Here is a 72089-nt window from a genome sequence, read left to right on the forward strand (position 1 = left end):
GGTGCACTGCACCGTCTGCTCCGGCGGTAGTTCCGCACCTGAATGGCAGGAACGTGAGAGGGGACCATGCTGCATTCTGCAGTGATATCCGCCATTGTGCTGCATGTATGGGCGACGGAGGAAGGTAATAGCAGAAAGCTGGGAATGCAGATCAGTCCTTTTAGCTTCCAGTCCATGTTTGTGGTTTATACTAATGGTTCCATTCCTAGGCTGGCAATCAGTGCTTCTTTCAGGCCATCTGCAATAGTGGGATTTCATTTTGGGAACAGATAACCTAATAAGCTGGCACCTATATTTCTTTTGCAGGTTAGCAGTTCCACAAGTTATCACATAGAGCAGCGGTTCCCAACCTGTGGTACGCGTACCCCTGGGGGTACGCGTCCACGCGCTTGGGGGTACACCGCGGCCTGGCCTGTAATGGCGGCCACAACAGTCAGACAGGTCGCTGGAGGGGAGGAGAGTGCATTGCGCATCTCTCCTACCCCTCAGTGTGCTTCCCTGTGACTGGCCGCCCCTCCGCCAATCAATCAGAGCTTGCGGGCCGGCAGCCAATCAGGAGCCGGCCCGCGAACTTTGATTGACGGGCAGCCCAGTCACACTGAAGGGAAGGAGAGATACACAGTGTGCAGTGAAGCACTGCAGCGCGGCAGCTACATGGCAGGGGGACACTGGACTGTCCTCTCCCCAGCAGCAGCGTCAATGGTGAGTGTGCTGCTGCTGGGAAATACTATGGGGGCATTGCTGGCACTGTGGGGGCATACTTGTGGCTGGCACTGTGGGGCATTGCTGGCACTGTGGGGCATACTTGTTGCTGGCACTGTGGGGCATTGTTGGCTCTGTGCGGCATACTTGTTACTGGCATTGCTGGCACTGTGGGGCATTGTTGGCACTGTGGGGCATACTTGTTGCTGGCACTGTGGGGCATTGCTGGCACTGTGGGGCATACTTGTTGCTGGCACTGTGGGGCATTGCTGGCACTGTGGGGCATACTTGTTGCTGGCACTGTGGGGCATTGCTGGCACTGTGGGGCATACTTGTTGCTGGCACTGTGGGGCGTTGCTGGCACCGTGGGGCATTGCTGGCACTGTGGGGCATACTTGTTGCTGGCACTGTGAGGCATTGCTGGCACTGTGGGGCGTTGCTGGCACTGTGGGGCGTTGCTGGCACTGTGGGCATTGCTGGCACTGTGGGGCATACTTGTTGCTGGCACTGTGGGGCATTGCTGGCACTGTGGGGCATACTTGTTGCTGGCACTGTGGGGCGTTGCTGGCACTGTGGGGCATACTTGTTGCAGGCACTATGGGGGTATACTTGTTGCTGGCACTGTAGGGGCATTGTTGGCACTGTGGGCACATACCCAGTACCATGGGGTCATACCTGGCACCGTGGTGGCATTCCCGTTTCTGGCAGTCGGATTCCCCACTGGAATTATCTGAGTCCGCAGTCCGACTGTGCCTTCTGCAAATTAATGTCAGGAAGGCCTCCGGTCCAGACGGTATTCCAGGTATTCCTACGTACCTGTGCTGATCAATTAACAGGAATTTTTTCAACAATTTTTAACCTATCATTATTTTATTGTGTTGTTCCACAATGTTTTAAAGTAACTTCAATTGTTCCTATTTCCAAATCCACAGTAGTATCTGGGTTAAATGACTACCGTTCAATCGCCCTTACTTCACTTATTATGAAGTGTTTTGAGAGAGTGGATTTATATCATCTTAAGTTCTTAACTCCTTATGTGGTGGATTTTGCTGGGGCAGGACAAACCTACCAGGGCAGGTTTGTCCTGCCCCAGCAAAACCCACCACAGGAATTTGGAAGCCCCCCCTCCCTCACCTCTGCTCCGGCGTTAGTACGCCAGAGCTTCCCTGCTGCCGCTGCCCCTACCGGCCGCCTGTCACATACAGCAGTGACGTTGGCGGCAGGTGCCTGAGCGCTCCCGAGTCCCACCGAGCCACGCCGACCATACCAGAGCCTGCCGCCGACCTGCCGTACCGATCGCCGGAGAAAAGGTGATGGAGGGGGGGGGGGGGGGGCTCTAGAGGTGCTGCGCCAGTGGTGCATACCTGGACACCACTGGCGCGCACCTATTGTATATTAGTGGTATGCCCGGAAAATTTCAAGGGGTTAAGGGTGTTATCAACCACAGTTTCATGAGTGTTCCCATGGTGAACACTGGCCGATCTCATGCTAATGAGCCGATGAAGCGGGGGGCGAGCAGCTGACATCACCGGATGTCAGCTGCCCGCCCACTTCCAAGCCTCCATGCATATATAAGTGACTTGAAAATCACTTTTATATTTGTCCGCCTCGACCTTCCAATGATGTGGGAGGATCCCCCAAGGCTGCAAATGGATGTTACTGTGTAACATCCATTCCCAGGCCGTGCGAGCAAATCACCCTTGTGAATGGGTGGAAGCCTGCAACACAGGCACAAGTCAATCACGTAAAAGAGATCGCTCAGATGGGCCCGTTGCTTTCCCCAGGTCCCCGCTGCAGCGGATATTGGTGTTGGCGAGGATCGGCTAGTATGAAGGGGCAGCACAGACAGTGTAATGGTTAGCATCCCTATAGATTGTAAACTTGCGAGCAGGGCCCTCCTACCTCTATGTCAGTTTGTTTCTACCCAGTTTGTTTACTCACCGTTGTTTCCAATTGTAAAACAGAATATGCTGCGCTATATAAGAAACTGTAAATAAATAAATTGCTGCCTCACAGCGCTGAGGTCATGGGTTTGACTTCGAGATGTGCAGGTTCGGATTTTCTTATTGGCTGTCACATGTTTTGACTCCAAATCATGTGACAGCTGATAGCCAATAAAATCCCGTTTTGAGTTCTGAGTAAATCCGAACCTGCACATCTCTAGTTTGATTCCCACCATGGCCCTAACTGTGCGGAGTTTGTATATTCTCCCTGTGCTTGTGTGAGTTTACTTCGGTTTCCTCCCACAATTCAAGAATATACTGATAGGGTTAATTTTTTTGTTGGAAGCCAATTAAACTAGAATGAGTGTGTGTGTGTGTGTGTGTGTGTGTACACACACACAAATATGGTAGGGAATATAGACTGTAAGCTCCACTGGGGCAGGGACTGATGTGAATGTTCAAGTATTCTCTATAAAGCGCTGCAGGATATGTGTGCCCTATATAAATAACTGTTAATAAATAAATAAATAAATAAATAATAAAAGTGAATGGAGCATCAGATCACTGGGGGGGGGGGGGGGGGGGGGGGAATGGGAAGCAAAACACGAGTATAATTTGAAAATATGTTTTGTAACAAAATCCACTAAACACAAGCACAACATTGGACAGTTTTATTTTAATAATAAGTTATGTGACTACACATTTCTTCCAATGGTTCCTTCATGGGAATGCAGTGATCCAAGTAAACTTTGGACAAGTCACATGTATGCATAATCTGGTACTGCACTAATATCAGAGAAAGCGGTAATGGTGTGTGTGCAGTATTTGTACAAGAGACAGGAATGTGTTCCAGGAGATGATCACAGTCTGGTCCCCTCTTTAACAGTGATGAGGTGTCACAAAAAGGTCATAACAGTTCCATTCTTCCCAATCTGCCAAGGTTCTACAGGGTGAAAGCGTATCACAATCCTGCAAAACAAAATATCAAGAAACACATGAAAATAAATAAAGGAATTCAGAAATAAATGAAGCCTGCAACTTCTAGTTTTTGTTTTGTTTAAGAATGCTTTCTGCAGTTTTATGAATAAGTTTACATTATTTGAAAGAAAACATCCACTTTTCTGGTTAGAATTTGGAGAAACATACATAAAACAAATTTAATTGCACTTCTATAAGTTCATAGTAAGTTCTGTTACACACTTTACCATTCAGTATACAGCAGGGTTGCCGACCCTCCCGGAATTTGCGGGAGTCTCCCGAAAATCGAGTCCTTCCTCCCGCCCCCGGAAGGGTGGGCAACCCTCCCGGAATCAGGGGGACCCCCAGTGAGCCCCCTGATCGCGGCATTTATATGCCGCAATCCGCGGGTCTCAGGGGAGGGGGCGGAGCTAAAACGGCACAATCGTGTCATTTTAGCCCCGCCCTCTCCATGGATATCACTTCTTTCGGCTATTTGCTGTAATGGGGGTGGGGCTTAATGATGTCACAGTTAAGCCCCGCCCCCAAAACTCGTAATGAAAGATTCCTCTCCGGGCTTCTCCCGGAGAGGATTTTTTGAAAGTCGGCAACCCTGGTATACAGATATATAAAGATTCTAACCAAGTTATTAAATTCGGCAGGGCAGCATTTCAGCACTCCATAAGCAGCGAATTTCACTGCTTACCAAGGCAACCAGAATTAGGCCCATGGTGTATAGTATACAATCCTGCCACCCGAACAGTGTCGGGGAGTTCAAGGGATTTTGTATGAGACTTCAAGGCTCTAAAAAGTTGCACTAGTGTATGGGGCCTTACAATGTATTGCTCATTTAGCTCTTATGCTGCACACAGATCCAGGTATTGACTTTAGACACCCTTCATTAGCTAAACGCACTTCTTTGATATTTTATTCACACCATCCTGGAAGTAGTATGCAGCTTTCAGCAATCTGCAAAGTCCAGACTCATTTTATTTATGCAATCTGCAGATGCCCCGGCTGACCAATATTATATCAACAAGTCTGAACGGTTGGAACTTCCCCCCTGTGAGGTTAAAATTAATACCAGGGGTTTTATTATGCATTCCTTAAATTTTGTGCATGTAGAATTTAACACAATGAATCACTTTAATTATTCATTCCTACTATGTAGCGTGATGCTGGGTACACACTGGTAGATATATCTGCAGATAAATCTAAAGACGGATCAGGCAGTATGTTCTCCATAGACACTGCACGATCCGTCGGAACCGACATCACAAGTGGGCAGGCACATTTGCATGCCCCCACCCACTGAGCTGGCAATCAACGGCGGCTCCCAGGAATGGCTGTAAGGGAGGTCGGTGGATCGCCTGTACACACAGCACAATGCCCCGATATTCATCGGGCATTGGCTGTATAGCAGAGCCAACGTGATATATCTGATCGACCTTGTTCACAGATATATCGTTTGTAGACACTGGTCGATGGTTCGTTGATATATCGGCAGTTTAATTGAATGGACAATATATCGGACAGTGTGTATGCACCTTAAGAAGGCTATTGCATTAGATTGCAAATTAAGACTATGCCTGCTGACAGTCATAAATTGAAGGCTTTGCTTATACCAGTTCATCTCAAGCCAGACTAAAAGGGTGTACACACGCTTTGATTTTGCCAGATTTTCTATTAGATTTTGCTTTATAGAAGCAAAATCGAATTCAAATGGTTTTAAGATGCTTTTGATCTGCATTCAATTCAATGCGCGCTCCTGTTTTTCTCTATATCGAAAAGAAAAATAGCCTGTGCAGGCAAGGAAATATCGAATTCTATATCGAATGCAAAAGTGCAGATTGAATCTGAAAGCAAAGGCCAAATCGAAAGGGGGTGGAATATGGGAAATGGAAAGCAAATTGATACGTGTGTACACACCTTAACAGTCCAGGTTTTAAAGGATATTCTTTCAGGAGGTGCTAAATAAGTCACCTTTGCTCAGGTATGCATTTTCTTAAAACCTTGACTGTCAGGTTGTATTTGAGATAGAGTATAATGGTGTGTACACATGGGCCGATATGGCTTCCAATGTTGACGATATAGTCAACATCGGAAGCCATATCGCATGCAAATCGTGTGAGTGTAAATCGGCAGCCAGATAGAGAGGGCAGCCAAGACTATATAGTGCAGATCTGCACTATATAGTCTAAATTGTGCCCCTTCATGCATGCCGTGCGATGCGAGTCCCGATGCGATCTGATCGCATCGTGACTCGCATAGCACGGCAATTGCCCTGTGTGTATACACCATAATAGGCTGTGCTTTGACATAAACAGCACAATAAGGGGTATATTTAACCCTTTGAGTGTCAACATCTGTGAGATGTGCAAAATATCAACTAAAAATGGCAGCATTGCTCACATTTGTTATATAAATTCAAATAAAAAATGTTGTTTATAAAAAAGGTAAACATTACAGGTCATTATGATGAATAAAAATGTTTACTTGGCAATTTTTACAGCTATATTGACCAAATCTCCTGGAACGCAAAAGGTTAAACCCTGGGGCTAATTACCATACCAAAAAGCAGAGGTGAACAGCGAAAACACTGATTCTATGTAAACTGTGGAATAAATTAGGTTTCCTGGGACGTAAGCCCCCGATGGTGCCTTTTTCAATCGGGGGATGAAATTAAATCTGCATGGCTAGGTAATTAAATGTGGGGTAAACACGCTGCTAGTTTACCCCATTGTCTCTTCACTTCAGGTTAGTCAGCTATACTATACCTGTCCTGTCCAAACTTCAGTTCTTTTGTCAGGAATTCAAAGAATTTTGAACTGTGCTCCTTGTTCTGCTCCGCCGTCCCCACTACCGCAATGGAGGAGATTATCAGCTGGGCACATGGACTTGCGGAGCCACTCACCAGCATTGAGAGCCCACTCCTCACTGTCACATTCACCTTCTATGGAGGGGAAAAAGAAACAACATGGTAGGATATACCTGGAGGACAGAAACTTACAATGACTTCAAACTATAATAATCCTGAAAAAAGTAAATATAACTGTAAACCATGATCAAGATAGATTTATTTTCACTACATTGCTTGCAAATACATTGGAAAGGATTACCATTATATGGAGGTGTATTAGAGCAGCACAATATGTCATTCAGTATTAAATCTGTATTTAGGCTAGACCCAGAGGGAGTACTCTGGTGTGTCTGTACTGCACTGACAAGATCTGACATTTTAAATTGAATACATGGCTGTTCAGGTCCGATTTATATCCCTTTCAGACATGCGACCTGGCATTTGGAGTGCTGGGTGATTTTGCCAGATGCAGTCTGACTCCTTTTCACACATTTTGGTAATTTGCTGACAGTGGTCATTTATGTAGTGTGAAAGGGTCAACAACCCTGGTAAAAAGCAGGTTTGGTGACCCGGGATTTAAGACTCGGGATGACCCTTTCACACTACACAAATTACCAGGTAGAACTATGTTATGTCTGAAAGGGGTATTAGTGAACTAGTTGGCCAAACTAAGAAGCCCGATTACACCCTTTCTGATTCTATAGGGTATTGTGCAAATTAAGATCATTTGAGTTTAATAGATATTTACAAGGATATAATATAAGCCATGAGAGACATAATATTTCACACTACTCAACAACTAAACAGCTGAAGCACCATATAAAATCTAACAATGTCCTCTCAGTGAGTGAGCAGGAATAGGGTTTATTGGTGCCCGCACACGGTGAAATGTGGAGCTTTACAATTTGGACTGTATACTGGGTGCGATTTAAACTACATCTGATATTTGACTAGACTACAATAGTCACAGGGTACAAGCAATCTAGTTATAATTTTTTTTTTTTTTTTTAATTATGCCTGCACATACTGTTTTTCCCTTGCGATATGGACTACGTGGGCACCTGCATCACAAGGCAAAATAAAAACAGTGTGATTTGAACTAGATGCGATTTGAACTAAAAAGTTGAAATCACACGGGATAATCAAACTGTGTGTGGCACCTTTAGATCCTAAACCCCCATACACTGTGGTGACTTTCTCCTCAGAAAAGTCGCCAGCAATCCCCCCTTGATCGGGACCTTCAAGCAATTGCAACTCCATGCTTCTAACATTGACAAAAAAGATTAAAAATGTTTTATAGGGCAGAATACGTGTCAGATGGATATACACAATGCAAACCCTTCCATGTTACTGGGCCACTGCCTATTTGTCTACTCACTTCCTTTGGCTTTCCCAGAATGGATGCAGCAGCACTGCAGAGCTTTTCAGCAAAGTCCTCTGGAATACTTTGTTGGGAAAGACTGGTATCAAAATCCAGGAAAGGCATGATTCAGAGTCTGTGGCTCACAAGAAGATGACTGCAGCTGATTCTTCTTGTAGCAAAGGACAGACTGGAAGTCTCTGATTGGCCGAGTCCTGAAACGCCTCTCAAACTTTGCACATTTCCTTTAAAGGGGCAGACACACTGGAGCAGAACAGTTTTTTTTTTTTTTCTTGCTTTGCAATTGTTTTCCTCTTTCAGCAGAAGTCTACACCTTTATGCATTTGTATGGAAGAAAGAAACGTAACAGTCAGGGGCTGGCTGGCAACTTTTATCCCTGGGGCAAATGCAATCAAATGGCCCAGCTTTTATACCAGCACAAGGGCAACAGCAATGTGGATAGATTAATGCCCACAGTAGTAGCACCTCTTACACATACACATGGGCAGGGTCACATAGGCACATGCATAAATACAGGGACTGTCAGGACCAAGACAGACTGAGTGAGGCACCTGTTATTTCAGTAATGTGCAGCTCCCTCCTATTTCACGGGCAGCTAGGAGTGAGGATGGACAGGCGCCCAAAGCCCCCTCCCTTGGATCAGAGGAACATGTCCTGCCCTGGGTCCACTAGTCCAGGCTAGGAGTGAGGATGGACAGGCGCCCAAAGCCCCCTCCCTTGGATCAGAGGAACATGTCCTGCCCTGGGTGCACTAGTCCTGTAACCCCACTGTCTCGTTATTACCAGAGCAGCAGCAGTTAGGAGGGACTCGGGAGGCTCTGCTGCTGCGTGTAGCACTGTCCGCCTCTGAGTGGAGAGACCTGGCTGGCCTTGCTTACAACAACCTGTCCGTCCTCCTTGCTACCAGCAATCACACCTTTAGGGCCAGATGTATCAAGCTTCAAAAAGTGATTAAGTGGAGAGTGATAAACAGCCAGCCAATCATCTCCTACCTCTAATTTTTCAAACTCAGCCTAACGTGGCAGTCAGGAGCTGATTGGCTGGCTGTTTATCACTCTCCATTTTATCACTTTTTGAAGCTTGATACATCTGGCCCTTACTGCAGATGGCCTCACAGCAACAGCTTTCTCTTCCACAGCGCTGTGGCTACTCAGCCACATGTCCTGCCATTACATACTGTAGATTCATCTGTGTGAGGGAGAAGCTCGTAGAGTCGGAGCAAGAAGCTGCAGACTCCAATTTGATTGAAGCACAGACTGAGCGTCCGGCTCTGTACCTTTCATCACTGTCTGCCACTTATGCTGCTTTCACACCGCAAAACCTGCTCAGACCAGGTATTTAAAACGGTTTTTGAAACGGGTCAGAACAAGTTTAACCCCTTTCACACCGCAATACAGTGAAAATCGGTAAAGCCCCCCCTTCCAATGCTCGGAGAGACAGTCCGACCTTCTCTAATATCAGGAAAAATATTAAGTGAGGTCCCCCTATATGCAAGAAATGAGCACCGGGCTCGAGTCGGCCCTGTTTCCCAAAATACGGGGGACAAAATGAGTGAGGGTTCCACATATTTTGGTGACCAGCACCAGGCTCCACTAGCAGGAGGTGTAATGCCATAGCCAGGGGACACGCCAAAACATTACCCACCCTAACTAGTCTGCCCAGGCCGGGAGTTTTGGGGGAGGTAGGGTCCCCCTCTCCAGGGCACCCCAGACCCACGCTGAAGCCCTGTACTATCCCCCCGCACCCCTGGGTGGTGGGTGCAGGGTTGTTAGCTGGTTTAAACAGTAATATTGTCCCTTAAAGTAGAACTACAGGTCCCAGCAAGCCTGCCCCACATGCTGGTACTTGGGAGAACCACAGGTACCAGCATGTGAGGCATTAAAGACTCACTGGTATCTATCAAGGAAATATTCAAATAAAAACACAAACACAGGCTTTAAAATATATTTTTAAATTAGTTATTTTTTCACCCATTGGGCTTCTGCATCATCTTTTGCATGGACAGCACCTGCCAGGGCTTCATCAGCTTAATCTGTTTTCTTCACCTGGGGCAGCAGCCTTTTGAATGTGCACCACCTTCCAAGACTTTGTATTCATGAGCTCTTCTCTGCTCCTCTACCCTGTCTCGAGGTGGCTAATATAGCCAGCTCTAGGGGGAGGGGTGCTGTCGTGGCAAGCAGTGATTGGCTGGCCATGGCCATTGTGAATTTTGATTTATTTTCCCGCTGCCACCAATTGATGACGAGGGCCCGGGCCGCTGTCCCTGGGGATCAGGACCACTGCAGAGACCTGGGGTGAGTGCAGATTCACATTCTGCAGATGGGGGGAGAGGGTGTTCCAGGAGGCATGGCAGTATTGCATCGTCCGCTACAAGAACATGCATGCAATGTGCAGGGGCTTCTGAGCGAGTACTCTGAATTTAACAACAGGGCCGTTTTTGATCGCTGTCAGATTCAGAGCAGCACTTTTGTATCACACAGTACAGATATCGATTGCTGTGCAATGTACGAGACAGGGGAGACACGGGGTACATATGGCTGAGTGGCACAGTTCCTAGGCAGCCATTTGCAGCACCATCTTGATCATACTGCTCACAGGGCAGCAGTGGAAGGGCTCAACAGATCTTCTCCCCTACAGCACCCACAGGAGTCAGCCAGCACGGATGGACCCTGAGGCTGTCCTGCTGTCCTGGCCATCCCGGGGCAGCATGTCAGGGGCCCTGGTTGGAGGGGTGGAGAGTCAGTGAGGCCTAGGGCCGGAGTTGGGCCTTCTATGGATCGAGGTCCACCTACACTAGGGGAGCAGCATGTAGTGTCCACCTACACAGGGGGAGTGGCATGTTAGTGTCTACCTACACAGGGTGAGCGGCATGTAGTTTCCACCTACACAGGGGGAGCGGCATCTAGTGTCCTACTACAAAGGGGGAGCGGCACGTAGTGTCCTACTACAAAGGGGGAGCGGCAAGTAGTGTCCTACTGCACAGGGGGAGCGGCAAGTAGTGTCCTACTACACAGGGGGAGCGGCATGCAGTGTCCTACTAGACAGATGAGGGGCATGTAGTGTCCTACTACACAGGGGGAGCGGCATGTAGTGTCCTACTACACAGGAGGAGCAACATGTAGTGTCCCACTACACAGAAGGAGCAACATGTAGTGTCCCACTACACAGGAGGAGCAACATGTAGTGTCCCACTACAGGGGGGGGGGGGTTGCAATATATACTGTCCTACTATACAGGGACAGCAACAGTTACTGCCCTACTATACAGAGGGAGCAGAATTTACTGTCATATTATACATGGGGAGCAGCATGTATGGTCCTATTATACAGGGGGAGCAGCATGTACTGTCCTATTATACAGGGGCAGGGGCATGTTGTGCCCTACTACACAGGGAGAGTGGCATGTAATGGCCCATTACATAGGGGGAGCAGCCTGTACCATGTACTATACAGTGGAAGCAGTATAATTATACAGGGGGAGCAGCATGTAGTGTCCTACTACACGGGAGCAGCAAGTAGTGTCCCACTATGCAGGGGTAGCTAGCTGCTGTGTCCTGCTATACAGGAAAAGTGGTATGTGGTGTCCTACTATACACAGGGTGCAGCCTGTGGTGTGTCTTGAGCAGCATGTACTATACAGGGGGAGCAGCATCTAGGGTCCTATACAGGATGAGCAGCATGTAGTGTCATATACAGGGGGAGCAGCCTGTGGTGTGTCCTCCTGTACAGGAGGAGCAGCATGTACTATACAGGGAGAGCAGCACCTAGGGTCCTATACAGGATGAGCACGATGTAGTGTCATATACTGGGGGAACGGCCTGTGTCGTTTCCTACTGTATAAGGGGAGCAGCATGTAGTGTCCTATTATACAGGGTATAGTGTAGTGTCCTATTATACTGTGCCGCCGGGTGTGTGGGGGGAGGGTACACTGCCACCTGGTATGGGTGGAGGGTACACTGCCACCGCCCACCGAGTGTGTAGGGAGGAGGTGGGAGAAGGGTGCCCTGGGGTCGTTTGGTCTACAGCATTATGGTCGACAGTCATTAGGTCGACACCATTATGCCGACATGGGAAAAGTTCGACATATGTATAGGTCAACATAGGAAAAGGTCGACATGGTTCTAGGTCAAAAGGTCATTAGTCCGACAGGTCGTTATTTCGACAGGTCATTAGTTCAACAATGTTTAGGTCGACAGTCAAAAGGTCGACATGGGTTTTTTAACAGTTTTTTGAGCCAACATGTGCCGACAGGTGGTATTTGATGCCCTACCATCCACTAGGGCGTGGTAGGAGAATAAAATAGTGTTGCGAGAGCAGCGAGGCACTGTGCCCGACGCATAGCGAGCGCAGCGAGCGATGCTGTGCACTTGAAACTGTGTCCATGTTGACATTCAGGTAAAAAAAACAGTGAAAAACCCCATGTCGACCTTTTGACTGTCGACAGTCATTATCGAACTAATGACCTTTCGACCTAGAACCATGTCAACCTTTTCTCATGTTGACCTACACCCATGTCGACCTAATGACTGTCAACCATCATGCTGTAGACCAGTGGTTCCCAACTCTGGTTCTCAAGTACCCCCAACAGTGCACGTTTTCCAGGTCACCCGGCAGGTGCACTCATTATTCAGGCACATTTGAAAAGATCCACAGGTGGAGCTAATTATAGTACTTGTGATTCTGTGTGGAGACCTGCGTGCACTGAGGGGGTACTTGGGGACCAGGGTTGGGATGGAACCGTGTAGACCACATGATCCCTTCCCAACCCGGAAGCAGTAGGAAAACTACGGTCCGTGCTGACTCCTCCCCCTGATGAGGACAGCGGGTCACATGGGTGGTGACATCATCAAAGATCCTCCTTTCCATGAAGGGAAACAGCCGCTACCTGTTAATAATACACGCCCGGCTGCCACCTAATAATATAGAAGGGAGGGAGTATTTCTTCAAGTCACTTTGCAAACTCCGTCTCAGCCCGATGTTTGTGCTACCTGCACCGCTGACTATACCTCGGGAGAGCCCGCTGTGGTCTAAGGCCTGAGAGGCTTCCCTCCACCGGAGAGCAGCGATGCTGTGGGCCGGGGGCAGCATGGCTGTCTCCCTCACTTCCATCTTCGTGCTACTGCTGCTGTTCACCCGCAGCCCAAGGCTCTCCTGCCTCCTGATCTGCGGCCTTTACGTCCTGCTCGTCACCTCCAGGTTTCAGCCTCTGCCAGAATTCCGGGTCTTGCAGGTGCTGAGACCCCGGGGTGAGGTCTCCGTCATCGCCCACAGAGGAGGGGCACACGACGCACCCGAGAACACCCTTGCTGCTATTCGCATGGTCCGTCACCTTCCTTTTGCAACTTTATACATACACTGCCTACATTATCACCTCGCTTCCTAATACACACACAAATACTGCCTGCACATATATAATCTCGCCTATACACATTTTATCATATTTCTACTGCACATACCTATATATACAGTGCCTACACACCTATAACCATTTTATCACCTATACACATACTTGCATACATACGTGGCCTGCATCTATGTTATATAATGTTCTCTCTTCCTAATGCATTTACATGCACTGCCTGCACATATGTAGTTGTCTCTCTTCCTAATACACTGCCTACACCCATATAATCATTGCCTGCACATATGTAATAACCTCTCTTCCTAATACGCATATGCTGTGTATATACACACACACACACACACACACACACACTATATACACACCGCCTGCTTACATATAATCACAATCTCAGTTTGAGGTCACTGTGTATGAGAAAGGATTGCATATTGAAATGAGATCTTGGCCGGTAAATCGAGTCAAGATCTCATTGCATGTGTGATCCAGTAGTAAATGGGCCCCCTGTACACATATATTCATGGCCTGCATCTACAGTAGATAATCTCCCTACATACATACATAGCCTGCACTTATACAAACACCCTTCTCTTCTTAATAAGCATGCATGCACTACCTTTTTCTCTATAAAATGACTAACGTCTTGGACAAAATGTAATTTAGGGAGGTGGGCTTTCTTACTGTAGTCACCATGTACTTTTTCAGCATATCCACATTTATGCAAATGTAGCCCCATCTCTCACTAGTTTAGATACTCGAATCATGCTTTCACACAAACAATGATGCCACATTGGGCAGTATCCTACAAGCCGGGGTACATTACACTATGGCTAATACTGTGCACAGGTCTTTCCTAGGTTTATCATGCTATACCTTTTTAACCAGAACACAACTGGATTACACAGGATCTGTGTGTGAGTAAACCGGGTGGAAAGAAAGGCTTCAATTCAGCAAGGCATAAAACCAGTCCAATTTATTTTCAATTTAGGTTGAACAGAATAGTATAGTAAACCTGGTCTAACCAATTAGCACCAATGCAGATCATTCACATCTTGCAGATTTTTTGCCGCTAATCTGTAACTCACACAGTCACTTTCACAATTTTATGCATTGAGCTTCTACCACATGCTTGACTGATTAAATATTTAGCATTATTGAGCAAGTTTACCTAATAAAGTGGTCAATGGGTGTGTGTGCCTTGGAAGCCCATTTGTTTTCTATCTCAGTAACGGGGCATTTCTGTGTGAAGTTTCTTGTCTGTATTTCTATGGATTTCATCTAGGCCAAGTCGTTACCAAATGCAGTTCTCAAGGCACCTCAACAGTCCAGGTTTTAAGGGTTTAGGTGAGTAAGGGTCCAATTCAGCATTATACGCTACAGTTCTTGATGTCACTATACTGCAATTTCTGCGCATTTGTTAGCCCTGAAACTGCAACTGTTGCATTTTGTGGGAGCAGTCCAGACAAAGCAGGCATGTCCGTACCGCTCGTGGGGAGGGCTGCAGTGGCTGTGTGATGTCACACACAGCTGCTGCAACCCTACACATGGCTGGCCTGCATCTGGTTTAGCAGCAAGGCTGGGTAGCTGGTGATGTGCGAGTGTTTCCCTGTATGGCAAATTGCTCGCACTTTAACGATGTGTCAGCAGAATTTTGCAACCACATCACAAAAGTACAACCCAAGCTGAATTAGACCCTTAATTAGTACCTCAGACAGTTATATTATACCATCTGTGCACAAGCAGAGATATCGCTAAAACTTGGACTGTTGATATACTTCGAGAACCACTTTTGGCAAGCACTGCCTTAGGCACTTTGACCTTCTCACATTATCCATAAAAATACTGGTTGGTTAATGGGTTTCTGAAAAATTCTCCCAAATCCTAATTGCCCGAGCATAGCACCCTTTGCATTCACTATAGTAATGTCCCTGGAATTAAAGCTAAACTAAAATGTGATACATGGTCCCTCCTCCAACTTACTTGGAGCCCAGGGACAACTCTGTGCAATTGTTTTTCCATTAACTCTACTGTCCTCCCAACATCCATTGAAATTGGAGATCAGTCTAATTCTACAGCATTTTAAGTTGCCTATCTAAATTGAATTTGCATTTCATTTCTGGATCTTCGGGGTGCCCTGCACTTATCACCTTTTATTAGTTGTAAGTTACTATGGGGCAGATGTACAATGCAATGCATGGTCCCGCGGGTCGTAAAGCCTATCATGTGATCTTATGTGCTGCATGTAAGATCTGTAGATGCTGCTGACGACCAGCATGCTAGGAGTTGCAGATCTTACAATAGATCTTATATAAAATTACACGCACATTGTATGTCTGGGAAGCTGCCGGGAAATTGTGAGATGGATCAGATGCTGGTCGTCCTGCTGTATGGCCAGCTATAGCTTTGGGGAGTGATCAAGTGGAGAGAGATAAAGTACCAGTCAACAAGCTACTGTCATTTTTAAAATAGAGCCTGTAAAATATCAGTTAGGAGCTGTTACTTTGGGCCTGATTTAGGTTTTTGATAGTTGGTTGCTTCACTGACAGAGTGAAATCCCTCCCCTGTGCACTCCTGCGAATGGCATCCCAACCAGGAGGAGGAAATCCATTCAAAATCATTTGACCCCACCCCGTGCACAGCGCCGTGTAAGCCAAGACTTACTCAGTGCTCTGCGTTGGCCGTGGGGAGATTGGGCCTGCTGCTGAAGTCAGCGGCCCTCCCAACAGCCACATCCGCCTGCATTTTTTTTGTCAGCACTCCCAGAAATTGCCTACAAACTCTTGCCGTCTGTCAATCATCTTGTGAACGGCCAGAGAATGCAGGCCATCACTGGCTTCGTTCACAGGGGGACCTCACGCATGTGCACAGCATACCATGCACACGCGTGGTCTCAAGATAATCGGCAGGGCTGCAAATTTGCAGCCCTGCAACAGGGTCTAGCCACTTGATTATTTTCCATGGCTTAGTATATCTCCTTCAATATTGTTTAAAGTAATTTGACAGCCAGAAATTTCAAACTATGATATCTGTTCTGTTATGCCAGGCTGCACAGAACGGGGCAACTGGTGTGGAGCTGGATCTTGAGTTCACTAAAGATGGTGTTCCTATTCTCATGCATGATGACACCGTGGAAAGGACAACGGATGGTTTTGGAAAATTAAGTGACTTTACCTTTGCTGAAATCAGAAAGCTCAATCCTGCAGCTAAACATCGCTTGGGGTGAGTGGGCAGGTGTAAGAGTCTTTGCATCTGGGGTGGTGTGCCTAGGCTGTTATCTGCCCTCACTGATTCACAAAAATACTATTGTACTGCAGGCTGAGTCTCCCTTAAAACTAAAAATTCAGAAAACCGTGTTTTCCCTAATATTTCGGGGGTTTTTGTTTGTCGCCGTCCCCCCCCCTCTTCAGTCATACTTACCTCGTCCCCCGGTGCCCATGGCGGCCATCGGAATCCTCTTCAGCGGCATCCCCGGTCCCAAGGATGCATTTCACGGGTGCATTGGCGATGTCACCAGCGAAGAGGATTCCGAAGGCCACCATGGAACCATCGGGGCACTGCCGGGGGACCAGGTAAGTATAAAAAAAAATATTCCAAAATTCTCAAAAAAAAACCTTATCCATAATGCTTTTGGTCCCGATCATTTTGGATAATGGATACTCAACCTGTACTATAATTATATGGAATCAGACTATTAGAAATGGGTAGACTCTCTTTTCCATACCATCACAGTTCCTAAATTCAGAAGGATTTTACAACATTAAAGAGGTCAGTTACTATAGTCCTCTAAAGTCATTTATTTGTATGCAAATGTTTTTGATACAGGGGTTTTGTACTCCAATTCTCAGGTACCCACAAAAGGTAATGTTTTCAAAAAGAAGCAGAAAAAAACAATTATTCCCCCAGAGAAAAAAACATTGTAATTTCTACATAAAAATATCCAGAAAATATGACCTGTTTCGGGTTACTTGAAAACTTTGTGCTTTGCCAGGTATAAACCTGCTTCCTGATAATAAAATCTTTAATTGTGTTTCTGGCTAGAAATTGTGACAAAGTTGCATCAGTATCCGACCTCTGCCCAATTTTGGTTTATCATCTTTATTACTGGAGATTTTTTCCCTTTTTTTTCTTTTTCCTCATATCCTGCTAGGTTTAGCCCCTTTATATGATGTCTTAAAGTATGGCAATCCTGAAGAGACATGTTGTGGTTTTTATTATTATTGCAGTGTTTGTAGTTTATATAGAAATAAGTTGTTTCTCTAAAATCACAACTCACAGACACACCAACTGATACAATAGAAAGATAGGTTCACATATAACAATAACTCTAGAACTTTATGCACACAGATAAATAGTTGCTGGACCGATCTAGTTATTTTTGTAAAGTTAAATTTAAGTAAAAATTCTAAGTTAAATGAAAAAGTTTTTGCTATTTGTTACAAATTCGGTACTTGTGTATTAGCCGGGCGCCCAATGAGCATACGTGCGCAGGCTGTCTGCATAGTCCAACGGCTGCCTAGCGTAGTGGCTCAACGGCTGCCTAGCGTAGTTAGCGTAGTGACTCCGCGGCAGCCTGGCTCTGTCCCCGGCATCCATGGCTCTGTCCCTGGAGTCCATGCCAAGCCTAGTGAGCGCCTCTCACACAGCGCCGGTAACCTCCAGATCCGCTGCGCTGGTGGAGATGTGCTTCAGCTGTCTGAGACGCAGGTGCATCTCAGACGCTTCTCTTCTGCGTCTCAGTAATTATTAGCATGTGCACCTCATGCATAAAGGGGGTATGCTGGCACAAGTGCGTCCTAAGCACAATAAAGGAGGCATTTTCAAACCCTCACTATCCACGCCAGCCCGAAGCGTGGCGAGCAGATGCGTTATGCGTCCTTCCAACCTGTTCATACCCCCACTATCCACGTCGGCGTGGAGTTGATATTATAAAGTGTGGCGAGCGCAGCGAGGGGACATGGAACACATATGAAGTAATCCGGGTCCGCACGACACGCTTCAGGCTCGGCGGCTTGCTGCGCTCGCCACACTCTTTAAGATCAACTCCATGCTGATGTGGATAGTGGGGGTATGAAAAGGTTGGGAGGACACGTAAGGCGTCCGCTCGCTACGCTTTGGGCTGCCGTGGATAGTGGGGGTGTTTCAGGAACACATTCACACCTGCCATATCATACATCTGAGACAGTAATAACGACATGTGTTAACTTGTAACTGGATTTTAGTTAATAATAAAGGAGAAAAGATCACATTAACAAATAACAATAAAATCTATTAATCATGAGATTATAGTGGGGGTACTGTCTGTCTGACTATGCTGATTCTGACGGGGACGCTCACGGGAACACTACGCTACTTTTGACTGACTACGCAAGAACTACGCTAACTATGTACCGGGGCCCGGCTAATACACAAGTACCACAAATTCTTACTAATACCCCGTTCTCACTGCTAGGCAAATGCATGTCGACCCAGTAATTTGCCTTTAACACATTTTTTTTTTTCCAGTGTGAACGGGTCAACCTGTGTCGAAATTCCCGAGTCTCCAACCCTGCTTTTTACCCGGCTTTGAGACCCGGGTATGCAGACACACAGGTGATATTGCACATTTATAAACGCCATTTACCTGCATAGTGGTTCATCCTACAAATGAACTGCCTGTGTTTAATAAATGGTAATGTGTATTGAAAATTTGAATGAATTGATAGGGTATATTCATTTAGAAGTGATGTGCTGATGTTTGAATGCCAGCACCGATTCCCGTTAGCGTGTAAAGTAGTACAATTCCATGTGATTTTATTTGCAGGCACTTGCATACTGCAGAAAAAGTTCCAACTTTAGTGGAGGCGGTAAAAGAATGTATGCAGCACAATCTGATTATATACTTTGATGTTAAAGGCCATGCTTCCCAGGTAATTCTGCCAGTCCGCGCCAGCAGAGGTCCTGTCTGCAGCACTACCCTGGTCACCATTTATCTCCCACATAGGGGTATTAGCCCCGTGTACATAAATAGGGGACGCAGTGGTGTGTTATCTGCTACTCTGTATGATTATGGAAGTTACTGGGTGCTGCTTGATTTTTCTTTTCACAAATAATTTCAGAGGTATGCACCCTGTGGACTATATGTACTTGCAGTGTAATACATACACAATGCGGTATATTCAGTGCGGGAGGCGAGCCCCTGACCGCTATAGGACGAGCAGTGCCAATAACTCGCTGTCAGAGTACTCAACCGCCTCCCCTTCACTCGCCATTTCCACCTTGCCTGTTTCCTGAGGCGAGGTGGAAACGGCAAGTGTGGCCATCAAAACAGCAGTTAGTACCGTACTAAATCTGTGAGTGTGCAGCAAAGCCCATAAAGGTATATTTAAATTCATAGGTATCTTACTGCAGCTCATGGGAAAATAGATGATAGAATGCACATAAAGGTTTCTTTCAATGGTCACACTCAATGGAGATAAATTGTACCCCAATTCACTGTGAATGCTGTTGATGGACTCTCATAAAGGTCTCTTTCAATCATACTCCAGCAATGGCCAGCCAAACAAAAAAGGTTTATTGGAGAAAACTCCCGACATACAAAGAAAAAAACATGGACCATAAAATACGGGTAAGTCCTTCATTGGTGCTACCTAAAGACAAGGCCAAGATGGATGGGTTCCAGACAGTCCTCCACAAAGGACTCCTCTCTGCTCAATTGTTTATGTGTTTTGATCTTAGGCTCTTTATCAAGGTGTGCAGAGATGAACGCCACATGGCTATTTATACCATGCCATGATTGAAAGAAACCTGTATGTGCATTATATCATCAATTTCCTGTAAGTAGCATTTTAGTAGGCTTTTACTCCCATCCATGCACACAGCCATTTGTATGTGTGTGTAGTTACTACTGCATTATGATTATAGATTATGTAATACAGAAAATCTAAAGTGTTTTTATTTCTTAGGCTGCCGAAGCCCTCAGGAAAATATATGCTGACTTTCCCAGTCTCTATAACAGCAGCATTGTCTGTTCTTTTGAGCCAAGTGTTGTCTACAAAGTAAGTAAAAACGTAACTCATTTTTACTATGTATTCAAATCTTGGCCTACTTTAAGTTACATTTATTATGTTATGCGTCTTATTGTATTTACATGTATAGCTAGTTCAATGCATTATAGTAAAACTCTGATTACAGGTGAGGTGCCAGTAGCAAAGGTTTCAATAATGCCTCCTGCTGTAAGCATACTGTGTGAGGCACATGAGCTACTTTCTACATCCGCCTAAACTGAAGTTCATGTTTGCAGATGAGACAAGCAGATGCGAATGTAGTAACTGCTCTGACACACAGACCTTGGAGCCTCAGCCACCTCGGGGATGGTGAACCTCGTTTTAACTCCATGATGAAACATTATTTCTACATCTCAATGGATGTCTTACTGGACTGGGCATTGCACAACATCCTGTGGAATCTGTGTGGAGTATCGGCCTTTTTGATGCAAAAGAATTATGTCTCAAAGTAAGTTCATGTTGCAGTTGGTAGGGCTGCCTGTGGCAGGAACATGGACTCATGGGGACAGAGGGCCTTATTCTAGTTCACTCTTTCTGACAGAATCCTTCTTAGATGGACAAAACCATGTGCACTGCAGGTGAGGCAGATGTTACTTGTGCAGAGAGAATTAGATTTGGGTGAGGTTTTACTTCAAAGTGAGATCTATATTGCAGTGTAAAAATTAAGCAGTCAGTATTTTCCCTGCACAGAAACAAAATAACTCGCCCAAATCTAATTCTCTCTGCACGTTACATCTGCCCCCGCCCCCCTGCAGTGCACATGGTTTTGTCCACCTAAGAAGGATTTTGTTGGAAAGAGTGAACTAGAATAAGGCCCAGAATGCTTACAAAAGCCCTAGCAGAATTAATTTATACAGTTCAGATGTAAGCAAATATTTTGCATCATTATTTCAGATGCAGAATTAGCTTTAAACCCAATTGTGCATTATACGGTGTTCACTTAACATGTGTTTTATAGAAGAAATAGGATCATGGGACAGTGGGTAAATGATCAAATAAGTAAAAACAGAAATTGTTTGTAAAGACTGCCATTAGAAATAGTCCTCTGGACACCAGTATCATAGTGGAGAGGGATATGTCCATGGCTAGGGGTCAATGAGGATGTTATATTGTAATTTATAAATGGAAATGTGCCCTCACACATACAAGATCTGCATGGAAGACTAGAATGTAATTTGTTTCTCTATTCCACAGACATTATGTGAACATGTGGAAAGAAAGAGGCATTGAAGTTGTGTCCTGGACAGTTAATACCGCCTCTGAGAAGCTTTATAATGAACACATCTTGCACAGTAACTATATCACCGATAGCCTGGTGGAAGACTGCAACCCCCATTACTGACCTGTCCAGGAGGGAGCGGTCTACAGCCATGCTTTCAGATTGCTGGGAATCTAAAACAGGCACGTCCAAACTATGGCCCTCCAGATGTTGTTAAACTACAAGTCCCATCATACCTTGCCACATTTTTCCTATTAGGGAATGCTAAAACGATTGCAAGGCATGCTGGGATGTGTAGTTTCACAATAGCTGGAGGGCCATAGTTTGGACATGCCTAATCTAAAGGGTGCTAGGAAACTTCTTTCGCTTTATTTATTTTGTTGGCCTTCAGATTCTATTTTCCAAGATCTTTTCAGGATCTATATTTGGATAGTTTTTATGTCTTATTTTGCTGGAGAGACCAAATATAGCACAACATCCATTCAGGGCCTGTCTAGAATACCAATAGTATAGAGATAACTTAATTTCCCTTAGGGATTGAAAGATCACTATTTTAAGGCCCCAGATAAATTGTGGCGGACACAGTACTTCTTGTATAGTAACTGGGTGATCACTTTGTGTTTCTAGTGTTAGCAGCTGTTAGATATTGTAGTGGTGACTGAATCTCACTGGCTGGCCATTGGTGTTGGGTCTAATTCTCACTAAGCACAGAACAACTATTAACAACATGGTGTAAGCTACATGCCACAACCTCTGTAGACACCGTGCACAGAATATTTACATATAACATGTGTGTTTGCCATAGCACTGGACATAAATGACTAGTTTTCAGCATGAGTAGCACAAGAAATTTCACATCTCCCCAGGAAATGGATGTCTTATGTACAGGATTAAAGGTTAGCAATTATACATGTACAGTATCTGGGAGATATAGCCTGTTTCCTAGTCATTCTGGGGAATAACTGCCAGAGAGTGTCTATAACGTACATCACACTCTTTTATATGCATTGAGGTTGAACGTATCTGTGCTATTTTTATGTACATCATCTGTGCTATTTTTATGTACATCATCTGTGCTATTTTTATGTACATCATCTGTGCTATTTTTATGTAAAAAAAAAAAGCCCCTATTTATATATTATAAGGAATAAAATCCCAGGTGTGAGATGTTCGTAGTCCCTGCAAGTACAGAACCCTGTGTGTTGAACATGGTGGTGGAACACCTCAGACTTGTAATATTCTGTATTACATGTAAAATATATATTACTTCTATTCATCATCTGGAATAACCAATATGTACTGTACAATTAAAGCTTTCCCAAAAATAACATGGCTGTCAGGTTAAACTGTTACTTATGAGCTGATAATACCACTATTCACATATGTGCACTAACTATGCTGGTAATGCTGTTTGACAGATGATTAATAAAGGAAAAATAAAATCTGTCTATTAATTGTGTTTTAGCAATCTTCTATTTCCCACTATTGCAACATCATTTTCTTCTACATATGACAAACCCACACAAGTTAAATTATATTATTGTACTCACAACGTTGTGGGCCTGATGCTCCATTTGAAGAACATTTCTTGTATGTTCTGACTCTTCATGTGGTACGGAACCAAGTAGATGCAACTACAGGCCATGCTGAGAACGTGTACACCAGGGGTCTGGGAACTTTTTTACCTTTTACCCCAAAATATATTTATATACATCAATATTAGCCCCTTGATTTGAAAGCAAGGAAATCATATAATTGTAATACATACTGGTGGTTATTCTGATTCACTTGGAAAAGCACAATCACTCTCTAAAAGACAAAACCATATGCACTGCAGGTGGGGCTGATGTAACATGTGCAGAGAGTTTGATTTGGGTGGAGGGTGTACTTAAAACCGATATCTATATTGCAGTGTAAAAATAAAGCAGCCAGTATTTACCCTGCACAGAAACAATAAAACACCGAAATCTAAGTCTCTATGCACGTCACATCAGTCCCACATGCAGTGCATATAGATTTGTCCATTTGAAAAGGAATTTGCCTTTGCGAGTGAACCAGAATAAACCCCAGAAACTAATGATATATCCTGCTAGTACGGTACACAGCCTGGCAGCCCTTGATGATGACAACTTTTGTATCACACACAGCCACACATGGTAATCATCATCATCAACGCTACCCCCCTTCCCTTTCATTCTCATTAATGTTCAGGTGATATTTGGCTGGAGTATTATTCCAAATAAATTAGGAAATTAGACTGTTCATTTTACTGAAAAGGGAAATTGGTAAATAAGTTGGTGCCTGTTGTAAGATATATAGGAATTTTGGCAATGCTATAATTTTTAACAAATTGACATGGCCAGTTACTAGAAGTGGCAATTTACCCCACGTTTTAAAATATTTTTTCCCCAAATATCCCATCCATTGCTGCACATTCAGCTGAATAAATTTGAATGGATCACTTGAGATCCAGATCCCCAGATATTTGAATGACTCAGCTCACTTCACTGGAAATGCCATTAAAGAAGAGGTCCCGGATATAGTTTTAAGAGAAAAAATATTTTATTTATTCAAATTCACACTAAACCCCAAAAACCAACCAAATACTTCTATTATATTTAGTACTATTGGAACAGACTTCACATAATTGGAGACAAAAATTAACAGGTCACCTGCATAAAGCGCGACAGTATCATTGACCTGCCCAGTCATTTGTTAATCACTGGATCTGCAAAACCGCACATCAGTGATGAACTCTGAATAAGGCCCTCAAGCCCTAGGACACCTCAAAAAGTTGCGTCCAAGGGAAACCTACTGTCTGACAGTGCTGAGCTCCCTGAGTAATGTGTTTATATGAATGCTAATACTTTATTCATTATACTTTAGTAATGGTTAAAAAGAATACTCAAAATCCAATCAGATGATGTTAAGAGTGTTCCCTCATTTTAAATGGTAGAAAAGTTTGATTGCAGGGCTAGCATATCATTCTCAAACCTTTTAAATGGAGACACCAAAAATATTAGCCCATCAAGTGGTAAAAAAAAAAAAATCACATTTGCAATTTGTTTGCCTTCAAGAAAGTCCAGTAGGAAAAAAATCTTACTTTTAGCTACAACTAGATGTAATTGTATTTGTGCACATGCACAGTATGCATCTCTACATGATGTTAAGTACTGTATATCTATGCTAAGAAACTGCATACAAGAACGCTCAGAAAGGCAATAATTCTGGTTGGCTTGTAAAGCAGCGTTAGTTCGCTGCTTCGTGAGCCTTGTAGCGCCACCTGCTGTGTGGCCGAACGGCCGCCCTTTGCTATTTTCCTGCAGCGCTGAGGATGGATGTTTTGCATAAACATCCATTCGCAGCCTTGCGTGGGTGCCTGAAATCATTTGGTGGTTGCTGACCATCAAATGATTTTTTGAAGTGCTTGCTAATCTAAGTCGCTCTCTGGTGCCATAGATTAATGGTGTCCTGCTCCATGAACGGGGCGGGCAGCTGACATCTGGTGAGGTTAGCCGCCCTTGATTGCACGGGGATGCCCAGCGTTTTCGTGGGTACGCCCAGGAAACGCAGCGCACCCTACCTACTGTGCAAGTCTGAGGGAGCCCACAGTGAAGACCTGCACATGTGCAAAAGTGATTATGCCCAGGCAGTAAAAATTGGTCGCCGTTGTTTATCATTTGCACCAAATCAGAATGGGTTTGCTTATACCAACACAAGGTGTCATTCAGGTTTCAGCACAACAAGATGGCTGCACTGTCAAAGAAATGCAGAGGCTTGCTGATCACACAGTGCAAGTTGGCGGTCTCTCCATAATGTTACACAATAGACTGGCTGGTGGGAATCTACAGCTGTATAAAATTAATAAATAAATAATAAACATCTTCTTTAGCTTAATCTCTCAGTCTACTGCACATATAGGATACTTAAGAAAGCTACACAGGTAGACATTTTGGCCTATTTTCTAACCAATCTGATTAGATTTCACTAGATCACTTAGACAATACATGGCCCTGCGCGTCATTGTCACTGGGAGATGTAGAGACTGCATGCAGTATAAATCTAGTCAGAGACTGCACATAGAGATCGGTATACCTTGACAGGAGCCTAAAACCAGGCAAATAAACTAACACCAGATACTGGTCAATATAGTGGTTACTTGTGACAGTAGGCTTCCACCAAGTGACAGACACTTCCCATATGCTCTGGGAACATCTCTTAGAAAACACTGACAGCGTTTTTATGCTTAATGGAGAAGTGGAAACTGTAGCAGCTGCGCTAGGACTAGTTGCATTCTGCATAATGGATCGCATGGCAGCAGATTGGAGCTTCTGGGGAGAGCTGGCTGTGTCTGTCCTATGCGCAGAGGATGGTTTGGCCACATTAGCCATGGCCATGACAACATCCATCTGGGTGGCCTATGCTGGCTATATTGCATTTAAGATATCCTACATGATCAGCAACACAATAATAATGATGAACATCGCTGTGACGGTCACTAAGAGCAGATTCGCTTTTTTATGATATTTCGTATATAAGTAATTGTATTTTGGGATGTCTGCACAGACCACTATATTTCCTATTTGGTTATTAGTCCTTTCCTATTGTTATACTGTTCTAGTGAATAAAGTTACATTCAACAAAAATCTTGGAGGTGCTGGGGTGTTCAATAAGTGGCCCTCCAGCCATTGAGGAACTACACATACTAGCATGCCTTGCCTTAGATTTACTATATGGCTATGCTGAAACTGATGCAAGGCATGTTGGGATGTTTAGTTCATCAACTACTTGAAGGCCGCTTATTGCCCACCCCTGCCCTAGTGGATGGTAGGGCATGAAATACCGCCTGTTTTGAACCCCACAATACATCTCATTCCTTGCTGGAAACACTCCATTCCCTTATCTGATGACAAGACACAGGGCAGATTTATTGGGGCAGATGTATTAAGCCTGGAGAAGAGATAAAGTGGAGATAACTTGGAAGAGTTAATGCACCAGCCAATCAGCTGTGTTTGAAATATGACAGTTGGGATCTGATTGGCTGGTGCGTTATCTCCTTCCACTTTATCTCCAGTTTATCTCTTCACCAGGCTTAATACATCTGCCCCATTAAACCTGGTGAAATGATAAAGTGGCCGGTGATAATACACCAGCCAGTCAGCTTTTAACTGTTAAGTTGCAGGCTGGGTTTGATAAATGACAGTTAAGTCATTATTGGCCACTTTATCACGTCACAAGGCTTAATACATAAGGTGGTCTGTTTTGTCTATAAGGATGATCAGAGTTCCATGTAGGGCAGAATTACAGCATTCATGGGCTGATGTACTAAATTGGAGAGTAGGTGGTATAAAGTACCGTTTAATCAGCTATTAACTGCCTTGCTACAGGCTTTGCTTAAAAAATGAAAGTTAAGAACTGGTTGACTGGTACTTTAGCTGTGCAGCTCGGCAGGTAGGTGTTCCCGGTGTGATCAACTGTAGTGTCCCTGCTTATATTGTTGCCTACAGTACCTGGCTGCTGCAATGACTAGTAGGGCCGCTGATGGCTGCCTAGGCGCTGTGCAGCTCGGCAGGTATGTGTTCCCTGTGTGATCAACTGTAGTGTCCCTGCTTATATTGTTACCTACAGTACCTGGCTGCTGCAATGACTAGTAGGGCCGCTGATGGCTGCCTAGGCGCTGTGCAGCTCGGCGGGCATGTGTTCCGCGCATGTAATGTACTTAATGTCTCCTCCCCCCCTTCATCCCTGCTTGATGCTGCACTAATACACAAAAAAATCCTAGTGTGCGGAAGCATAAATGGCCAATAAAGTTGATTCTATTCTATTCACTGTATTCTAATGTTTGTGTTTTTTCTTGAAAACCCAACTTTTAAAGTTGTACCTTTTACGAGGTGTCAGATTGTATCACAGTGGCCCTTATTCTGGTTGGTGCGGTAATATCCGCGTGCGTTCGTGCCGCCGATGTTTTGTGTCTGCGTATGTGCAGAGGCGTCTCTGCGCATGTGTGAGCGGAATGCACGTCCAAATTCCGCATGAAATGTGTACACTACGAACAGGGGGTGGAGAGGGGAGTGAAGGGCTGTTTGGGCTCATTACCATATGCATACGCCCCGCGTTTCATGGGCTTTCCCATGAAAACGCTGGGCGTACGTATGGTAATGCGGCCGTGACGCAGGTGTAGGGGGCGGATATATGACATTGCCGGATATCAGCTGCCCGCCCAGATCCGTTCGGACAGCTTCTTACCGCTTTCGGATGGAGTTGGCGATCCGTATGGAAGGCGGGGTTTAGGACGCACGGTCCTGGCCGCATATTCGGATCCGGCCGTACCGATCAGAATAAGGGCCAGTGTGCTTGCGACAAAGGAAAGAAAACTTTACAGAAGACGAAGAAACCTGTGTCAGCTGGTTCACAATCATGTAGCTAATTGTGAGGTAGAATAAACCCATTGCATATGCTGCTAGATTATCCTAGCTGTTAGATAAAGTTACTTCTTATGGAATACAAAATACTAGAAGACATGCAGGATAACCAGACTTTACATAGACAGGTTTATTTCAAAAAGGTCAGTTACTATTGTGATCCTTTGAGACATGTGGCTCATCTAGAGATGATGGTTTATTGCAGACAGGTTGCAAATGCCAACATATGCCAAAGGCAATTTCTTAATTACAGCTCTGTAGCCCTCGTCCTTCAGAATTTCGCCATCAGGAAGAGAACGATTTTAGCTTGGCTAAAAGCCCCTCCTTAAGTTCTGCGGGAAGGGGCTGATTCCGCATATCTTTGGCATGCATTGAACGATCATGTGCTTCTTTCAAGAGTTCTGCCCCAACTGCCTCCTCCACTCTGTGCTTCCAGGCTGCCAACTTTGGTTTGTCTTCAAAAACATCAATTCCAGCTGCAAATGGCTGCAAAGACAGATCGGTTATACTGAGTACCAGATGCATGGCTAACAATTTTTTATATTTTATTTTGAAAGATGGTCTGGATCCAATGGAGTTTAGAACACTATAGAAAACAGTAGTACGCACTCTATTCTGTGTGTATTCCTACAGATGTAGCGGGATTCATTTTTGCAATGGATCGCCAGCAAGGATGAGGACAGATACATCTGTACATCTCAATTCTTCTGTATGCGAACACTTCTGGCTATAACTTCTGTAACCAGACTAGTCAATTCCAGCTACTATAGACCCTTACCTGGCCACAGGATCTTCAGCAGCTTTGGGGAATACCAATATCTTTTCAAAAAGCATAGTTCCACCTTAATGATTTTAGGCCTATTGGATTGACCCCAATAATTATTTTACCAAGAGGTTGGAATTGACGCATATTAAAGGTCATCTGCCAACTGGCTTTTATAGCCATCAAATGGTCTATGGATAGAATAGGTCAACTGATGATGCACATCAAATGGTCTATGGATAGAATAGGTCAACTGATGATGCATTGATCTCTCTGATCGATTCTTCTCTTAGGGCAATGTCCTATTACCCGCAATAAATAATCACAGGTTATAGTCTTGCCCAGAAGCCAGCAACAGCAGAAACTTATCTGGCATTTGCTTCCTCTGCCTCAGGCAGTTGACTCCTAGGGGGAAATTTACTAAAGGAAATTTGTAAAAAATAGGTGTATTTGTATCCAGAAATACACTTATATTGGACATTTACTATCCCGAAAATACGGAAATTCGTATTGATGTGCTATCAATACGAATTGCCGTATTTTCGGGATAGTAAATGTCCAATATAAGTGTATTTCTGGATACAAATACACCTATTTTTTACAAATTTCCTTTAGTAAATTTCCCCCCTATTATTGAATCAATCTGGGATTATGCAATAGGACCCCAACAAGACAGACTGGGTAATATGAGGTCACCAGTTTAGGGTTAGTACAGGTACAGGGGTGTGTTCCGTGCACTTTTAGTCTCTCTCTAATGATCATAGAACCATGTGCACTGAAAGGAGGTGGGGTGTGCTCAATCTGCTTTATTTTTACTGTAATTTGGATTTCAGACAGTTTTTATCCTACACACAAATAAAATAGCTTACCCACAGCCAACTCTCCCATTAGAGCAAGATTTAGCTTTTGTGAGCTGTGCTGAATCGGGCCCTCACATGATTCTAATCCTATTGTGATATTTGCAGACAATACAATAGTGGGTCTCATCTCTGATGAGGATGAGAAAGAGTATCATGATTAGCTGGGGCACTTGGTCAAATGGAGGGAGATTTTTTTTTTTTAGTTTAAAAATAAACAACCTAAATAATTACTTTAGGATGACAAATAGGCCTATGCTTTTGACATTATTTGGAGGTTGAGAGAGTACATGATTTTAAAGTTACTGTAGACCAGGGCCAGAGCTACCACTAGGCAGCTGCCTAGGGCGCTGTTACATCTGTACATTCCAAAAAAAATAAGAAAGTCATCCATCTTTAACTTGTGCAAGCCAGTGAGGGGTCTAAATATGTTTAGAGCTGTGGGGGCACAGCCATCTGCTTGCAGCCACTGCCACACATGCTGCAGACACTGTGCTGAGGCTGCTGTTGAAAGCAGCATGATTCTGCTGGAACTTGAGAGCTGCACTGGGCGGTATTCAATGAGGCAGAATCGCCAAGTTTTATGGCGATTCTGTGTTTTTTTCGTGTGTGCCGGCGATTTTTGGAGCTGTAAAAGCGAAATCACCCTATTCAACGACCTCTATTCGCCGATGACGACCGGCGAATGAAGCACCAATCGCCAAATGTTATTCTCTACAAATCGCCGGTTTTTGTCTATAGGAATTTTCATGGGGAGTCGACGGGAATCGCCAAAAGTGTATTCAATGAGAAGTTGGCGATTCTTATTTCTTGTTTCATATCGCCGTTCCTCACCGAGTGTCCCTCGTCATCTTTTTATGGTGAACTTTGTTATGAACCTGTGAAATAATTGGTTTTAAGTGTTTAATTTCACTCTGCAAGTGTAATCTAATATTATTTGCTGCCCTTGTGTGATTTGATGGTTGTAGAAGTGCTATACAAATATATATTTAATTTTTTCTGGTATTTTTTTTTTCTCCCACAATGCACTGTTCTTACCCATGGTGCACCTCACTTACCCATGATTCTCCTCCCCACCTTACTCCTTCGTTTGGCCTTTGAGGAGATTACACAGCTTTTGCAGTCTGCTGTATTGGAATCGTTTTTTTCAGGGTAATGTGCATTTTTCTTGCATTTCACTCCAATTTCTTACAGTACTGAAGCTGTTTAGGGAAACGCCGGATTGGCTGAGAATCGCCGTTGGGGGCGGCGATTCTCAGCCACGTTGAATAGGGTGACACAGCTAGTCCCGGCGACTTCCGACGAATCCCTACGCGTGGCGAATCGCCGTCAAAAAACCGGCGATTGGCTGGCGAATGTAAAATCTGAATCGCTGTGACCAACGATTCAGGTCATTGAATACCGCCCGATGAGTCATAGGGCGGTATTCAATGACCTGAATCGTTGGTCACAGCGATTCAGATTTTACATTCGCCAGCCAATCGCCGTTTTTTTGACGGCGATTCGCCACGCGTAGGGATTCGTCGGAAGTCGCCGGGACTAGCTGTGTCACCCTATTCAACGTGGCTGAGAATCGCCGCCCCCAACGGCGATTCTCAGCCAATCCGGCGTTTCCCTAAACAGCTTCAGTACTGTAAGAAATTGGAGTGAAATGCAAGAAAAATGCACATTACCCTGAAAAAAACGATTCCAATACAGCAGACTGCAAAAGCTGTGTAATCTCCTCAAAGGCCAAACGAAGGAGTAAGGTGGGGAGGAGAATCATGGGTAAGTGAGGTGCACCATGGGTAAGAACAGTGCATTGTGGGAGAAAAAAAAATACCAGAAAAAATTAAATATATATTTGTATAGCACTTCTACAACCATCAAATCACACAAGGGCAGCAAATAATATTAGATTACACTTGCAGAGTGAAATTAAACACTTAAAACCAATTATTTCACAGGTTCATAACAAAGTTCACCATAAAAAGATGACGAGGGACACTCTGTGAGGAACGGCGATATGAAACCAGAAATAAGAATCGCCAACTTCTCATTGAATACACTTTTGGCGATTCCCGTCGACTACCGGCGAATCCCCATGAAAATTCCTATAGACAAAAACCGGCGATTTGTAGAGAATAACATTTGGCGATTGGTGCTTCATTCGCCGGTCGTCATCGGCGAATAGAGGTCGTTGAATAGGGTGATTCGCTTTTACAGCTCCAAAAATCGCCGGCACACACGAAAAAAACACAGAATCGCCATAAAACTTGGCGATTCTGCCTCATTGAATACCGCCCATAGGCTCTCTCAACCTCAGGAGGAGCCGTCTGTTAGCAAGCTGTGAGTAATGAAGACAGAACACAACTCTCTGTGCCTTCACTTTTCCAGCTGCTATTGTTGTAGGCAAGTGCATGGATGGTGACTGGGAGTGACAGGGAGCACAGTGGGGTCAGATACAGTGTGTGGGAAGATGGGGTCAGGTCACTGTACAGTGTGGGGGGAGGGGATGAGGTGTACAGTGTTGTGGGATGGGATCAGGTGTACAGTGTGGGGATAGGCTGCACAGTGTGGGGGGAGGGGATCATGTGTACAGTGTGGGGGGAGGGGATGAGGTGTACAGTGTGGGGGGAGGGGATGAGGTGTACAGTGTGGGGGGAGGGGATGAGGTGTACAGTGTGGGGGGAGGGGATGAGGTGTACAGTGTGGGGGGAGGGGATGAGGTGTACAGTGTGGGGGGAGGGGATGAGGTGTACAGTGTGGGGGGAGGGGATGAGGTGTACAGTGTGTAGAATGGGGTCATATGCACAGTGTGGGGGGATGGGGTCAGGTATACAGTGTGGGATGGTATGCACACGTGTGTATATATATATATATATATATATATATATATATATATATATATATATATATATATATATATATATATATATATATATATATATATACACATATACATATACACACACATACACACTTTCATCTTACTGTCTGGGAAGGGGATAACTGGGGTCAATAGGCTGACATTTTGCCTAGGGCGCCACTAATCCTTGCACCAGCCCTGCTGTAGACTGAACCAGGCTGAAGAACCTTAATCAATATGCTTTACCAAATTGTGATGTGTATGTAGTTGACCTGGTTTGCAAGATCATTGTTTTGTGCACAGACAAATATGATTTATGCTTCAGGAGTTATTCTCTCACCTGCATAATCTCCACAATAGCCACCAGGTCAGCAATGGAGATCTCATCACCGGCCAGAAAGGGTTTGTCCTGTAAAAAGTATTCTTCTATATTCTTCAAGACATTATTGTACTCTGCCACCGCAGGATCCAGCTTGTCAGGTGCGGCTTCATGACCAAGAAGAACAGGAGTCATTGCCTGGTGGGAATTAAAATACACAAAGAATTTACGTAATCAATAAGGCTGCATAGCTGTTGCAGTGCATAACATTGTGACAAAACATTTTTGCACTTATTCCTGCTAGAAGGTTATCCGTGGGATCAGCCTGGTGCTGGATATTATGAAAGATAGGAGGAGCCCTACGCCATATTTTACAATTAGAGGTCCAGGCTAGTCATTGATATTTTTCACTTTTAAACTGCGAGAGATTACAGGGGCTATTTAATCCCCACCGATATTTCCATCCTTCCTGACAGCATTGAAGAGGCAGCTCGGCAGAAAGGACCCTACTTTAAAAGCAGTCCAGCAGTTTTTCCAAAAACGGCTGTGGAATGTCAAGATCCTGGCCGGATCTCAACAATCCACAGCCATTTTTTGAAGATACGCCCCCTTTTCAACGATCGGCGGTACATTGAATCCCACCTGCTGATAAACTGGCGAGTAGGCCGAAAAACAGGCTAGGGTCCTGACTTTCGGGATATGCCGACAGTCAGGACCCGGGATTTAATACCCCCTAAACCTAGATCTATATATGTGTGTGTTGCTTTTTGCAGCTCTGTAGAGCTGTTCCAGGCACTTTCCATGGCCTAATCACAGCATCAGTCTCTCTTTCTCCTCCTTTCAATGTCTATATGTTAACAATTGCCTTACTTTATCCCGTGTTTGCATAGCTCGAAACGGGATGGCTCCAGAACCCCCCACATTTCCTGCTTGAGTGGCATTGGTTAAGTTAAATCATGATATCTTTATTCCATGCAGTGAAACTTAGTGGTCACCGGAACTTTTTAGGGCAGACTTCTGCCTATGGAGAGGGCGCACCCCCCGAGTGGGAAAAGCGAGCGGGCCATACCCCCCTCAGATTAGATGCTGTAATGGGGAGCACCAGGAAGGGCTGACACACCGCTCTCAGCAGAGAAGATGAACTGAGTGTTAGCGTGGCAGCATCTCGAAGAACCAACAAGTTGTTTTCAACAGGGGAGTTGAGTGGCATGTCAGCACAGCAGAGGGGGGGGATCTGGTAGAGCAGACAGAATGCTCTGAGTTGAGCATCGTGTTAGCTATTCCTGCCGGCTGTGATATTCCCTGTGGAATATTTGTATAAACTTAATCCATTAATTGTTTATGTATTCATTATGATCTCGAATATGAATTTATGGATATATAATAATAAAAAAATAAAAACTAAAGTGAACACTAGAAACTTCAGGGGAGTTTCAAGAATAAGTTTTCAGAGGGACCCACACATCTGCAATTAATTGCAACAACTCCACATTTAGAAGATGAGGAAGTCGGGTCATCAGCAAAATCTAACAGGATGGCAATCCTTGATTCACCAATTTGGACCCAAAAATTATCGTAAACAAAATAATCCGGGATCCTTAACATCTGATCGCTCAACAAATCATTCGAACTTGAAGATCGTAGGATCACAATCAAGAAATTGGCAAGTAGATGCCCCATATTACCACCTACTAAAAGCTAGTGCATAACTGTTGAACATTTATTTGCATATGAAATTTGCAGAGCCTTGCGATCAGGTAATAGCCGCCCAGCCAGAGTGAAATCCCCCTCTGTACAAGCCTGGGAATTGATGTGCAAGGCAGCTAATGGCTTGCAAAAATGACACCAATAAGCAATCAGCAGCAAAGCCATACGCAAGACACTCACTATCAAATTAGTTTTCCAGTGTGTGCTGTGCATAGCCCAGGACTTACTCAGAAGCTATGATCTGAACAGGCTGATCAAGGCCACATGTCTGCGTTTCCCTGACACTCCCAGAAAACAGCCGATTACCACTCACAAACGCCGGCTTTCTGTCAATCAACTTTTGTATGGCCAGCGATTTAAAAAAATTGCTGGATTTCATCACAGGATGGCCTTGTGCATGCGTACTACAAGCCATACGCATGCGATGTTGTTTGATTACACTAATTCCTAGCTGTGCAATCTGGTCTGAATAACCCCGAATGTTGGGATTTAAAAAACAAAAACTAACTGGGCTCATTGGGATCGGCAAATGCACAGTATCAGTGGTGGCAGTGGGGACCAATGGCGGCAACGGAGGTAGAAGCCACCTATGAGGATTAGTATTATACAGGCTGAGTATCCCGTATCCAAAATGCTCGGGACCAGGAGAATTTTGGATAACAGATTATTCCGTATTTCGGAATATTTTAATTATGTACAGGTTGAGTATCCCGTATCCGTGCATCCCGTATCCGAATTATTCCAAAAACCGTGGTTTTTGGAATAATTCTGATTTTTTTTTTTTTTACCCCCCCCTAACCCTCTTTTCATACTTACCAAGTCCCCGGGCGTCCACAGCAGGCCTCCGGCATCTTCTCCAGGCTCTCCAGCGGTCCCAGGAATGCATTGCGCGAGTGTGTGCGTGCGCCGGTGACGTAACCGGTGCGCGCGCACACTCGCGCAATGCATTCCTGGGACCGCTGGAGAGCCTGGAGAAGATGCCGGAGGCCTGCTGTGGACGCCCGGGGACTGCGTGGAGGCCGAAGGACCACCGGACACCATCAGGGGACAGGTAAGTATGCTAAAAAAAAAAAAAAATTATTCCAAAAACCGTAAAATTCCCCTATCCGAAATACTCGTGGTCCCGAGCATTTCGGATAGGGGATACTCAACCTGTATTTTGAAGTATCTTGCTGTATAAACACAAACAAATGAAATGCACACAAATATATTTTATTTGTTCAAAAAACATGAAACAATTTGTGTACTATCTCAGATATTGAATGTGAATGCCAAGCAATCATCTTGTACATATATAGTGCCAGTTACATATCATGTTCTCAGTAGTGCTGTTACAGATGTCCCCAGTGACTTTTTTAGCAAAAAAAAAAAAATAATTATATTTTTTCCCTTTCTGGAATGTATGGTGTTCGGAATAATTCTGATAACGGATATTCGGATACGGGATACTCAACCTGTACCTAGTTATCTTTTTTTCCCCAAGTTCAATGTATTTGACTGATGTCCCCAACAAATATTGCGGATTTTGAGCTTCTGAACAAAGAACATTACAAGGTTTACTGCACACCACAGGTAACATGGGTCACACAGTAGCAGGAGTCTCTTTAGTTTAAATACATACATATAAGCAAGCATAAAAAAGGAATAATGCAAAAACAAACCCGATATTCTTACCTTGATCCAAAAAAGCTTTGATCCAGCTGGACGTGTATTTGTGTGCTGCCAAGCAAGATATTCATCAACCCGGGCGCGCTTCTTAATGTCAGATGGATACCAGTGATCAGGGGTCTTGTACTGGTTTGCCATATAAAGAAGTATTGCAGTGCTGGTAAAGGAAGGAGACCGGAAACAATTTGATTACCATAAAAATGTGACGTCACTGTTAGTGTTATGAGATGCACGTATATAATTTGACTATTCATCTAACTACATTCTAGCCAAATGTATTTTACTTTTAGGATTTGATCATCACAGATCAAGATATGTTCTGCATGTACAAGACCTGAACTACAGCATCAAATAAATGCATATTTTAAATGTTATTTACTGTGTTGGCACGTTACTGTAATGGATCTCTATTGGTGGTTAGGCAACTCATGTCAGTTGATGGTCCTGCCTACCTTACTGTCTGTGGGTCAAATTCAGACATATACACAAACCAGATGGCTTACATGTTGGCAGAGTATATATCGGTGCTTGTGGTGTTGTTAGGGGACAGACGTTTTAGTAGCTTAACCAGGAATATGGTTTATTTGAGTGAACACAGAGTTAACAGTAGTACGGAAATGGTTACCTTGCAGTAATGCAGTCAGATGTACAATACAGATGTAGCAGGTATACATCGGTATATGGTACAAATGTATGGTGCAGGTACTTATTGTATCCTTGTAGCTGCAGGGGATACTGGAGGTCTCCCTTTGTAGTAGAAGTCTGCACAGCTCCTCACTGAGGTAAAGATTTGCTCGCTCTGTCCTCCTCACACTGTGATAAGCAGTGCGCTGACTGGACACAAAAGGCACGCTGCCTGCTGATGGGCTGAGTGTGCGGTCATTTTGAGATGTGACAGCGCACGTGGACACCGGGGACAAACAGTGGTAGGACACCTACCACTGATAAGGGTGGCCTCAAGGGGATAAACAGCCTGCGGGCTGTAGCTGCTGCTGGGGTTGCCATGGGGACAGGTGCAGAGCGCACCTTACTAACATTACATACACCTCCAATTTCAGGTGACCTGCTCATGTGTGGTATCTGTACTGTGCATGTGTAGCTCTACCGGTGGTCAGTTATATATTCTGCAGCCTTTTCGGGTGGTGATGGCCAGCATTGCAAAAAAGAGAAGCTGGTCAGAAAAGCTGGAAGGAGGCATCGGTTTAGACTTTTTAGGTCATTAGCATATGATCTCTGAATCAGGCCTGGCCTTAATGCCCAGTCCCATTTTGCAATTGGGAACAAATACATAGGCGGTATGCATCACATGCCGAGCCCTCGAGATGATACAGTGTAGCCTTGTCTAAAGGTCTTACAGCTGTTTTTCTCACTCTCTCTTTTTTTTTTTTTACCTTTCAGACAATGTAAAGTCTCCGTCCTTGAGAGCTGGCACCTTATGAAGCGGATTCACCTTCAAGAAATCACCACTCATATGGTCCCCTGCAGACAGAACACAAAAGAGAACACATTTGATATTCACTAACAGCAGTAGAAAAACGGTCCAAAAACTGGTGTCCAGCTATTGTCAATTTATCCTCAGTAGAAAGTAATAGGAACAAGGAAGGAATGGATTACTCTTTGTTCAACACACTACCTAGTAGTATGGATGTCGTAATTGATGCACTGAGTAGGCCGGAACGCTGACGCCAAGGAGAACGGGTGGGGGGGGGGGGGGTTTGTGAGGGTAAAGTTTAGGAGCAAACCATTGAAGGAGAGAGGGTGTGTGTGTGGAGAGGGGGGGGGGGGGGGTTTCGAGGAGGGAAGTAGAGTAAGTATACCTCTCAGCACTGAGGTCATGGGTTAAATTACCATGGCCCTGTATGGTATTTGTATATGCAGTCTCAATCCATACTCCAAAAATGTATTTTGTAAAAGGTTAATTGTCTCTTGACAAAAATGATCACCCCTTTTACACCAAAACGCCGGGTCACACACACACAGGTTTTTGGACCCAGATTCAACCCGGGTGCGACCTGGTGTTTGGTCCCTTATACACCCGCAGCTGCCCCTCCTGCACGCCCGTCCCCCCGGCAGAATCGGTTGCCACGGCGATTGGAGATGACATCTCCAAGAACCGGGACTGCTGAACACTGTGCCGGGGCCTGGATCGTCACGTTGGGGGCAAGCCCAGCACCAAGGTATGCTGCTTGGCTGCCCCCAGCCCTCGTCTGAGAGGTGAATGGGTGTCGCACACAGGCATTCATTCACCTCCTCCCTGTCTGCAGAGTACAGCAGCGGAGGCTATGTGTGCCGTACCCATTTACACTGCAGGCTTATAGGAAAGGGCCAGGCTTATAGACATCAGAGTCAGTCCCAGCTCCTTAAAGCGCACCCAAAGAGGCGTAAAGAAAGGTAAGTAACCATGCTACAGTATGTACTAAGCCTTTGAGAGAGAAAGTGGAGGGGTGTGGTATGGGACCCTGTCAGTCGGGATCACGACAGTCATTATCCCGACTGGCCAGAGTCAGACAGCATGGCGAGTGCAAAAAAGCCCCATGCGGGTGGCCGTCGGGCACCCGGCTGTCGGCGTTTTGACAGTCGGGATCCCGACATCGGGTAAATGATTGTCGGGATCCCGACTGTCGGGAACCCGTCCGGCACCCAAAGTGGAGGGAGATAAAAAAAAAAAAAAAAAGGAACAAATTGCCAGTTAGGAGCAGATTGACTAATATTTCTCTCCAAGGCTTAGTACACACAATATATATATATATATATATATATATATATATATATATATATATATATATATATATATATATATATATATATATATATATATATATATATATATATATATATATATATATATATATATATATACACACACACATATATACACACACACATATATACACACATACATACATATATCTCTATCTCTCTTCATATAATACAGTTTACCAGTATCATAGCCAGTGGTGGCAAGAGGGGGGCAGGTACTCTTTATCTGGGCCTGTAAATTTGGGTGGGGTGTGTTGAAACTGCATTATTTTTACACTGCAAATGAGATTTCAGCCAGTATTTACTCTGTACAGAAACAAATTAACTCACACAAATCTAACTCTCTCTATACATGTTACATCTGCCCCACCTGCAGTGCACATGGTTTTGCCCATTTTGAGAACTAATTTCTACTGCGGTCAGATCTCAATAAGGGCCAACAATCGGGGGAAGAAGAGAATTTTAAATCATATGGCATCTAACTATATATGTCAAAGGCGGTGATCACCACGAATGGAGATCTGCTAAAAACAAAATTATATTATATTAACGGAGGGTAATTGACTGAGTGCAAGGGAGCTGGGTCAATTGGTATTGTGAGACCCAAATATAGCAAAGATCTGTCTGCCCATAGAAGTGAGAACCCAGCATGCCAACCCAATGATGCTCCTTTGTGTAATGCCAATGCTTTAGTCTTTAATTTATTAATCAAGAAATCTGATTCAATTTCAAATTCTGATAATGTATTTAAGAAGCCTGGGAATGCTTCTCGTGGATTAGTAAAATAAAGGAGAAGATCATCGGCATAAGAAGAGACCTTTAACTCAGTCGTTCCATGTTGTATCCCATGCCAAGTAGATTGTGGATGAAATAGTCTAATTAGTGGGTCTATGGCCAAATCAAACAATAAAGGGAGAAAGTGGGCAGCCCTGCCTTGTACCACGGGGCAATTTAAAGCAAGAGGTATTTAGACCATTAACAGAGAGAATAGCAGTGGGGCTATCCTAGAGCATGCAAAAAAAAAAAAAAGAGTAATGAATCCTACCCCAAATTGTTGGATGTAGAACACTACTAATAAATGAGACCAAGAGACTCGGTCGAAGGCCTCGTCAGTGTCACAGCCAGGGGCGGATTGGCCCACCGGGAAACCGGGCCATTTCCCGGTGGGCCGGACCATTTTAGACATAAAGTGGCCGCTCAGCCCCCTAGCTGGGCCGCAGACCGCATAAACCGCCATCTCCGCGGTTACCGGCCGCGGCCACAGCACTTTACCCAAAACAAAGATGGCCGCGGCCGGCCTCAGCTCTCTCCAAACTAAAAATGGCCGCGGGAGCGCTGGTGCGCATGCGCAGCTGCATGCGCTGCTCCCGCGGTCCTGTGTGTGCCGACTGCCGAGGATGACTTGCGGCTGCTCGGATGGTCTGATCCGAGCAGCAGGCACAGGCAGTGGCGCGTAGGAGCTGTGCACGCGCTGGGGATCCTGGGAAGAGGGTGGGAGCAGAGGCAGGTCCGTCTGAGTCAGCATGAGCAAGGTACCTAAAAATAACGTTAACATTAATAATAGCCTTAGCCTATATTTATATGCAATATATATATATATATATATATATATATATATATATATATATATATATATATATATATATATATATATATATATATATACAAATACAGGGACTCAACACTCTCCATAATGAACTAACTCACCTTAGTATACAATCAATCAAATAAATAATGGGGTTTTAGTTCATGAATTGATCAATGCATTTAAGCTTGCAGCCCATCGCCAAGGGACCCCATTTCACTGCAAGTCCTACACTAGCATTTGTTTCTCAAGAGCCTGCCAACACATCATAGCTAAAGTTGACATGTGTATTTTCCTGGTTTAAAGCTCACCTGCCAAGTGCCTTATGGCTTTTAAAGATGAGGCAGTCACCTAACACAACACCTGACTTAGAATTAAAGGGGCAGCTGTAACAGGTTACAGATAAATTAGCTCATCTGGGGTGAAAGAGAAAGCTATGATCACAGTAACAAAGGTTAATAAAAATTAACCCACATATATACACACATACAGAGTACCACAACACTCGCCATCCCTGTGAATGGGGTGCAAACAGCACTCGCCATTCCCAGGTTGGGGTGAAAGTGGCCTGTGACCACATGCTCTAATAAATACAAATACAGGGACTCAACACTCTCCATAATGAACTAACTCACCTTAGTATACAATCAATCAAATAAATAATGGGGTTTTAGTTCATGAATTGATCAATGCATTTAAGCTTGCAGCCCATCGCCAAGGGACCCCATTTCACTGCAAGTCCTACACTAGCATTTGTTTCTCAAGAGCCTGCCAACTGCCGACACATCATAGCTAAAGTTGACATGTGTATTTTCCTGGTTTAAAGCTCACCTGCCAAGTGCCTTATGGCTTTTAAAGATGAGGCAGTCACCTAACACAACACCTGACTTAGAATTAAAGGGGCAGCTGTAACAGGTTACAGATAAATTAGCTCATCTGGGGTGAAAGAGAAAGCTATGATCACAGTAACAAAGGTTAATAAAAATTAACCCACATATATACACACATACAGAGTACCACAACACTCGCCATCCCTGTGAATGGGGTGCAAACAGCACTCGCCATTCCCAGGTTGGGGTGAAAGTGGCCTGTGACCACATGCTCTAATAAATACAAATACAGGGACTCAACACTCTCCATAATGAACTAACTCACCTTAGTATACAATCAATCAAATAAATAATGGGGTTTTAGTTCATGAATTGATCAATGCATTTAAGCTTGCAGCCCATCGCCAAGGGACCCCATTTCACTGCAAGTCCTACACTAGCATTTGTTTCTCAAGAGCCTGCCAACTGCCGACACATCATAGCTAAAGTTGACATGTGTATTTTCCTGGTTTAAAGCTCACCTGCCAAGTGCCTTATGGCTTTTAAAGATGAGGCAGTCACCTAACACAACACCTGACTTAGAATTAAAGGGGCAGCTGTAACAGGTTACAGATAAATTAGCTCATCTGGGGTGAAAGAGAAAGCTATGATCACAGTAACAAAGGTTAATAAAAATTAACCCACATATATACACACATACAGAGTACCACAACACTCGCCATCCCTGTGAATGGGGTGCAAACAGCACTCGCCATTCCCAGGTTTGCACCCCATTCACAGGGATGGCGAGTGTTGTGGTACTCTGTATGTGTGTATATATGTGGGTTAATTTTTATTAACCTTTGTTACTGTGATCATAGCTTTCTCTTTCACCCCAGATGAGCTAATTTATCTGTAACCTGTTACAGCTGCCCCTTTAATTCTAAGTCAGGTGTTGTGTTAGGTGACTGCCTCATCTTTAAAAGCCATAAGGCACTTGGCAGGTGAGCTTTAAACCAGGAAAATACACATGTCAACTTTAGCTATGATGTGTCGGCAGTTGGCAGGCTCTTGAGAAACAAATGCTAGTGTAGGACTTGCAGTGAAATGGGGTCCCTTGGCGATGGGCTGCAAGCTTAAATGCATTGATCAATTCATGAACTAAAACCCCATTATTTATTTGATTGATTGTATACTAAGGTGAGTTAGTTCATTATGGAGAGTGTTGAGTCCCTGTATTTGTATTTATTAGAGCATGTGGTCACAGGCCACTTTCACCCCAACCTGGGAATGGCGAGTGCTGTTTGCACCCCATTCACAGGGATGGCGAGTGTTGTGGTACTCTGTATGTGTGTATATATGTGGGTTAATTTTTATTAACCTTTGTTACTGTGATCATAGCTTTCTCTTTCACCCCAGATGAGCTAATTTATCTGTAACCTGTTACAGCTGCCCCTTTAATTCTAAGTCAGGTGTTGTGTTAGGTGACTGCCTCATCTTTAAAAGCCATAAGGCACTTGGCAGGTGAGCTTTAAACCAGGAAAATACACATGTCAACTTTAGCTATGATGTGTCGGCAGTTGGCAGGCTCTTGAGAAACAAATGCTAGTGTAGGACTTGCAGTGAAATGGGGTCCCTTGGCGATGGGCTGCAAGCTTAAATGCATTGATCAATTCATGAACTAAAACCCCATTATTTATTTGATTGATTGTATACTAAGGTGAGTTAGTTCATTATGGAGAGTGTTGAGTCCCTGTATTTGTATTTATTAGAGCATGTGGTCACAGGCCACTTTCACCCCAACCTGGGAATGGCGAGTGCTGTTTGCACCCCATTCACAGGGATGGCGAGTGTTGTGGTACTCTGTATGTGTGTATATATATATATATATATATATATATATATATATATATATATATATATATATATATATATATATATATATATATATATATATATATATATATATATATATATATATACATACACATACTAGGTGATTCATCGCGCCCTACGGGCGCTCTTCACACCGTCGTAAGGGGCTGCGCCCCCTTAATTTGTGAACGTTTGTATATGAGAAATATGGTTAGAATTGTATGAAAGATGCCCTGTATTGCAACTTAGGTGTCCGCGAATCGCGGGAGGGGGGGTCGCGGAGGGTCGCGGAGGGTGCCGCGAATTGCAGGAGGGGGGGTCGCGGGGGGTGCCGCGAATTACAGGAGGGGGGGTTGTGGGGGGGTGGATGCTGCGAATCGCGGGAGGGGAGGGATTGCAGAGAATCGCGGGAGGGGGGGTCACGGGGTGGGGTGCCGAGAATCGCGGGGGGGTGTGTGTGTGCCGTGAATCGCGGGAGTGGGGGTTGCGGGGGGGGTGGGGGGGGTGTGACGCGAATCGCCACAAGAAAAAATCAACACAGAAAGGTCAACACATGTAAATGTTGACATAAGTGTGGCACTTCATTGGTGTCCATGTCGACACATGAGAATGAATATGAAAACATTCAAAAAATGAAAAAAAAAAAAACTTCAAAAACTCATGTCAACCTTTTTCATTGTCGACCATAGCCATGTCAGTGTTTTCCATGTGCAATTTAATTCTGGAGCTGCCGCGAATTGCGGGAGGGGGGGGGTCGCGTGGGTGCCGCGAATCGTGGGAGGGGGGGTTACGGGGCGGGGGTTGCGGCGAATCATGGGAGGGGGGGTCGCGGGGGTGTGCCGTGAATCACGGGAGGGGGGGTCACGGGGTGGGGTGCCGAGAATCGCGGGGGAGGTGTGTGTGCCGTGAATCGCGGGAGTGGGGGTTGTGGGGGGGGGGTGTGACGCGAATCGCCACAGAAAAAATCAACACAGAAAGGTCAACACATGTAAATGTTGACATAAGTGTGCCACTTCATTGGTGTCCATGTTGACACATGACAATGAATATGAAAACATTAAAAAAATGAAATAAATCTTCAAAAACTCATGTCAACCTTTTTTATTGTCGACCATAGCCATGCCAGTGTTTTGCATGTGCCATTTAATCCTGGGGCTGCCGCGAATCGCGGGGGGTGCCGCGATTTGCGGGAGGGGGGGGGTTGCGGGGGGTGGGTGCCGCGAATCGCGGGAGAGCAGGGTTCATGGGGGTTCCGGTGGGGGGTTGCCGCGAATTGCGGGAGGGGGGTCGCCGCGAATCGCCGGAGGGGGGGTTGCGGGGGGTGTGACGCGAATCGCCACAAGAAAAAAATCAACACAGAAAGGTCAACACATGTAAATGTTGACATAAGTGTGCCACTTCATTGGTGTCCATGTCGACACATGAGAATGAATATGAAAATATTCAAAAAATGACAAAAAAAATTCAAAAACTCATGTCAACCTTTTTCATTGTCGACCATAGCCATGTCAGTGTTTTCCATGTGCAATTTAATTCTGGAGCTGCCGCGAATCACGGGGTGGTGCCGCGAATTGCGGGAGGGGGGGTCGCGGGGGTGGGTGCCGCGAATCGCGGGAGGGCGGGGTTCACAGGGGTTCCGGTGGGGGGTTGCCGCGAATTGCGGGAGGTGGGGGGTCACGGGGGGTGCCGCGAATCGCCACAAGAAAAAAATCAACACAGAAAGGTCAACACATGTAAATGTTGACATAAGTGTGCCACTTCATTGGTGTCCATGTCGACACATGACAATGAATATGAAAAAATTAAAAAAATTAAAAATAAATCTTCAAAAACTCATGTCAACCTTTTTCATTGTCGACCATAGCCATGTCAGTGTTTTGCATGTGCCATTTAATCCTGGGGCTGCTGCAAATTGCGGGGGGGGGGGGGTGCCGCGAATCGCGGGAGGGGGGTCGCAGGGCGGGTGCCGCCAATCGTGCAAGGGGGGGTCGCGGGGGGGTTCTTTTTGCAGCGAATCGCGGGAGGGAGGTCGCGGGGGGGGGGGTGTTTTTTCCGCGAATCGGGGGGGTCGGTCACGGGGGAGGGTTTGCCGCGATTCGCGGGAGGGGGGGGGGTCGCGGGGTGGTGGTTATGCCGCGAATTGCGGGAGGGGTCGTGGGGGGGTTCTTTTTGCAGCGAATCGCGGGAGGGGGGGTCGCGGGGGTGTTTTTGCTGTGAATCGCGGTAGGGGGGGTTGCGGGGGAGCGGGTGTTTTTGCCGCGAATCGCGGGAGGGGGGGGGGCGCGCGGGGGGGGGGGGGGGGGAGGTTTTGCCGCAAATCGCGGGAGGGGGGCGCTCACCTGGTGGCTGTGGAGTAGCAGTGCTGGGCAACATGGGAAGGCAGTGGGTGTCTGGCACTGTCTGTGGGCTCACTGGGCTGGTTTTCTGTCACATACCTCCCAACATGACCCTCTCCAGGAGGGACACAATGCTCTGTTTCTAGACTTCCCCTTAATGTATGATTGCCATCACCTGTTTTAAACAGGTTAATTTCTCAGAAAGGTGTTCAGCACAGATGAAGGCAATCACACATTAAGAGGAAAGTCCAGGAACAGAGCGTTATAGACACAGACACCCACTTTGAGTGACAGATGTAGCCAAATATATAGGAGATATATATATATATATATATATATACACATATATATACTGCTGCACTTCGGTCTCAAGTGTGTAAGAAGAGAGCATCCTTCCCTGTCAGCAGACGCCGCCTCTCAGTAGACCCCGCCCCCTAATAGGGCTGCTTACAAAATTTTCCAGGGCTGGTTTCCTAGCCCAATCCGCCCCTGGTCACAGCTTACTAAAAACGGATTTTCCATCTGGCACGGACAAGGACTTAGTTATGGCTGCCACCACCTGTCTTATTTTGTATACTGAGGATCTATGCCTGACAAAACCTGTTTGGGAGGAGTGAAGTAGTTTTGGCAGCACGAATTGTAATCTATGAGCCATGACAGTAGTTAGCAGCTTAATGTCCTGATACAACAAAGATATTGGGCGGTAATAAATAACCAAGTGCAGATGTTTACCTGGCTTTGGCAATACTATGATTCTGGTTAAAGTCAGGAGGGGATTTGTCACCAGATAGGATGGAATTATACAAGGTCAGGAGGTGTGGTATGAGATGATGTACTAATATTTTATAGTAGTCAGCCCCTAGCCAGTCTGGCCCCAAGGATTTTCCCTTAGGTAAGCCCTTTATAGCTAATTCAAGCTCTTGTTCAGTGACAGGTGCAACCAAGGCGTCCCCTTTAGACCGGGTTAGTGTGGAAAGCGTAGCTCATCTAAGGAAGTTCATACCTAATGCTGGGTGGTCGGGAGGTGAGGAATAAATGTCTGTAATAATCTAAAAAGGAATTTGTGATATCTGGCATGATCGTGTGTTGCCCCTGTTCAGTAAGGATTTTAGAGATATTGGTTTGTGGGCGCTGAGGCTAGTAATTTGCCGGATTTATTCCCCCAGCTAAAATATTGTTGTTTTTGAAAGTCTAGAGAACTTTGTGCGTTTTCTGTAAACATATAATATAATATATCATACATAGGCGAATTTAGAATTATGGAAATGTGTGGTCCCAAATCCAAATTTATAAGGAGGGCAGACGATTGCGTGGTGAAAAGGGGGCGTGGCCTCATGGGACGGAGGCGTGGCATCACAAAATGGGGCGTGGTATTACACTTTAGACCACACACAGTAATGCCCATTACACCTAACTTCCTAAGACCGCTTACCTACGTGCTCATTGCTAGGGGGTTCTTGCTCGATGCCAAAGGGTGGATGGTGGGGATGGGGGATGTGGTGTTACTCTGTGGTGGGGCAAAAACACAGGTAAAAGTGAACACGGACAAGCTGGTGCAGGGATGGAATAAAGTCTCTGCGGTCTTAGTAAGTGGACAACTGACTGCACTCCTATCCAACTTCATCCACCTACAAGCCTCCTCCCATGCCATGGGAGTCAAGCAAACACAGCTCCGGCAGCACCTGAACTCTGGGCACACGATCACCATCGGAACCCGGAAGTGACGGCGCCAGCCGTCAGAGCAGTGCACACACAGCGGCCGGTGGCACGCAGCCGGTGAAGATCTTCAGAGACTTGGCAACGAGGGACGTCTGACCGCACCACAGAAGGACTGGTATCGGGTAAGTGTTGGGATGCACCACCGGGCGGTTAGGGACGCCAGCCACCGGTGACATACACACTTACTACGACCGCAGAGACTTTAGTCCATCCCTGCACCAGCTTGTCCGTGTTCACTTTTACCTGTGTTTTTGCCCCACCACAGAGTAACGCCACATCCCCCATCCCCACCACCCACTGTGCTGTCCAGGTCACCCAGCCCCAGTACGTGCTTTTTGCTATTAGCACCAGCCCAGACTGGGACACCCGGACTTACCATCTACCTGAGACTACTCAGTGCATTTTCATTCTCACCAAATAAACTCCTTGTTTATTGCACTATACCAATTGTGTCTTGTACGTTCATACAGGGTCACACAGATAACAGCCTGTATTCTTAGAGGGTGAGCAATAAGAAATATCAGTGTTTATCACACATTGGTGCATAGGCACGCACCATTCTTATACATGCCACGGGACCCTTGATTTTGATAATATCACATCAAGGTTCCAAGAAGGTGAGCGCAGTACCACTCCCGTATTCTACTGCATTACTCCAGAGCCTGGACCACTCAGGTCCTGCAGCCCCTTCATACATAGATATCCTTAGCGCTAACCTACCCCCTTTTTTTTAAAGAAATGACAGCCGGGCAGAGAGCTGTGTGCTGCCCGGCTGTTTAGTCTAAGGAATTTCTTGTTGCCTGGGGGGGGGGGGGGGGGGGGATGTTACACGCCGATAGACTCACCTAATTGAAATAAACGACAGCCGGGCAGAGCGAGTGATGTGCGCTGCCTGGCTGTAGTCTCTGCAGGCGCATCAGTATTTTTAGATCTCGTGCTGGGGTCCGGCAGTCAATCAGGAGCGGCTTTCAATACCACCAATGCCGCTCCTGATTTGCTGCCGGCTGTCCAAAGGGAAAACTGAAAATATCAATGCCACTGCTTAGAGACTACAGCTGGGCAGCGCACATCACTCTCCCCCCGGCTGTCATTTCTTTCAATTAGGTGCGACCAGTGGCGTGAGACATCCCCCTTGGCAACGAGCAATTCCTTAGACTAAACATCCGGGCAGCACACAGCTCTCTGCCCAGCTGTCATTTCTTTAAATTTTAAGTGGCTGGTGGTCTAATGGGTGGTCTGGTGCACCACCGGACCACCCCTTAGATTCGCCTATGATATCATATAATACCTTAGTGTCTAGATAGTGTTGTCTGGAGGTTGGGGCCATATACTGCAGCATAGCCAACCCAATCTTACCTAAAATCTGTAACCTCTCTTTCTCTACTGGTTTCTTTCCTTCATTGTTCAAACACGCAGTTATTACTCAGATTCTGAAAAAAATGAATTCTGATCCAAGCGCTCTCTCAAACTACCGTCCGATTTCTCAACTTCCATGCACCTCCAAACTACTTGAAAGACTTGCCTACACTCGCCTCACACGCTTTCTTTCCTCCACAGAGACAGCACTGACTTAAGTTGTGAATGATCTGGTCACTGCCAAGTCTAAAGGCCAACATTCACTACTAATTCTTGTAGATCTCTTTGCTGCTTTTGACACTGTTGACCACACACACACACACACTTCACATACAAACACTTCAATCCCTAGGTCTTAAAGACACAGTCCTCTCTTGGTTCTCATCCTACCTATCTAACTGCTCCTTTAGTGTTAGTTTCTCTGATTCTACCTCCTCTTCGCTACCTCTTTCAGTTGGAGTACCTCAGGGTTCAGTTTTAGGTCCTCTGCTTTTCTCAATCTCTTGGCAAACTAATCAGCTCTTTTGGATTTCAGTATCATCAGTATGTGGACGATACCCAGCTCTACCTATCCTCCCGTACCTGTCCCCATCTGTATTGAGCCATGTCTCTGAATGCCTTTCTGCTGTTTCATCCTGGATGTCATCTCGCCACCTCAAACTTAATATCTCAAAAACAGAATTAATTATATTTCCGCCATAGTAGTTACCAACCTGATATCTCTATTGCTGTTGAGAAGATGAAAATTACTCCTACCTCTCAAGCTCGCTGACTAGGTGTTATCCTTGACTCTGAACTTTCCTTTGTACCAGACATTCAATCCGTCTCAAAATCATGCCACATGCACCTAAATCAAAACATTCAAAATTCGCCCTTACCTTACACAAGACACTGCAAAAACTCTAATCCAGGGGTCCTCAAACTTTTTAACTGTTCACTGTCACTCAGACCGTTGGAGGGCCGGACTATAGTAAAAACTATGAACAAATTCCTATGCACACTGCATATATCTTATTATCTGCCTATACAGGGTGTTTACATGCTTGTACCCCAAGGGTTAAATGCTCATTGCATTCCCAGCAGAAACAGCACTGCTGCCTCCTTCAGTCTCCCACCCCAGCGCTTGCTCATGTCTAGGATCACAAGCGGTGGCCGGGAGCTGCGTGTCCTATCTCTAGTTAGTTACACAACTCCCTCGCCGCAGCTGCAGACCTTTCTGCCTCACCTGCCCACAGCACGGAGGAATACACGCCAGCACATACTACCAGCCTGGCGCTGTTCTGCCAAGGCTACCCAGGCCAGCAGCAGCCAGTGGCCACCGGAAAACATGAGGGAGGGGTTGCTCCGATGCACTGAGGAAGTGGTGTGTGTTTTTTTTTTATGTGGCCACGCACCATTCCTCAACTTCTTTAGATCAGCGCATATTCATGTTGGGGGGGGGGTTTCAGGGAGCTTTCTCCCTTCTTACCTCCTGCTGCAGCCTACCAGACATTCAGCCCAGCGTCGGGGCTGCTTGGCCGTGGAGCCTGGTGTATGGCAGGAACGGAAGCAGGAGCCGTTTCCCTGCCTCCTGATGCAGCCCGACACACCGCACGTAGGTGGGCAGTCCTGCCCATGGAGAGAAAAGGTCCATGGGAGGAGCTGCGTGCAGTCGGGCATGCGCGCAGCCCTCCCGTTGCCATCTTTTTGGTGGAATAAAAACGGGCAGCGGCTGTGTTTGTATTTAAAGGCGCAGGAAGCCTGGCGGGCCATATAAATGTCCTCAGCGGGCCGCATGTGGCCCGTAGTTTGAGGACCGCTGTTCTAATCCATGCTGACCTACGTCACCAGCCGCCATGCCTACACCGCCACACTCAGCTGCGCCCAACTCTCTGTCTCCACGGCCAGTTCACACAGGCCGGCGGAACGTCCCACCCCCGGCACATCGTCCCGGCTCACTGCAATGCTCCACGGAGCATATACAAGCCACTGGCCACCAATGTCAATTTTAAGCAAGTAATATATAGATTGCATATCTTTAAGCCAGTAATATATACATTGCTGGTACATGCCAGAAATGTATATATTACTGGCACATGCCAGCAATGTATTTATTACTAGCACCACTGCCCAACAATGCATATTTATAAGCCAGGAATATATAGATTGCTGACACATGCCATCAATCTATATATTGCTGGAACCACTGGGCACCAATATTTATTTATAAGCCAGTAATATATACAATGCTTGTACATGCCAGCAATGTATATATTACTGGCACCACTGCCCACCAATGTATAATTTTTATGGTGGCAACGTATACATTGCTGGCACAGGCCAGCAATGTATACATTATCACTGCCACTGGACACCAATGAAGATTTTATTATGGCGGCAATGAATACATGGCTGGCACAGGCCAGCCATGTATACGTTACCGCCAACACTGGCCACCATTGTATATTTTATTTAGATTTACTAAGGGGTATATATATATTAAGCTTGGTGAAGTGATAAACGGTCTGGTTTTTATCACGATCAATAAGTTCATACCTGTCATTTTTCAAACCAAGCCTGTAACTTCACATGTACGAACGGATTGGCTGGTGATAAAGAACAGACACTATCACTTCACCGAGCTTGATAAATCTATTAGAATTCTGTGAACCAATTATCCCTTAAAGTGTTGGGATCACTCCCCCCTCCAATGTGTTTCCTGCAACATCCGGTTTCAATCTTTTCAAATACTGCAAAACCTTCCTCTTCTTAAGTGGAGAACTTAGGCCCTGTATGTGCCATGTCAAAAATTGAATGTATTTACGTGTAACGAGTGTATCAGTCGGTAGCGTACTTATATCAACCTAATACCAGACTTTGAAAACATGTAAAACAAAGTAAATAACTGGTTTGTGGAGTCCCCACTCCAAGCGAGCTGAGGCACAGCCACAAGTATTTCTAGGCAAACAATCAACCAATGAGACCAGCTATACAGTAATAGGATCTTAATCTTGTAATTTTTTAAACAATGGGGTGGATGTATTATACCCTCTGATGTACATTCACCTTGGCCCACTCCTCAGGTTATGCGCCAGATCTTGCTCTTATCCTGAGATCTCCTGTGCATACCAAAGCGGTCTGTGCTGTGGAGATAGGCAATGACACCTGCAGCTGTCAGAAAGGTCAATACTATTAACCAGTCATACATTGCCCCCTTATATCGGTGAGGTATCTTGTAGGTAACAGTCCCGATAATGTAGTATTCATTCTAGCACACTGCACTTTTTTTAAACTCTGTGTGGTCCGCTTTGGCTGCACAGTAGATTTTTCTGTTTGATTTTGAGAAAACGGGAGCGCGAATCGAATGCAGATATGGATTATATTTTGCTTCTATAAGCAAAATAGAATCGAAAATAGCCAAAAATGTATGCATGTGTACACAGCTTAAGGGGGGTATTCAATCTTGGCAGCTATTTCCGACAGGGGAAATAAATGCCACCACCTATTCAATGCTACCGTTTATGACAGCATTGACGGTGGATTCCAACAAAACAGATCCACCTTTAAAACAAGTCTGATCTGTTTTTCCGGAAATGCCAGAATTCACTGACATTTTTCATCAATCTGCGGCCATTTTCACAGACCAGCCCAATTTCCGACACTCAACAGATGGATCATCAACATCTGCCTAATTCCAATAGCAGGAATCCCGGACTGAATACCTCCCAAAGGGGCACATGCTTATCGCGCCGCTATAATACTGTGTAACCTGATGCGCTATCTCCAGGAGGGGACATTGCAGGAGGGGGGAGTTAGCGCTCCCCTGCTTCGGCAGACAAGATGTTAATACATCTTGTCGATGTCTCTTCCTGCTTCGCCTCGCTAACGAGGCGAAGCAGGAAGGGACAGCTCCCCCCTCCTGCAATGTCCCTCCCCCCTCCTGCAATGTCCCTTCCTGGAGATAGCGCATCAGGTTACACTCCTGTCCCTGGCCGGCTCGACTGGGCATGCGGGGACAGCGCTGTCCATGCTGTTTAGATAGGGCTCCACTAGCCTGCTGCTGGCGAAGCCAAAACCGGCATCGGGCGGAACGGTCAGCGATACTGACCGTTCATACATTCGGCCTACTATCATTTAGGTCAGGCATTCCCAACCACGGTCCTCAAGGCACACCAACAGTGCAGGTTTTAGTGATATCCAGGCTTCAGCACAGATGGTTTAATCAGAATCCCTCAGATACTAATTAAGTCACCTGTGCTCAAGCCTGGATATCGACAAAACCTGCACTGTTTGTGTGCCTTGAGGACCGTGGTTGAGAATGCCTGATATAGATAGCAGTGCCGCATAGCGCCCCTGTCCTTTTCCGCATCCCGGCTCCTTCATACATGGGGGAGAAGCGGTATCAGTGCACATAACGTGCGCGGATACCCCTTCTCCCCATAACGAACGTTCATACATCTGCCCCAAAGGCACAAATCTACATTGAATTTTTTCTCTTTATGTATATCAAATACCTTTTTTAAGCATGCACCTGACCATTGTTTTCTTATCTAACCTACAAGCCATTGTCTACATTTCCTAATTTCTCCGGGTGGCAGATACAAAGATCAGTCTGCCACACAGGATCTTGGCATATTTTGTTATGCAGGCGAAAGGGAGGAAGTCACAGTGCTAACAGAGCACAGAGCCAAGGGTGTTCCAAACTGTTGAGAACATAATAATTTGTGTTTTTATGGTATCTAGTAAAAAAAACCTGTCATGCAGCCTGAAGGGAGGGATAGGTGAGAATTGTAAACAATATTATTATAGTCCTGGATTATTTTATGTTTGTCTATCAGACTGCACCTTTATCTACATTTTTAGATGGGTTTCTCACATTTTTAAGAAACCTACGAGTGTGGCAGATGTTCGGAGAATACACAAATACCTGTATACTGTATGTACTTACAGAATCACTCACACACAGGTTTCAGCAGTGTCCACTTACCATGAATGTAGCCCTTACCCTGATACGCTATCAATTTATACCTCTTTTACACCACTGACAAATCAGGAACAGTGGCGGTGTAAATGGGGTCAACCCGTGTCCATTTACACAGGACCTCTACCCAGGTCCTGACCTGGGTGAAACACGGCTAGGACCCATGTAGAGGCCAATGTAAATTGTGCCAGCACGGGTTGTGGCAGTGCTGCAGGGGGTCCATGCACGTCGTGCAGCGCTGGATCCCTGCGGCGGATGGGCAGTAAGTGGCGGATGGAAACTAGTAGCGCTTCCCATCTGCTGCAAGGACCCCGCCGCTGCAGGGTCCGGAGGCTCCCCCTTGACAATGAGCAATCCCTACCCCCCTTGGCAACGAGCAATCCCCCCACCTTGGCAATGACCAATCCTTGGCAACAAGCAATTTCACTCCCTGTTCAGATGTTTGAGGGTACACGTATCCCCCTCCCACCTCCTTGCCATAGCTTGCGGTGCCCATCCCAATATCACCTAGCCGCGCTCCCTCCGAGTCCTGCCCTGAGGTTACTCCCCACTATAATTGAACCAGGATCCCCCTTTATTTATTACTGGCCACGGCTGCTGTAACTCCCCTCTGCAGCCGCAGGGTCCCTGCGGCGGATGGGGGGAGAGGGAAGAGTGAGTGACACACACACACACACACACACACACACACCCCATTTCACCCTCCTTGGCAACGAGCAAGCATCTTTAATGACATACACACGAAAAAGCAGGGCTGACCACGGTTCAATGTAAATGATGCAGACCTAGGTGCTGTGTAAATGGGGTGTAAAGCAGGGTCAGATCCTGGAAACTCCAGCGTTCAAAGACCAAGGTCCGACCAGGGTTTTTGGTGTAAAATGGGTATTAGATGACTACTGACAGATAAAGCCAAGACAACGGGTATGGGTGAAAACCGGACCAGGACAAAACCCCCGGACCAGACATCAAACTCTGAATTTTGGAGCTTGTAGCCTCCGGTCCGGGGGGTGTCCTGTTCGGGGGTGTCCTGTCCGGGGGGCTGCATGTGACACCTGTCACCAAGTAGAGGAGGAGGGGGTAGAATAAAGCCTCCCTGTATGGTCCGGGCATGTAGCAAAAACCGGACCGTCCGGACCACACGGGGAGGCTGTAATCTCCCCTCCACCATGTCCCTGGTGATAGCTATAACAGGGACCCCCGGACAAGACACCCCCCGGACAGGACACCCCCCGGACCGGACCCTACAAGCTCCGGACTGCAGATTTTGATGTCCTGTCCGGCGGTCCGGAGTTTAGTCCGGGTCCGGTTTTTACATAGTCCCCAAGACAACTGCATAATGTATGTGAAGTGACAGGTCATCAGACCCTCCAACATGACCGATTCCATGAATTAGAAAATGTTCTGCTCCTGGACTCGCCTCTGCATGATTTGTGATTGCGTTGAAATCGTTGATACAAAGAAATAATAGTTGAACATGGCAAGCACATGAGGGAAGCCCAGGAGCAGCGGAATGGGTGCCTGGCGGAGGGGGTCAGTCTGTTATCTCCTGCACTGATACTGGGTTACATTAGCAAATAGAGGTAAACATTCCCAGGCACACTGTTATAATATAATGAATACACCAACTCCTAATCTGTGGCTGGTTGGAACTACAAGTCCCAGCACACCCTATTAGTTGAATGCACAACTACAATCACTTCACCTCACTGACTGGGGTAATAGCAGCCTCTGACTGACTGACTCCTGTACATGTGCAGACGCCCCGATGTCACGCAGCTGACCTTTGAATAGCAGTACATGGCTATGGATGAACGGGATGGCGTTAACCTTGGCGAAGATGTAGACGGAGCGGCAGGGCGGGGACAGCAGGTCCAGGTACAGCGTCAACTCTGCCATAGTGCTGCTCAGTGAGGACCGGATTCTAGCAGCCCGCAACACAAGTAGTTACTGCAACTTCTTAAAAAAAAAAAGGCTGTTACCGGCTGTCTATAACCCACACTGACGGGCCACCCCTCCCCAATGCACGCCCGCGGCCCGCCCACTTACGCCTGGCCCAGATAAATAACCTCACGTGCAGGTGCAACTTCAGTCAGGTGACTCAGGTCAGGGGCTCCAGTCCAAAGCCTCCAAGAGACAGAGAGGAAACGTGATACTTACGTCAATTATCCGCTCACAGTGCACGAATAGCGTATTTGTGCCCCTCCTTAGTGCATGAGGTTCTGTTGTTTCCCCACGGGATGATATATACTTGTTGCTCATCATAATGAAAGGTTCAGTGACAGATTGAACATATGACTGGGTGAAGTTGTCCCTCATAATATAGTTCCATTCTTGTTCTTATTTTGTATAATGTACACTTTTGATTATTGGACATACGGGATACGGTCATATTGTCGGCCCGACTTAGGTCGACAGTCATTAGGTCGACAGCGTTGGGTCGACAGGCAACCAGGTCGACAGGGTTCTAGGTTGACATGGATGAAGGTCGACAGGTGTCTAGGTAAACATGGAACAAGGTTGACATGGTTTAGTTCGACAAATGCGTTAGGTCGACATGGGTTTTTTCACAATTTTTTGAGCCGACGTGCCGATAGGCGGTATTTCATGCCCTACCATCCACTAGGGCGTGGTTGGAGAATAAAATTGTGTGCGGAGCGCAGCGAGGCACCATGCCTGAAGCATCGCGAGCGCAGCCAGGGGCTGCGGTTGATGTCCAACTGTGTCCATGTTGACTGTGTCGACATTCGGTAAAAAAAACCCAGAAAAAAACCATGCCGACCTCGCGACCTGTGGACCTAACTCATTTGTCGACCTAAACCCATGTCGACCTAGACACCTGTCGACCTAACACATTTGTCGACCTAAACCCATGTCGACCTAGACACCTGTCGACCTAGAACCCTGTCCTTGCTGCCTGTTGACCCAACAGTGTCGACCTAATGACTGTCGACCTAAGTCGGATCGACAATACGATCCACACCTGGACATACACAGTATAGAATTATTAAGTTAATTTATGATCCTTCCTGTTAATGGTCATGAAGTGTGACCACACACAGTGCTATTTGTGCTAGGTGCATTTGTACTATATCACAGCGCATCTAGTTAAAATTACATGCAATACACTACAATAGCATGCGATTTGCACTAGATACGATGCGATCTTGAACAAAAACTGCTGCCTGCACATACTGTTTTGACTTGCTATAGGAACTACGCGGGAGCACCAGTCAGGATTTTTAGAGGGGGTCTTCAAATGTAATCCAAAGTCTCCCACTCTGCAGCACATTGAAGCAGGGCTGCCATCAAAAGTTGACGGGACTGACAATATAGGCAGGCCTCCCACCCCCCGCACCATAAGATAAGATCGGATGCGATGGGACATCGCATTTTGATGTTGCATCATATCCGATCGCACAAGCGTATGGGGTACATTAGAATTCTTGGTACTTGTTTCCTAGCACGGCCACATATCTTATGGATCGTGTACCTTTAGTTAAGGTACACGATCCATACGATGGACCCGATTTCCTTTGAAATCAGGTCCATTTGGCCGGCTAGGACAAAATATCGGGGGCATCGCGTCGGTCGGGACCGTTAACAATGGTCCCGACGCGACCGACGCGATGCCCGCGATTTCCCCATAGGCTTCAATGTTAAAAAATATTTTAACATTGAAATCGTGTCGGGAAAGGTAAAATATCGGGGGCATCGCGTCGGTCGGGACCATTAACATAGGTCCCGACGCGATGCCCCCGATTTTTACATAGGCTTCAATGTTAAAAGATTTTTTAACATTGAAATCATGAAAAAATGTGAAAAATGTGAAATGGGCCAATATGACCCATTTCACATTTTAGATGTCCCCGTCGTCACCCCACGATAGACGCCAACCCGAAGCGTGGCGAGCGCAGCGAGCCCGCGAGGGGCGGCGGTGCGCGTCCTCCGACCTTTTCATTCCCCTACTATCCACGTCGGCGTGGAGTTGAGAATAGAATAGTGTGGCGAGCGCAGCGAGCCACCGAGCCCGAAGCGTGGCGAGCGCAGTGTGCCCCGCGAGGGGACGCGGATACCTTCACAGTTATACGCGTCCCCTCGCGGGCTTCACAGGTGTCCGTGGCGACGCGGACACCTGTGAAGTCCGCGAAGCGACGCGTTTACCTGTGAAGGTATCCGCGTCCCCTCGCGGGGCTCGCTGCGCTCGCCACGCTTCGGGCTCGGTGGCTCGCTGCGCTCGCCACACTATTCTATTCTCAACTCCACGCCGACGTGGATAGTAGGGGAATGAAAAGGTCGGAGGACGCGCACCGCCGCCCCTCGCGGGCTCGCTGCGCTCGCCACGCTTCGGGTTGGCGTCTATCGTGGGGTGGGGTGTACGCCGTGACATTTGGGGGGGTTGGAAATATTTTACATTGAATCCAATGTAAAATCGGGTCCCAGGGACCCGATTTACATTTAATTCAAAAAAAAAAAATCGGGTCCAAAATCGGTCGGTCGCGACGATCGCATCGCATGCGACCAAATCGCATGCGATGCGATCGACCCGATTTTTCCGACACGACCACCCCGATGTAAATCGGTGTGGCCGTGCTAGGAAACAAGTACCGAATTCTTTCAATGGCATGAACGGCGGTAAACAGGGTCATGTTTGAATCTGCATAGACAAAGCTACAGTACAAGCAAACAAAGAGGCATTTCACTAAACAATACCAGTACAGTAATAATAACTTAATATTACTGTACTGGTATTGTTTAGGGAAATGCCTCTTTTTTCTGGAAGATTATAAGATATCGTGACATGCTGCAGCCTGCTCAGAGACTCCAGTCCCCTTCCCTTAGATCAGGCTTTCCCAATCACGGTCCTCAAGGCACACCAACAGTGCAGGTTTTAGTGATATCCAGGCTTCAGCACAGATGGTTTAATCAGAATCACTCAGGTACTAATTAAGTCACCTGTGCTCAAGCATGGATACCACTAAAACCTGCACTGTTGGTGTGCCTTGAGGACCGTGGTTGGGAAAGCCTGCCTTAGATGGTGGGGCAGAGGGCTAGAGACAGGGGGTAATTGGTTAAATTGTGGGGCACTGGGATGGGTGATGGCTGGGTAGATGGGGGCACTGGGCTGGGGATGAGGGATGGCAGCACTAACCTGGTGATTGCTTGCATGGTCCACGCGCATTACAGTTCCTCATGTTCGGCTGCTGCATCTACTTGATGCCCCCAGTCTGGTCCAGCACATGATCAGTGCTGGCATAAAGGGAGGGGATCTGAAAAGTCATTCCCCCCCACTTGTCTCTCAAGCAGCACGGTAGCCGGTGCCGGAAGGTAGCCACAAAAGTCATTTCCCTCACTGGTACAGTCAGCGCCAGAGTAGTGACTGTGACCGGCGCAGGCGGGAGCTGCCAAGTCTTTCCCACCGCTGTTGTTGCATTCAGCACTGAAGCCAGAGCTGGGGATGGTGCCGGGTGGGAGCCGCCAAGTTATACCCACCCCCCTGCTGTACTCGCATTCAGCAATGGAGCCGGAGCTGGGGACGTCGCCGGACAGCAGCCGCCAAGTTATACCCACCCCCTTGCTGGACTCATTCAGGGCTGGAGCCGGAGCTAGGGTAGAAGCTGCCAAGATCGCCGCGGGGTCTCACAATCACTGCTTGTGCTGGGAGGTTGCATAGCAGTGGATTGGAGACAGACGTGGAGCAGGCGGCCGGATGCTGTGGGCAGCTGCCCGGTCCCCTCTAGAGCCCGGGACAGCTGTACCCAGGGCACCCCCCTGTCGGCGGCCCTGCATTGAAGTACAGGAGTCTGCAACAGCCCTGAAAATTAGACTTTTTATACCCTAGATACAGTATGGAATGCAGTATTAATATTTAACAGCACAGATGGTCTATAGAAGGGGTAGCCAACTCCAGTCCTCGAGAGCTACCAACACTTCACATTTTCTTGTACAGAGGTGCACTCATTACCGACTAATACATTTTAACATTTTAAAAGATCCACAGAATTTACTTGTGATTCTGTGAGGAGACCTGCAAAACATTAACTTTTGGTAGCTCTTGAGGACTGGAGTTGGCTACCCCTGGTCTATAGTATAGGCTGTTTCAAACATTGTCTGACTGTACCTGTACCGGTCGGCACTGGAGAAAGTCCTGTGATTGGCGTAGTGCATTGTAAACTGCCCGCAGCTCCAGAATATTGATTGATGGATAACTGAGCTTCTTCCCAAGTCCATTTTCCATGTAAGGTTCGGAAGACACTTTCTCATCTTTGTGGCCACCGCTACACAAGTTACGTTAGCTCGCCATTCCGAAAACCACACCACCTTCCTATGTCCACGTCACCATCTATTACCTTTAGTAAAGTTGTGGCGGGCGAGCGAGCCACTGAGATCGAAGCGCGGTGAGTGAAGCAGGATTCTACTACGGCACCCCAGCCTCGCTGGTTTGAGTCCATAGTCCCATTCGTCCATGTCGAACATCAACACCATCAGAAACACAATAAATAGCCAATCTGTGATATTGCAAACGTGTGATATATTTAGACACACAATGCAGATCACAGATGTGGCAAAATCAGGCGCACAATAACCCACAGTTAATGACACTTTCTAAAAACTGGAACCACAAGAAAAAAAATACATTAAATTAAGAAATCTTTTTATAACAATTTTTGCAACTCCTAAGAGTGAATCTGTATCACTCAAGTTTAGAACACAAATATTTCTTAAAAAAAAGGAGCGCAATTGTCATAAAAAAAAACAATAAATTTATTAATACAGTATAAAATATACACAATATAAACTTCTAAATAGAGATAATGGTTGTCACAAAGACATCTGTGGGACACTTTATGCTAATTCACACATTATTGATTCAGGCAGTAATTTGATCCATAAATTGGAGTACTGTCAATAGGAATACATGTGGGGGTTTATCTTCCCAATTTGCATATAAGCGGATTCATCCCACACAGTTCCAATGTAATAATATGCCAACTGTGCCGATTGGTTGTTTGTTATTATCAGAACAGATGGGAGCAGATTTTAGTGTCAGTGCTCCAAGTCGACAGGTTTTTGTCCAGACTGTTAACGCGGCACTATGGTCAAGTAGTTGTTGGAGAAAAGTGTATGCTCACCACTTGTAGAAACATCTGCTCTGGAAGATAATTTCCGAACTCCAAGATTTAGGGAGACCGCACTGCGGCGGTTTTGCAGGCTCTTATTCCGCTGTATGGATCCAGGACCTGAAGCGTCCACACACCTCGTGAACGCAGTATGGGATGTATGTGGATGATACACAGATGCAAAGGCTGCTTTCAATCAGCCTGCGTACCACAGCACCGCTGCCACTTGTATGCACTCGGGTGAGAGAGTAGGATTAGCTGCACGGGTGTAGCGTCACCCTAGAAAGCCGGTGAACTGCCTTTGACGTTTTTCAGTGCTTTAGCAAAGTGTCCCACACTCGTCACTTGAAACACCGGGGGTCTTGACGGGTTTCATCAGAAGAAAAATACAAGCACAAGGCAAGTGGAGCAGCGCTACTATTAAAAAAACAATGACAATGATACCAGATGATTGGAGTTTATATATTATCCTTTACTGAGATAAATTAGGACCTGATCACAATTTAATACAATACAATGCAATAAAAAATGGTGTAAAAACACAACAAGTTCCAGACCACTGTGGAGGGTGATTCAGTGTGAAATAAATGTGGGGAAGTTACCACATGAGTATTTGGGGTAAGTGCACATTACCAGATCCTTCTTTTGATGGTATACAGATGGTGTCCTCACAATATATGCGGTGCAGGCAGACCTTTGATAAAGCTGCCGGACGCAGTGAAACGCCTCCAGACCCTGGACACCACTTGTGGACCATTCACTGTTGTGGATCAGTGTTCCGTTACCACTACCAGGATCCTCAATTCTTTAATATTGGCGGATACCGAGCACATTACCCCCAGGTGACCAAACATCATCATCATCATCTGTCGCCTGACCTAGTGGGTTGTGAACCCTGCTCGGAAGCCTCTCCTCAATACTTACCTATCGTTGTCTTATTGGCGGACACCGCTCCAAGGAAACCTCTGGTGATTTCAACTACCACCATTCACCCTAATAAGAGGACCTATCATCTGGTGAGCGGAAGCCCTTATCCTCCAGCAGTTGCTGCCTGCACCGCAAATATTGCGAGGACACCATCTGTATACCATCAAAAGAAGGATCCGGTAATGTGCACTGGTACTCTTTACCTAGAAGGGCGCCCATCGCGGGCATTGCACTAAAAAATCGGGTGCGATGCGACCGACGCGATGCCTGCGATTTCCCATAGGGAACAATGTTAAATGTCTCAATTGACCCGATTTTCCTGTTCAATGCCTCAATTGACATGATTTTTCCATAGGAAACAATGTTAAATGGGCCACAGAGGCCAAATAGGCACCCTGAAGTGTGAAATGGCCACCCCAATTGTTAATGCCACCCCACGATCAACGTGAACCCGAAGCGTGGTGAGCGCAGCGAGCCCACGAGGGGCGGCGGTACGCGTCCTACGACCTTTTCATACCCCCACTATCCACGTTGGCGTGGAGTTGAGAATAGAAAGTGTGGCGAGCGCATCGAGCCACCGAGCCCGAAGCGTGGCGAGCCCCACGAGGGGACGCGGATATGCTGCACATAATCACAACTACACACACACACCCATCCATGCGTCCAATGCTCACAACTACATGCCACAGGCTTTACACTACTTACCCTATATCTCTATTAACTCCTGCACCCTACACCACTCACAAAACACACAACCTCACCTTTTACACTCACATCTGCAATACACACTTTAGCACACATTTGGTTGAAGGTCCCTTGGGTAGCTGCTGGCCTCAAAACTCACGGTGTACCACAGTACACTTTACTGTGTTAGCCCACTGATGGACAAAATGGATTGTAAAACACACACACATCCATGCCTCCAATACTCACAACTACACACACACACACACACCCATCCATGCATCTCACGGAAAACCAATCTTCATAACACTATCACAGACTACACCCCCATTACAATTATATGCACTTTGATTTAAAAAAATGTCTGCTTTTACTCAAATGCACTTCAAGCACATCATTCAGCAAATAAAAAAAAAATAAAAAATATCTCACACACATATATTTCTACTTTTAATGGGGCGCGATGAATCACCTAGTAGTATATGAATAATATATTTGAAAACCACAAACCTTAGTAAATATAAAAATAGATTGAGGACGTAGGGCCTTCCTTGTTCCTATCACATTACCCTTCATAAAGGCCACAGGGATATCACAAATACTGGGATGATATAAGTATTCTTAAAAGTATGAATCTTTATTAAGACAGATCTGAACAGATAACGTATACACTTGAGTGGCCAAATTATGATGACCGCTTGACACGTATACGCAGATTGGCCATAACTTCACGTTGTTGCTGCTAGAGGGCGAGATAGCTATAAAAATTAAATGCAGGACAAGTGAAGCATCAATGGCACTGTGTTTCTTGCAAAGAAATTGACAAAAAACGTGATTAAACAGAGTTTGAACGCATTGTAGGTGCTCGAACCGTCGGTACCAGTATCAGCAAAACGGCTGCACTTGTGAAGTACTCGAGAGCAGCGGTTATTAATGTTTATAGAGAGTGGACTACCAAGTGGAAAACCAGGTCTCAACTTCAGGCTTGTTATCGTCACAGGCTGCTGAATGCTCGATCTGAAAAGAGTGTTTCCAAAGTTGTCCAGTCCAACAGAAGAGCAACAGTACATCAAATTGCGGGCAATCTCAATCAAGGAGCAACTGCGAAGGTCTCTGAATGGACTGTTCACCGCACATTACACTGTACAGGCTATGGAAGCCGACAACCTGTTAGAAAACCTCTACTGTCTGCCTTTAACAAGAGCAGATGTCTCCAGTTCGCGAAGAAGCACAAGGATTGGACAGTAGATGACTGGAAATGGGTCATGTGGTCCAATGAATCGCGTTTTCAATTACACCATGCAGATGGCAGGGTGCGAATATGGAGCAAACAGCACGAAAGCATGGACCCCAACTGCATTGCCAACAATATTGCCTCCACAGCTGGTGGAGGCAATATTATGGTTTGGGGGATGTTTCCTTGGCATTGTATGGGTCCTTTGATTTCTGTGGACCGTCATCTGAATGGCTAAGGGTATTTGAGTGTTATCACAGCTCAAGTACATCCTGTTATGTTAATGTGTACCATGCCAGCGATGGATACTTCCAGCAGGACAATGCTCCCTGTCATTAGGCTGGCATTGTCCTCATATGGTTCGAAGAGTATGACAAAGACTTTGCCTTGCTAAGTTGGCCTGCACAATCACCAGATCTCAATCAAATTGAGAATCTGTGGGATGAGATCGAATGGGTCATCAGCAGAGCCGGCGCCACCACTAGGCAGGACTAGGCATTTGCCTAGGACGCCGGCCGCTGGAGGGCGGTACTGAGCCGCTGAGGTACCATAAAGAGGTACCCGAAAGCGGGGAGCAGGTAAGTCTGTGTGATCCCCTCTCATATCCCACCCGTAGCATGGTCCTCCCTGCTCCCCCCGCGCCGCCCGCTCCCCGCTGGGGGGATTTCAGCGCGGCACCACCTATGCTCCGGGGGGGGAGGGGGGGTAGTATCGCCCGCCGCAGTATCGCCCACCGCACACACCCCCCCCCCGTGCCGCAGTATCGTCCACACCCGTGCCCCCCCCCGGCGGGCGTTTTTTTTTGCCTGGGGCGGGCGGGGGGCTAGCACCAGCTGGATCCAGTACCATCAAATCTTAAGGAATTGGAAAGTGCAGTTCATCGGATATGGTCTCATATTCCTCATACCACCTACCAACATCTCAGAGTCCATGCCAAGAAGAATCCATGCAGTATTAAGGGCAAAAGATGGTCCAACATTGTATTGAGGGGGTGGGCATAATAATTTGGCCACTCAGTGTATAGCGAATATAGATGAAAGAAAATGGTGGAACACATATGCATTCCACCCAGCAGTCCCTGAACTCCTTCCCCCGTGTTACCGGAAGGAATAGGAGAGCGGCGTTGAATGGTGGAAAATGATCACGTGCCGAATCCCAATAGAGATATTTATAGTGGAGCACTTAATGCGCTTCAGCCCCGCTGGAAGTCGAAAGATGGGGAATAATTGGCCTCTGGAGCCTTTACTGTATCCGGCACGATCATATCACCTCTATGCAGATGACACCCAAATCTACCTCTCCTCTCCTGATCTGTCCCCCACTGTTTTCTCTCAAGTTTCCAACTGCCTCGCTGCCATCTCTACCTGGATGTCTGAGCGATTTCTGAGGCTGAATATGGACAAAACCGAACTTATTATCTTTCCCCCACCCAGAGCTATGCCCCCTACTAATATCTCTATCACTGTTAACAACACCATCATCTCCCCTGTTCCCCAACTCCGCTGCCTGGGTGTCACTCTTGACTCCTCCCTCTCCTTTGCACCCCACATCCAAGCCCTGGCCCATTCTTGCCGGTTCCAGTTACGCAACATTGCTCGCATCAGGCCCTTTCTCTCACAGAGTGCAACTAAGCTGATCATCCACTCATTAGTCATCTCACGGCTTGACTACTGTAATGCTCTTCTCACTGGCCTCGCTCAATCCCAACTAGCTCCTCTCCAATCTGTCCTCAATGCTGCAGCCAGGCTTATCTTCCTCTCCCACCGCTCTAACTCTGCTACTCCCCTTCAACAAAATCTGCACTGGCTTCCATTCCCCTACAGAATCCTCTTCAAACACCTCACACTCACATACAGGGCCATCTCTAATTCCATTGCTCCATATATCTCTAACCTTATCTCCATTCATACACCCTCCCGCCCTCTACGGTCAGCTGACGACTGTCGTCTCTCCTCCACCCTGATCACTGCTTCCCATGCTAGAGTACAGGACTTTGCCCGTGCTGCACCCCTTCAGTGGAACGCACTCCCTCGCTCCATTAGACTCTCCCCGACCTTGCAAAGCTTCAAACGGGCACTGAAAACTCACCTATTCATCAAAGCGTACCCTTCCACTGCATAAACCAGCTGATTCTCCGACCCCTTGCCTGTTTACATCCTGCTATCTAACCACCACCCCCTCGCTTGCACCTCTTGTAATCTGTCTGTCTCCCCTTCCTACTAGATTGTAAGCTCCTCCGAGTAGGGCCCTCTTCCCTCCTGTTGTCAAAGCCCACTTCTCTTCACATTTCACTCACAGCTCTCCTTTACTCCAACACTCAGTGACCATCTTCATACGCATCTCCATCATTGGCCTCAAGCCTCTAGTTGTATGTTGATTGAGTCCTCACTACTTACATTTAAGCTGTAATGTGTATTGAACTGTGGTGCTCTTTATTTGTACTGTATTTTTGTTATTTATTCAATGTTATGCCAAGTTTTGTCTCCCTGTATTGTTCCTTTGTACGGCGCTGCGAAACACTTGTGGCGCCTTATAAATAAAATTATAATAATAATAATAATAATAATAATAATTATAATAGTTCATTAGATGGGTCATGTATAGAAGGATAAATACCAAGGTGGAATGCATATGCCTTCCACATAGCTAAAATAAGATATATATAATGAAAAATGTTATATATACTACTGTACAGAGGGCATTTTCTCTTTAGATGGGACATGATAATAAAACACTAAGATTTCTTGTATAATGAAAACATTATTGTGCCCAAAATAGAAAAAAATTAAGAATTGTCAATTAGAGAGAAATACATCAGGAAAAACTAAATAGACATATCAAATATGTTAATCAATAACAAATAATAATATACGTTTGTTAGGAGAAAAATAAATACATACATACATACATATATATATATATATATATATATATATATATATATATATATATATATATATATATATATGAATTGCTTCACAGGTTGGCACTCCAATTTGGGCTGTTCCAGCGGGCCGGTGCCTGGCACATAATAAATGAAATGGAAAGCACTTACCCCCCACTTGGAGAAGGATGGAGCCGGCACACAGCAATAGGTGAAAAAAAACTGACAGCCCTTTCACCTCTGATGAAAACTGCCTGCGTGCAGTTGAAACGGCTGTCAGGTCAACAGCCACTGGTCTGCAACTATGCTTTTGCATTAAAACCTTCTTCATATTTTTTCACCTATTGCTGTGTGCCGGCTCCATCCTTCTCCAAGTGGGGGTATATACAGTCCAGTTTGTGGACCCCTGCTGTACACATCCGTTTACTGTGGAGTTTTTATGGCCTGTGATTGTTGAGTCATCATAGTTATTGTGACCGGATCTTTTCGATATTAAGAAATCTGCTATTCGACCATCAGTGGGTAGATAATTCTGCATAGTGATTGGCCAGTGATTATTGAATTTATATCGTGATCTGGACTGTTCTGATATTAAGACGCTTGTAACCCTGCCCCCTGTGGCTTGTCTAATACAACCTGGTGTTTCAGAATTGTCATCTTTCTGATATCTGTGTAAGATTTACCTCTTTTCAAAGGAGACCCTATCCAGTAAACTCTGATGTATGAAGTATAACTTCCATCGCCCCTGAGGAAGTCAATTTATATGACGAAACGCATTGGGAATTTCATCCGATATTGGAAATCTCCACTTCAGTGACACTATTTCATCCTACTTGTTAGATGAAGTGTATTATCCATATACTGTGATGTCAATTCTTGGCCCAAAGGGCATTTTCTATTGTTATTAATAAATTGTCATTTTATTCAGTGGTTGTAATTACATATATTAGCGCACCCTGCATTTCCCTTCTTTTTTCATCTCTAAAACCCTGGGTCCTGTCTAACAGGGGATCCCGCAGTGGTGCTGCTTTCACTCTGTATTGAGCGCAAGTTTGGGGTATTGTTGTGTTTGTTTTTATATATATATATATATATATATATACATACATACACAGACATTCCTCACTTAGCGCTGCGACTGCTTGGACTTACGACCCCGCCCGCTCGGATTTATGACCTGCGCGCCTACACACTCGCAGTTACGACCTGCCCAGACTGTTTAGCAACCCGCTGCGTACAGCGTCTCAGCGTCAATTTGTCATGGCAGAGAAAAGGAATAATATGACAGGAGAAAGTGGCAAGAAAGGGAGGGCTATTGATCTTCAGCTGAAAATGAGGATCATAAACGATCATGAAGCTGGAATTTTTTTTAAAGAGATTGCAAGTGAGTTGGAGCTTGCACATTCAACCATTTCAACAATCTTGAAGGATAAGGAAAGAGTGAAGGAGGCAGTGAAAGCATCAACAGGCTTTAAAGCCATAATAACTAGGCAGCGGAAAGGCCTCATTCATGAAATGGAGAAATTACTGGCAATCTGGTTTGATGACCACATACAAAAAAGAATGCCTCTGAGCCTTTCAATAATTTAAGCCAAGGCACGCAGTATCTTCCAGACTTTGAAGGTGCGTGAAGGGGAAGAATCAACAGGTACATTTACAGCAAGCAATGGATGGTTTCAAAGGTTTCATCGCAGATTCAACCTTCATAATCGCAATATCAGCAGTGAGGCTGCGAGTGCTGATGTAGAAGCAGCAGAAAAATGTGTGGGTGAATTTGATGAAATCATCATGGCAAGCAGCTACTGTCCGGAACAAATCTTCAATGTGGATGAAACTGGCTTTTTCTGGAAAAAAATGCCTGAAAGGTCCTACATACACACAGAAGCTAAATCAATGCCCGGCTTCAAGGCTTTTAAGGACAGAGTCACTTTATTGTTGGGAGGAAATGTCGCTGGTTTCAAATGAAAGCCTTTGATCCCTGAACCCACTTGCATTGAAGCAAATTAGTAAGCACATGCTGCCCGTTTACGATCGTGCAAATAGCAAGGCATGGATAACACAAGCTTTATTTGAAGATTGGTTCATCAACTGCTTCATACCCCAGATCAAGCGTTATTGTCTGCAACAGGGCATTCCCTTTCATATTATCCTCCTGCTTGATAATTGCCCAGGACACCCTCAACATCTTGATGATGTAAACCAGGATATAAAGGTTATGTTTCTGCCAAAAAAACACAACTTCTATCCTACAGCCAATGGACCAACAGGCTATAGCCACGTTCAAGGCATACTATTTGCACACCACTTTTTCCAAACTTGTATCAGCAACAGAAAATTATGAAGTAACCCTTCATGACTTTTGGATGGCCTACAACATTTTAGACTGCATAAAGAACATTGCAACAGCTTGGGAAGAAATGACAGAAAATTGTATGCAAGGCATATGGAAAAAATGTCTAAAACGTTTTGTGAATGATGTTGAAGGGTTGGACACAGATGAACTTATCGATGTCATAAATCAAAACACTGTGGAGCTGGCTAACAAGCTTAATTTAGATGTGGAAGTGGAAGATATTGAAGAATGAGTGGAATATGTTGAGGGAGAGTTAACTAACGAAGATCTAATAGAATTGGAAGCACAGCAGCACTTGGAAGAGAAAGAAGGAGAAGAAAAGGAAAGAGCAGAAGAAGTAGAAAAGAAGTTCACTGTAAAGGGTGTGCTGGTGTGTTCTCAAAAGTGAATGCGGCTATGTTACAGCTTGAGGGTATGGACCCTAATGTTGAAAGGTTCACGAAAGTGAAACCCCAAATGAACAAACTTTTACAATGCTATCGTGAAATTTATGAAGAAAAGAAGACAAAGAAAAAGCAGACCACACTGACGGGATTCTTCTCAAAAGCTACACCCAGTAGTACTCCCAATACAAGTTCTGTAATTTCCTTGCCATCATCTCCCCTACCTGGGCCCTCAATAACTGTGGGTAACCCTGCTGATGACTCCAATGATGATGGTATTGTAGTCTGATTTTTTTGTGTGTTTTCCCTTTGTTTCGATTTATGTTCTCTATGCAAGTTATGCAAAGTAAAGTTATGTGAAGTAAAAAAGCATGCAAATTAAAGCAAGTTATGTTATGCAAAGTAAAATAAACTTGCAAAATAAAACATGCAAATGAAACAAATTTATGTTAACAAGTAAAGTAAAGCAAGTTATGTTTCGAAAAATGCATACTGTACTGTTTGCAAAAACAAAAAAATGCAAAGTAAAAGAAGAATTATTCTTCTATATTTATTTAGAAGTGTATTTCTTTATTTAGAAGTGTAGTTCTTTATTTAAAAGTGTACTTTACTCTTATTAAGGGGTTTTATATAGGCTTGTTTAACGACCAATTCGCTTAACGACCGGGTCGTAAGAACGGAACCCGGTCGTTAAACGAGGAATGTAATATATATATATATAAATTAGAGTATATAGAGAGTATAGTATTTCACAAGAGGAGAGACTTAAAGTACAATATTTAGTTCCATTGCTTCATTGAGACCATTGGGAAACAAACAATCCAACTTAAAAGTCCACGGAACCTATCGTCACCACGATTAGTGGGTGGTACATATTCAAGACCAGTGAGACAGAGGCAATTGGGGTCACTTTGATAGTATTCAGCATAGTGACATGAAACACTATGTAAAAGATCCCCCCTTCGATGTTCAAGGAAACAAATTTTCAGAGTTCTTTTAGTCCAACCCACATATTTTAGATCGCTACATGTCAACATATATACAATAAAAGGTAGTATTACAATTAATGAAGCCCCCAATTTTGATATTATCAGATGGCAGATTAATAGTAGTAATCTTATTTTCAATGCGGTTACAGGTAACACACTTATTATTTCCACATTTGTAACAACCAATTGGTTTTATGGGTAGCCATCCTGGTGTCATTGTTGTTTTAGTTTCTAAAGTACCTAGGAGCTGTTGAAAAATAGCCCAAGGAGGCTCCTGTACAACTACCGGAGGCTGACCAGAAGGAATGTAACAGTTTATAGACAAACCATCCTGAACACCATCCTGTTCAGACAGAGCTGCAGCACAACACCTACATGATAGTAGCTTGGGAGATTTTCTCTGAATGAGATTAGAAGTCTTGGTGCACACATACACACAATAGAAGTATGCCTTTAAAGGAAACCCAGTGTGGTATATAGTACGGAACTTAGGAGGACCCAACCTCTAACCTGTAAACAGAGTAGACAACAGTAGACAGTAAGGTATACCTAGAGCAGTCAAACAACAAAGTTAGCACAAGTCACATACAATGCAGAATATATAAGTCCAATACTGGTACAAATAATTTCAAATGCACTCCGGTACTTGTGGATTATCACGGCTCCCATCGCATGCCATATATAGTGGCATGCGATGGCATGCGATGCGATTTTTGCAGTTTTTGTCAAATTTTTTTTGTTGATTTTTCACTGAAAAGCATCCAAATGCATTGGAATTAGTATGAAACATGTTCAATGGCCCCCAAATGGCATTTTTGAGGATGTACCACCCCCACTATCAACGCGGCGGTACGCGTCCTACGACCTCTTCATACCCCCACTATCCATGTCGGCGTGGAGTTGAGAATAGAAAGTGTGGCGCGCGCAGCGAGCCACCGCTCCTGAAGCGTGGCGAGCGCAGCGCGCCCCGCGAGGGGACGCGGACACCTGTGAAGCCCGTGAGGGGACGCGGATACCTGTGAAGGTATCCACATCCCCTCGCGGGGCTCGCTGCACTCGCCACGCTTCGGGCTCGCTGCGCTCGCCACACTTTCTATTCTCAACTCCACGCCGACGTGGATAGTGGGGGTATGAAAAGGTCGTAGAACGCGTACCGCCGCCCCTCGCGGGCTCGCCACGCTTCGGGTTCGCGTTGATAGTGGGGGTGGTACAGCCTCAAAAATGCCATTTGGGGGCCATTGAACATGTTTCATACTAATTCCAATGCATTTGGATGCTTTTCATTGAAAAATCGCATGCGACCGCATGCGATCAAATCGCATGCGATTTTTTCATGTACGATGGCCATCGTGGGAGCCGTGATAATCCACAAGTACCTGCACTCCAATCAACTACTGTGCTACTTAATGAGCAAGTAGGATATGAATGCTGTAAAAAACAATCAGTAGAAGACGTTTTTACAGGGGAGACCAACCCATACTCCAGGAGATGTGCTGCTACATGCTGAATCTCTGCATGTCTCTCTCAGCTGGGTACAGATGTAGCGAAATTCATCTTTGCAGGGGATGGCGATGGCGTCGCCATCGCCATCCCCTGCCCCGCCGCCATCTGTATGCCGGAAGGGGACGCGCGCGCACGAGGTGCGCGCGCGTCCCCTTCCGACGGTGCTGCCCTCTGTCTGCTATTAGGGGGCAGCCATTTTGTCGTGACATTTTTCATTACTGCAGGAGACGGAGCCCGGAGGCTATCTGCGGTGCCGGACAGAATGCGGTGGCGGCGGCATGCGGAGGGGTAAGGGGGGTCTGACCAGAGTTCCCGGGCACCGGGGGTGCCCCGCTGGCGCTTGCTCCCCCAAGCAGCCGCGGTGGCTGCCTTATGGTAGCTATGCCTCTGCTTTGTTACAAAAATAGAAAAAGCTTGTGGGATTGCTCCAGGCTTTGCTGATTGGTGACACAGTCCTCTGGATCCACCTATAACCCCGATGTTATCCCTGTGGGACCATGCATCCCGAAGAAGAAAAAAGATTTTACAGGTAAAAACAAAAAATCCACTTACTGTACATGGGTTCTT

At 45.6% G+C, this 72089-nt stretch overlaps 3 protein-coding genes across 4 annotated transcripts; 1 reads left to right on the forward strand and 2 right to left on the reverse strand.

Moving 5' to 3' along the window:
* Positions 1-3314: 3314 nt before the first annotated feature.
* DDT (D-dopachrome tautomerase) lies at positions 3315-8101 on the reverse strand. Its single transcript, XM_083148583.1, has 3 exons — positions 7841-8101; positions 6380-6555; positions 3315-3614 (listed from the first exon to the last, which is right to left on the reverse strand). Exons 1-3 carry the CDS (start codon positions 7946-7948, stop codon positions 3542-3544), a joined length of 357 nt encoding a protein of 118 aa, XP_083004709.1. The 5' UTR covers positions 7949-8101; the 3' UTR covers positions 3315-3541.
* Positions 8102-12662: 4561 nt separating this feature from the next.
* GDE1 (glycerophosphodiester phosphodiesterase 1) lies at positions 12663-22528 on the forward strand. The gene is made up of 6 exons (XM_083148544.1): positions 12663-13162; positions 16245-16420; positions 19002-19107; positions 20143-20235; positions 20481-20692; positions 21439-22528. The coding sequence occupies exons 1-6, from the start codon at positions 12908-12910 to the stop codon at positions 21584-21586; spliced, it is 990 nt and encodes a 329-aa protein (XP_083004670.1). The 5' UTR covers positions 12663-12907; the 3' UTR covers positions 21587-22528.
* Positions 22529-28000: 5472 nt separating this feature from the next.
* LOC146008822 (glutathione S-transferase theta-1-like) lies at positions 28001-55443 on the reverse strand. 2 transcript variants are annotated; one of them, XM_083148560.1, is made up of 5 exons: positions 55229-55443; positions 37439-37526; positions 36054-36204; positions 32694-32870; positions 28001-28371 (listed from the first exon to the last, which is right to left on the reverse strand). In XM_083148560.1, the coding sequence occupies exons 1-5, from the start codon at positions 55341-55343 to the stop codon at positions 28171-28173; spliced, it is 732 nt and encodes a 243-aa protein (XP_083004686.1). In that variant the 5' UTR covers positions 55344-55443; the 3' UTR covers positions 28001-28170. The 2 variants fall into 2 exon arrangements, with proteins under 2 accessions (XP_083004686.1, XP_083004696.1); XM_083148570.1 differs by having other exon boundaries at positions 55275-55410.
* Positions 55444-72089: the final 16646 nt, after the last annotated feature.

This window comes from Crinia signifera, chromosome 1, assembly GCF_055691185.1.
Source record: "Crinia signifera chromosome 1, ASM5569118v1, whole genome shotgun sequence".
Lineage (NCBI taxonomy): Eukaryota > Metazoa > Chordata > Amphibia > Anura > Myobatrachidae > Crinia > Crinia signifera.

Excerpts from the sequence above, each read along its gene's own strand:
- DDT (XM_083148583.1), bottom strand. The coding sequence starts at position 7,948 with ATGCCTTTCCTGGATTTTGATACCAGTCTTTCCCAACAAAGTATTCCA. Across the intron at positions 6,556-7,840 it reads TTCTGGGAAAGCCAAAGGAA|AAGGTGAATGTGACAGTGAG; the intron begins GTGAGTAGACAA and ends TCCCCTCCATAG. Across the intron at positions 3,615-6,379 it reads CTGAAGTTTGGACAGGACAG|GATTGTGATACGCTTTCACC; the intron begins GTATAGTATAGC and ends TTTGTTTTGCAG.
- GDE1 (XM_083148544.1), top strand. The coding sequence starts at position 12,908 with ATGCTGTGGGCCGGGGGCAGCATGGCTGTCTCCCTCACTTCCATCTTC. Across the intron at positions 16,421-19,001 it reads GCAGCTAAACATCGCTTGGG|GCACTTGCATACTGCAGAAA; the intron begins GTGAGTGGGCAG and ends TTTTATTTGCAG. Across the intron at positions 19,108-20,142 it reads TTAAAGGCCATGCTTCCCAG|GCTGCCGAAGCCCTCAGGAA; the intron begins GTAATTCTGCCA and ends TTTATTTCTTAG.
- LOC146008822 (XM_083148560.1), bottom strand. The coding sequence starts at position 55,343 with ATGGCAGAGTTGACGCTGTACCTGGACCTGCTGTCCCCGCCCTGCCGC. Across the intron at positions 36,205-37,438 it reads GACTTTACATTGTCTGAAAG|CACTGCAATACTTCTTTATA; the intron begins GTAAAAAAAAAA and ends TTCCTTTACCAG. Across the intron at positions 28,372-32,693 it reads CTATTGTGGAGATTATGCAG|CCATTTGCAGCTGGAATTGA; the intron begins GTGAGAGAATAA and ends CTGTCTTTGCAG.